The 60,948-nt window shown below is 43.0% G+C and overlaps 1 protein-coding gene and 1 long non-coding RNA gene across 2 annotated transcripts in view; both read right to left on the reverse strand.

Annotated features, from left to right (window-relative positions):
- The window catches only part of LOC132656582 (uncharacterized), a 16,694-nt gene extending 5,270 nt beyond the window's left edge, over window positions 1–11,424 (reverse strand). Inside the window, exons 1-4 of the long non-coding RNA XR_009594335.1 lie at window positions 11,201–11,424; window positions 9,223–9,396; window positions 7,290–7,429; window positions 1,610–1,758 (exon numbers count right to left, since the gene is read on the reverse strand). This is a non-coding gene — a long non-coding RNA (uncharacterized LOC132656582). The remainder of the gene's footprint in view (window positions 1–1,609; window positions 1,759–7,289; window positions 7,430–9,222; window positions 9,397–11,200) is intronic.
- Window positions 11,425–51,434: 40,010 nt separating this feature from the next.
- Window positions 51,435–51,924, reverse strand: LOC132656427 (small ribosomal subunit protein eS17-like). The gene has a single exon (XM_060390984.1). The coding sequence runs from the start codon at window positions 51,900–51,902 to the stop codon at window positions 51,495–51,497; it is 408 nt and encodes a 135-aa protein (XP_060246967.1). The 5' UTR covers window positions 51,903–51,924; the 3' UTR covers window positions 51,435–51,494.
- Between the last annotated feature and the right edge of the window lie 9,024 nt (window positions 51,925–60,948).

Below are 60,948 nucleotides of genomic sequence, written 5' to 3' on the forward strand. Positions count from 1 at the left end.
ACAACAAAATGCAACAGACCCAGACAAAATAGCTGACAAATGGCCCTAATAATGGCCATACCCAAAATGAAATGATGATATCAGCAGGATCACTGAATAGATTAATAAGCTGAGACCTTCCTCATGGTCAGTGAAAGGGCAGGATGTCACTGTGGATGATAATAGGTTCTGAAGTCACCTTTGAGATTATCCATTCTAGACATCACAGTAGATAGCATGGAGGAATAGTATATGGAAAATTTGTATGGGCTAAACTGAAAATGGATGGTTCCATACATATTCCACTCATTATAAACTAGATAACTTGAGTGCACCTTGCTTTAAAGGCTTCAGGAAATGTAGTCTGTCCAATAGAAGCCACCAACTGAGGCTCTGCTAACCCTGAAGGGAACCTACCTTCCTAGGGCAAGGCTATACTTATAATGAAGAAATGATTGCAAAACTGACCTTCAGCCATACTTTCATTCAAACGATCTTCCCCAGAGCCTTACTCTCATACTCAGGACTCCTTCACCCAGGTCCCAGAATGTCAGATAGAAGAGGTCTTCCCAGCTGACCAATTCTTCCATGGTTTCCCTTCTTTCTATCCCACCCCTTCTGTGAAAACCACATAGGTTTCTCCCCACAGTCCTCCCTTTCTTCCCCAACCTCCAGACTGTCCCAGGAACCTCCCTTGGTAACTCTGGCACAGTACAACCTTTGTCTTAGAACACTGAGTAACTCAATATCCATTTAGATCAAAATTTTTTATATGGTATAAGCTTCATTCTTTTGCATGTGGATACCAGTTCTGGCAAGACCAGTTAGACCTTTTCTCCACTGAATTTTCCAGATCCCCTTGTCAAAGGTAAATTATCAGTTAATGTGAAAATTTATATTCTGAATTCAGTGTTTGGGTTTGCACCAAATTGTCTTAATTATTGTCATTTCTACTTTCTTTTTATCATTCTGCATCCAATAGGAGCCTGGGCTTTGTCAGGGTCTAGCCTGTAATCTTCCCTGAGCACTATGTGTCTCTCCTTGGAGGATCTAGTGTTCCCCAGATCAGGCAGAGAGGGAACCTGGCTGAGAAAGGGAGTCTGTCACCTTATCCTGAGCTCAGAGGCTATCTGGAAATGCCAGACTTTGACCTTAACAGAAGAGTTTCACAACTGTTTTATTTTAGAAAGGAGAGGTGTCATCGTAGCCTTCAGCTTCTGTGCTGGGTATTTGGTATTGGACCAGAACCCTACTGTCAGTGAACGTAGCAACATTGCTCATTTATTGTTTTAAAAACTGGATGAGGCAGGATGCAAGCATCGGAATAAAAGGCAGCATTATCAGATGGCTAATAAAGTTAGGTGTCAGGAACATAAGGAATTACTGAACCAAGTTAATTGCTTAGTGGGTTGACATCTCAAAGACAAGTTGCTGAATTTTTGAGGCTATTAACAAGGTCTCAAATGACATTTGATACATCTGCACAGACAAAGCATTTTCCTCAATGCTAGCTAGTGTCCACCTGTGTGGCAGTCATTAGGTCTAGCTTTACTGTTTTGACGCAGAACCCAGCAAGAGCGTTTATCTGTCGCTGGAGGAATCCAAGACTGTTAGCTGTGGACGTCCTCACCTGTTTAAGCTAGGGAAATCCCCAGTCAGCTGTGTCTGGATGATGGCTGCTGTGGTGGTGCAGGCAGATCCAAGGGGGCGTGGCAGGTCCGGGGAGGAATCTCACATCTCTGTCTGTGCAGTAGTGTCCTCTTCCTCATAGAGATAGGCCTGTGAAAAATCCCAAGGGGTTGAAGATCCCTGGCAGCTGGGTATTTATCTATGCAGGGGGTAATTTTTTAAGAAAAGGAAGTAACGCACAGGCGAATCCAGTACCAGTCTGATTGGCAGTGCATTGTGCAGGCCTGAAAGCGAGGTGAAGATGTTAGGGAAGTGTTTGATTAAAAGAGGAATAGTCCTGAAGTCCGGATGGGTGTCATTTCTTCTGGCTAGCGTTATCACAGTATTTGCGTGTACTGCAGAAAGCAAGAGGCTGGTGTTAAGGGAATCTCAATCCTGGTTTGGCATTCCATAAGTGGGCCGTCACCTGTATTGAAGCTAGGCGCAGGGCGGGAAGTCTATCTCACCAGATTAAAGTATCTGAGGACTAAAACACCGTGTTAATCATGTATCTCACAGTACCAGCTTTCCTCTGAATGACAAACTGGTTTGAGTAGTTGCTAATGTAGGTCGTTGGACTTGTGAGGTGGATCCAAGCTGCATTAGCATTGCCACTGCGTGAAATTTGCAAACAATGTTGAGTTCAAAGCGTGAGCTCAACATGTATTGAAACAAGGTTTTGGAAACCTGTAGCAAAATCAAGATTCTAGCTATGTTCTCTTTTGGGTTGTTTTAGATATTCTTGCCAAAATTTGAAGATTCTTGTGACTGCTCATGTAAATTTTAAGGTCTACTTGTTAGTTTCCACAAAGAAACCGTTGAGGGTTTCAGAGGAGTCACACTGACCCTTCAGATTGGCTTGGTGTATGTTGACATTTTATCGCTTTAAATTCTTACAATCCATGGATGTGACACATCGTCCCATTTATTTACGTTTCTTTTATATAGCTGATTTATAAGTATTTATTATGTTATTATAAGTAGAATTGTCTTTGTTTTCTGACTGCATTTTTTAGTATTCAGAAATAAAAGTAATTGCTTATAAAATTACAAAACTCATTTATTAATGGACTGATTTTGTGGATTTCCTGAACTTCCTTATATATCAAATTTTGTGATATCCATAGTTTTAATCTTTCCAAATTTAGTGACTTAACTCTTTCTCCTTGCTAACTGCCTTTACCAGCTTTCTAAAAAATGTGATGGTTGGTAACAGAAACCTTTCCCAGCATGTGTGATGTATGAGAGCCCATCCTAGGACACATGAAGGTGAAATGATGTCAAGAATGATCTTGTTGTATTGCTCGTAAGGAGAAAGCATTCAGTACTTCATCATGCGTTGTGGAGGTAACATCTAGAATTTATTAGTGCTTTACCAGGTTGACTAAGTTATGTTGCTTGCCATTTTGTTGAGTGTTTTTATTAAGAAAGAGTTCTCGATTTTTCTTTTTAACTGCTTTGCCACATCTTTATTCTGTTAACAGGATATGTCACTAAATTCGGTGTCTTTGTTGGTTGAACCAACCTTGCCTTCCTAGGACAAGCCTGACTCAGCCATAATGAATCCATCTTTGTATACATCTAACAATTTACTAGCATTTTTTAAAGGTTTTTTTCTTCTATATTTATATTTATAACATGTTTGTCAACAATTTTATGCATCTAGTTTTGATACAAGGAAAATTAGGAGAGAAGTGTTCTTTTCTTCTATAGTTCTGGAAGTTTCTATAATTGACTGAGGTTAAATTTTCTTCAATATTTATCAAGTTCTCCCATGGAGTGATCTGGTCCTGGTTTTATAGAAAAATTCTGATGGCTGATCAGTATTTCTACATGTTGACCATTGGTTCAGGATGTCTACTTTAAAATCAGTTTTGTAGCTTTGGCCTTTCTATAAATGTGTTCATGTTGTCTGGGTAGTCTTGGAAGATAACTTGTTCATAGCATCCTTATTTAGTCCATATTTATTTACCTGTTTGTGTAAATGTTGTTTTTTTTTTTTTTTTTTAATAAGGCCAAGTGTCATTATGTAAATCAAGCTGTCCTAAAATTTGCTATGTATTAGAGTGGCCTCAAACTCCTAATCCTTGTAGCTCTGACTACTTGCAAAGCCCGGTCCCTCCTCCCCCTTTTTTTCCCACAAGGTTGGCAGAACTTTTAACACATTCACTGCTGGTTTTAGTACTCCGATTTCTTTTTTGTTGTTTGTTTGTTTGAGTCAAACTTTCATGCTTTCCCCAAAGGATCGACTTTTCATTTTGTTGTCTTTTTCTTATCCTAAATATTGAAATGACAAGATGCCAAAACATTGGGAAAAGGAGGAAAAAAATGAACAAATGGAATAACACTGAACTGAAACCTTCTGTTCCTCAAGGAAAACAATCTTCAGGGTGAAAATATACTCTCCAGAGTGGGAGACAATATTTGCAAACTATACATTTAACCAGGGGCTAAAATCCTGAATGTATAAGAAACTCAAAGAAATTCAATATCCAAAAACCAAGAAATGAATATTAGATCTAAATAGACATTCTCAAGAGAAGTCACATGAATGGCTAACAGCTATACAAAGAAATGTTTCTTGTCATTCAGAAGGACCTGAGCACAATCCCAAACCCACATGAAATGTGGGATGCACGGGGCATGCCTGTGACCACTAGGGGAAACAGAGACAGAAGAACCCCTGGGGCCTTCTATCCAGCCTGTCTAACTGAATCAGCAAGCGCCAGGTTCAGTGAGAGGCCCTGTCTCAAAACATAAGACCATGAAAGACACTGATGTCAACTACTGATCTCCACACGCATGTAAACACACAAGCATGCAAACCTGCACGCATCTTCATGAACACATATGAACACACATTCACCAAAAAATTAGAATTGTTGTGTGAATTCAGCAGGCTTACTACTGAGTGTGTATCCAAAGGAAATTAATTTGTACACTAAAATGATCTCTGCACCCATATATTTACCAGAGCAGTATTCATGGTCACCAAGAAATAGAAACAACACAAATGTCCATCAACTGATGAATGGATAAAGGAAATGTGGTAAATATATGCCACAGAATCATATGCACCCACAAAAAGGAAAGCCTGTCATTGGTAACAATGTGCGTGGAACTGGGAATCATTCAGTGACGAAAGCCAGGCAGAAAGAGTATCACGTGGAGACTGAGTTGCCTATCGGCTACATCTGAGCAGGGTGTCTCCATGCATGGGCCTTAGTTGGTGCATCAGTCTGTGCAGGGCCCACTGGGCTCAGATTGTTTTAGCTTTTTTGATCTCCTTGTAGAGCTCCTGTCCCCTCTGGGTCCTTCTACCCCTACTCCTTCCATAAGACTCCCTGTGCATTGTCCAAAGTTTGGCTGTGAGTATCAGCATTTGCTTCATTTCTCTGTTGGGTAGAGCCTTTCAGAGGACATCTATGGTAGGCTCCCATCCTGTTCCCTCTCTTCCACCACTTCTGGTGTCTATCCTGTTTGCTGCAGGGATGCCTCTGTCATGAACTCAGTTGCTTGCTCTTTGATCATTTTCCTCTTGTGATGTGTCCATGCCAGGCCACAGAGGAAGAGGATCCAGGCAGTCCTGATGAGACTTGATAAGCTAGGGTCAGATGGCAGAGGAGGAGAACTCCTCCTGTTAGTGGACTAAGAGAAGGGGATAAGGAAGGAAGGGTGGGACTGGGAGGAGATGAGGGAGGGGGCTACATCGGGATATAAAATAAATAAATTGCAAAAAATAAAATAAAAAAAAGAGTATTACATGATGTCACCAGTATGTGGACTCTACAACAGTGATCTCACATATGTTAAGAATAGAATGGAATCTCTAGATTGGCTCTACTGACATGAGTTTTAGGTAGCACAAAGCAAGACTGAGTGTGATATCCACTCATCTCTGCTAGCTTCTGCTCATTAATCCTATCTGCACATGGAAAAGAGGACCAAGCCAGGGTCTAAATCCCTGGGTGCCATATTAGTGTTTCAACTTCTCATTCTGTCCTGTTTTATTATGCAGGGATTACTCAGAGCAACCCTGTTCTAATGTAAAACTGAATGGCATTCTCTTGCTCACAAATCCTAAAGGTCTTAATTCTTATGCATAGTTGATCCCTGACCATGCCATTTGCTTTCAGCCTGGTGTCCCTTGGTCTGGTTCTCCCCAGTCATACTGTTTATAACTTAGTGCTAGATGAACCCCCTTTTCTGTCTTCCCTTTTTTCCTTCTCCCCAGCCACTAGGAGCCAATAATGTGTTGTGCCTCAATTGTGTAACCACAGAGGGCTGGCTTTCACAGTCTGTGAGTAGGCTTTGAAATGGGCTCTTTCCTGCTGGAACCACAGGGTGAGAATGCAGACTGCAAATGCCTTCATGACAAACTGGAACCTAAGAAGGATCTGTGGTTTAAGCTACGTTCAGACTCCAGCCCAGGGAACTGACTCAGGAATTTGTGTATTTTTAAGTTGTCTATCATGTTTGTAGAATTTGTTTCTCAGCAACAGAAAATGAATATAACCAATCAGCAAATTTTTGTCATAGTACAGACAAGAGGTGATTTGGATGAGGCTAGTAATCATGGAGATGCGAGTTGGGGGGTGTGTTTTAACAAAAAAAAAAAAAAGATAGCTTTTCTTTCTTTCTTTCTTTCTTTCTTTCTTTCTTTCTTTCTTTCTTTCTTTCTTTTTGAGATAAGGTCTCATTATAAAGCCCAGGCTAGCCTCAAAGTCACAACCTTCCTGCCTCACTCTTGGATGCTGAGGTTACAGACATGTGCTGTTTAGATTTTCTTTCAATAGAATTTGTTGAATGCTTGGATATGGTATATGTAAGGAGTAGGGAGACTGAGATGATGCCAGAACAGCCTGTGAATGCAGTACTCCTGCCTATAAAATACCATCGATGTGTATTTGCATGCAGAAGCAGCTTGCTCAATCCCTGCAGGCAAACGCCATCACCTACCTGCTCCAAAAATGTGCACGACCTTTCTCCTAAGCCAGAATTTGCTTCCCTGGATTGCTTTCCATCCCTATAGCCTCTCACTGAAGGTAAGCTACTTAATTATGTTCCCTTAATACAGTGTTCCAAAGTTGCTCATTGCATTTGTCTCGAGAACTGTAGACGATGGGTACTGAGGACAGTAAAGTGCTGACTGTGCAAACAAATTCAATCCCCAGCACCCTCATAAAAAACTGTGAGTGAGGGCACAAGCTTACACAGGGTTAGGTTAGGAGGTGTGGTGTTATGTGTGTGTGTGTGTGTGTGTGTGTGTGTGTGTGTGTGTCCATAATACCAGGGTTAGGACGCAAAGGCAGGTGGGTCCTTTAAGCTTTCTGGCCAGCCTTTGTAACCTAATCAGTGAGGACCAATGCACAGAGAGAGATTCTGTCTTAAAAAGCAAAACTGAAACAGGTTTACTTGCTGCCTCCCCAACGTGTGCCTCCTAAAGCATGCCCTGCTATTACTCCCGCCATAATTTATTCCTGCGGTCTCCTACACTAGCAGATGCCTCATGTTTTTCATCTTCATATAGCAAAAGCCCAGAACAGTCCAGGACTTTTAAGAAAATATTCCAGTGTCCAGTGAATGAACAAATCATTGTCACTTGGGAAGCATTTCAAATCAGCAGATTGGATGCATCTTACTTCATTCTGTCCTTTCAGATCTCCTCCCACGGTGTGACCAAAGAAGACAGGCAAGTTCTCTATCCAGGTATTCGCCATAGAGTAGACAGCAATGTGACCATTCAGGGTTAAATACGCAGGTGACGTCTTCTTGCTTCTTACTGTGTGTATACGTGCACACGTGCGTGTGTAAAAGAGACAGAGGCAAAACATTGTATAAGCTTACAAAAATTTTATTCGATTTGAGTTTCAGATTAGGCATTTACATTCTTGATTTACTGCCTTCCAGTCTTGCAAAATAATGAAAACAATAAAGTTTTGAAAAGACTTTGGAGACAAACACTTCAAAATCCAAAATATGAAAAAGGAGTAAGATAGAGTCTGTGTTCCTTTAAAAGGGGGAAAGGAGTATTCCACCAAACAATACCGTACTTGCAGGCTGCCATTTGTTAAGACACTGGGTGATTTTTTCCAATGGTACAGGACTTTCAGAAGTCCTGAGCCTACTCAAGAATGTCCCAGACAAAGAGCTGAAAATTGGTTCTGAGCTTCAACTGCCCTAAGCCGTTGGTACCAGAGGGAGGAAGTTGTTTAGCTTAGCGTTCAGGCAACTTGCTTCTGGGTTGCCTAGCAACCTATGATGTCATCATGTGTCGCCCACCAGGTGTGGCAGACGCTGTTCAACTGCATCTGCACAAGCCACTAAAGGACCAACCCACCGCTTTGTCTCTCTCTCATCCACCTCTCTTGTTCCCTCCACCTCCCTTTCTTTTCTGGGGAACCCCAACCATATCTCTTTCTTTCATTTTCTTCTCTATTTCTCCACCTCCACCCAATAAATCTCTTTCACACAATTATCTGTTAGGTGTGTGATGTCATTTTTAAATTAATCCTTACTTTGGTGGCTTATATGGGGAGGGCTCGTATAGCAATATTTAGACTGCTAGAACCCCTCTTCACATGCCCGCCCACAACAAACCTTTCTCTTGCATCCTCATCTCTTGTCTCCGCCTGCCACTACTGCCACCACACACATCTGTCCCGCTTCCAGCAGCTGCTTAGATGCGTGTGCGGCCCACAACAGATGTTTTTCTGGCCAACACCCTCATCTGCTCCGGGGTTTCATGATCTCTTGCTCATGCTGGACTTCACAATCAGGAAAGCCAGGCCTCAGGACCCACCCGCATAGCATGGAAGGTTTTAAAACTGCCCTCAAACGGCTTTAAATTTTGCCACTGCCTCAGGCCCCAAGAATTTGGGTCTTAAATTTCCTGACCAACTGTGTGCTTAGGTGCGGAGGCGAGTGGAGGGTCATCATCATTATGATATTGAGCGGCCTCGTCCTCGAGCGTAGCGGCATCTCCAGGATCTAGGGGTTCAGGATCTTGTGCAAAAGAGATGGGTGGGCCGAGGGATTTTAAAGATTCTTTGTGATTAGGCGTCCCAGAGTATGGTGGCGGGACATCAGCAGTGGGAAGAGGCGGATAAAGTCGAGGGAGGCTAGGAAGAGGAGAGGCGTTAGCCAAAGAGAAGGAATCAGAAGCACGAGAGGGAGGACGAGAAGCGGTGGGTGAATTTTGCTTGGATGAAGAAAGACAATATTCAGCAACCGAAAGTAACTGTCGTTTGCCAGCATCATTGTCGGCATCCTCAACAATATCTCTTATAATGCCCCAAAAGGAAAAAACTGTAGGGGAGAGTGATTGATCTCCTTCCTCAGTTAATTTTTGATTGAGCTCATGTCCTACCTTTTGCCATTTTTTGGGATGAATGGTAGGGCCATCCAACATAAACCAAGGACAGGCCTTGTCAATGTAAATAAAGAAATTTATTAAATCTTTTTTCTTGACCCTAATTCCTCTCTCTCGAAGGGAGGCTTTAAGATCCTTAGTGAAGGATGCTTCCTTAGACAAAGAATGCCCCATCTCGATATGACGGAAGCGTAAAAACTCACCAGGTCATGCAGTCTTCTCCGGGCCAGAGGAGAGTGACCAATCTATTGATGTCGCAGGCCTGCTCTTTTATCGAGGGTCCGTCAGGGTCGACCCGTACTTTGAGCCCCACGTTGGGCGCCACTCTGTCCCGCCCCTCGGGACCTAGTTATTCGTGGGGGCGAAGGGGGTCGTACCTGTAGGAGATGAGGGGGAGAGAGAAACGAGCACAAGTAGACGAATGCCTTTCAAGTGCTGACTTTATTGTGCAGTAGTTTTATTTTTATAGGGCAGTTCTGGCAGGGAGGGGGGTTTCGAGGAGGAGGAAATAACAGTGGAAAATCACCAAGACTATTGTAAGAAATCACTTGATTCATGTGATTGTTACAGTGGAGGCTCACAAGGTTATACAATCACTAAAAACAACATCTATGGTTTCGGACATCTGTTGTTTGTCCGGCAGGGCTATTAACCGAAAGGTATGATTCACAGACCTCTGTTGTTTGTCCGGCAGGATATTACAAATCAGGGTCTGAGGGCTTTGCCGGCTCCCGACAGTTCCTGCCTGACAAGCATCTATTGGTCAAAATGTTACATTTTGAATTGATTGGCTATAGGAAGGTTCCCAGACTAGAATGATCTGGTGTCCCTCCTAGGGGGTTGGGCCAGTTTCCTAGCAACTGTATCTCTAGTGGGTGGGGAAAGAATGAAGTAAGGTGGCTTTTCCCCTCAGGGCATTACTAGACTTCTTTTTGTACCTACTTTAGGTCTTAATAGCTGCTAATTTATCTTTTGGTCTCTCAATCTCTACTAAGGGCACGCACATGGAGGGCAATCAAGGGCAGTCACGTAATTGGCAGCCATCTTGGTTATGAAAAAGTCATGGTTTCCCCACTGCCCGATGCTTTCACTACCTTGTTTTTGTCCCACTATTTTTGGAGCTGCAAAACTGCAGTCTTTTGTAAGCCTGAAAAGGCCACACATACACACTATACAGCACGCATATACACACCCCACAACACACACACCACACGCCAAACATAGTCACCATATACACTCTGCATATACCACACACACACCACACATCACAAATACACCACACACATACACAGCCCATATACACTGCACAGGGCACACCCCACCACACACACACCATACCTATGTACCACATACACACACACACACACAACACTTACTGCACACATACACACACCCCACACATATATAACACATATAAACATACACACCCCACACAGTCCACACACACACACACACACACACACACACACACACACACACACTGGACATGCATACCAGAAGTAGTTGACCAAATCAAAATGAACTCTATGACTTGTTTTGGGTTTTTTTGGTGTGTGTGCGTGTGTTTTTTGTTTTTGTCATTCATTCCTTTTATATTATTTTATTTAGTTTGTTTATTTTGTTCAGGTTTTTTGAGAAAAAGGGAGAACATGAACTTGGGTTGTAGGGAAGTTGTGAGTATATCTGGGATGAATTGGGGAAGACAAAGAATATGATTAAAATAAACTATGAAAAAATCTAAATAAAAAGAAAGGAAGAAAGAGAACATGCATGCTGGGGTTGGATGCTGTCTGCTTAGTAATGTTCCTACAAGGATAGGAGAAGCTGAATCTGGACCCCAAGACTGATGAGCTTGGGGCTCACTGACAGACCCTGTTCCAAAACCCAGAGAGTCAGAGAGCAATCGAGGAAAGCCTTCCAATAGCACGTTCCAGCCTTTGTATTCTAGCATGTACAGACACCACACAATACACATACAAAATGCACACGCTTGTGAAATGGGAGGTGGTGGGTAGAGAATCCACCTACGGCCAGCCCAAGCTCTACAGTGAATTCTGAGTCAAAAGCGGTGTATACTGAGAGCTTGTTTCAGAAACAACAAAACAATAATAATAATCTCCAAACACATTGGTGAAGAATCTAAGGAAGCAAAAAATGATTCAAGAGACAAAGAGCACTCACGGGGTTGGAGGGAGGAGATGGCTGGGCGGTAGAGCTGCACCTCATGCACAGAGCGTCCACCTGTGAAGGTCAGGCCTTGTAGCACGGCTTGTGACTCCCAAAGGCACCACAACTTCCCAAGCAAGCTGCCAGCCGCTGCTGAATGCAGGAGCCCTCCGGATCACACCAACCCAGAGCACAAGCTAAATCTGCACATCCGGGTGCTCTCAGGAGAGGTCGTTGGAGAGTGGGTGCTGGGGAAGAGCATGAGTAAACACAGACTTCTACTTTCTGTAACAAATATCGTTCATTTACCTTTCAAACTGTACAACTCGGTTACTTCAGAAACTTACAGAGTCAGTGGACAAGTCTGAGTTCGAATTCCCCTTGTGGAAACACAAAAAGGAACATTAAGCAGGGACCTCAGAATCCCCCCAGTTTAAAATGCAGCTGGAATTTTCCACTCTCCTACTGTCACCCATTACAGCATGCGTTTCAGCGTTTCCACAAATTTGCATACACAGACCCTGTTAAGTAATGTGTAAAACTAGGCAGAGGTGAAACCGACAGTATTTATGACAGGCAGAAGTGAAGGAACAGCTGCTTCCAAAAGTCTTAGGGATATTTCAATGTCGAACCAGTATGAATGATTGACACTGTGTTCCCGCTAAGCATCCCCCCAAGAATTAGGGAGACATTGCAGGCCAAGCCAGCAAAACCTACTGAATGCAAGCTTTCCCTTCTGACCTACACTTTACTTTCTTCCCCAAGAGGACTGTGCCCACTCCCTCTGGACAGCCCAGCCAGAGCACCAGGCCTAGATGTGGGCGTGGAAGGGGTGGAGATGTCTCCACTGCTCAAGCCTGATGGCCTGAAGGCCACACAGGATCTGGTTCAGGAAAAAGAAGAGAAAAGAAGTCGCTGGATTGGGTTAGAGACGGGGAGAGCACAGAAGTCAACCTTACTCCAGCTGCCTCGAATTACATCTGTCCACACAAGTATGGGAAACGCAGCTTAAAAATGAAATGAGGTTAACGTCACTTTATGAGTTTTCTTTCATCTCAGGAATTCAAAGCCGTTTGCCACAAAACCTTCATCTTTGTCATTAAAAAAAAAAGTAAATTCGAAGTTCAGGGCTGTCCTTTAAACCTTTGAGAAAGGAACAAAAAAAGTGCTAAAATGAAAGTAATTCCTTTTTCATTATACCATCCGAGGGACCAGGCAAGGACCACACAGCCAGAAAAGCCCAGTTTAGATGAAAGGCCTCGCCTCCACTGCTGTGGCCTGCGTCTAATTAAAATCACAATTAAGACAAGTGGGTGAGGAGGATGACTAAGACTCTGTAAAGCAGATGCAAAGCACTCAGACTGACTCATACAGGAAAGGTTGGATTTTCTCCTACATTTGGAAAAAAGAGTCCTAGCCAGCCTCCTCTGACCCAGTAAACTCCCTCCCAGACAAGGCTGACACGCGGCCAGCTAGCCCCCCCTGAACCAGTGCGAGGAGCCCACCGTCAGTGGTGCTGTCTGCACATGAATTTATAGCAAGGAAAACCTTGGAATCTCCCCGGCTCCGGCTTCTGAGGCTTCTGAGTCATTCGTGGGTGTTTGTTTTTTGGGGCTCTGAATTTGAGTCACCACCCTTCCTGCCCTTGGTCTTCTCAATCCAGGGGGCAATGAGTAAAAAGAAATAAATATCTGTGGTGTTTCCAAGTGGAACTTGGACATTAATGCTTGGCTTTATAGACCTGCCTTTACTCTGAGATTCGCTCTTTCTTTGGCGTGTAAGATTTGAAAACTACAGTGGGAAAGAGAAAGGAGAGAGTTGAGAATGGCGAGCCTATTAAGGATGTGAGTGAGGCAAACGGAAAGAGTGGCCAAAGTAAAAATAGGCAGCTGCGGCTGTGAGCTGGCAGGGCAGACCGAGTCCACAGTTAAGTCCCCAGCCCAGAGCCGGCCGGAAGCCTTCAGGAACACCTGCGAAAGCTTTGACTTTCTGCTCAGTGGAGTGTGGAGATTGAATCTTGAAAGTGGGCTACTTGTATGCTGCAGGAAACTGTTATTCTCAGCATGTATGATTGAATGATGCCTGTATGGCTGTATGCATGCTGAGCTCAGAAAAACTGTCGATGCCCTGCCATCACCATTGTCAGTCTGCCTGTACAGATGCCTGGCAGAAATGTCAGGACCGTGAAAACCAGCTCTGCCGTCACTCAGCCAGACCACCGAGGAAGGGGACAGTGTCACCTGGTCTGCAGCACTCTCATTTACAGGAGAAAGAACCTGGTTACTAAGAGAAAACAAAGATAAACTTGGGGCTGTTTTCCTGGAGCATTGACATTTGAAAATAAATGGAATCTGTGTTTGCTGAACGTTTTTACATGTTTGGTTTCTTGTATTTGTTGTTTGTTTGTTTACATTCTCTGTGTATGAGTGTTTTGCCTGTGTGTGTGTATACATTTATATGAAATATATATTTCTAGTACAGTATATGTGTTCAGTGCTTTCTGTGGCCAGAAGAGGGCAGTCCATTCCCTGGAACTGGAGTTACAGATAGTTGAGAGCCCCTCCGAGGGTGCTGGGAATAAGATCTGGGTCCTCTGCAAGAACAAGAAGTGTTCTTAACTGCTGAGCCATCTCTCCAGCCACCATTGTCTTGTTTTTTTAAAGATAAGTATCTTAGGTTATTATAAAAGAACTCCTGAAGTATGTACTTTGTAGACACATATATGTAAGAGCCACTCAAGGCCTATTCCAAACCACACACCTAATTGTGACTCTACAGCTAGCTAATCTAACTCTGGATAACAGTATCTGTCTACTCTTTTCAGAATGATTCAACTTGTGCCTCACATATATTTCATATATTTTCTCAGAAAGGGAACCAGACATAGTCTCAAATGTTATCATAGAGACCCATACTGCTTCTAAGGTTGATGTTTAGTATACCCAAGAAGGCCAGGAGTGCGTCTTCCAAGCTGACTTGGTCTGTTAGCTGTGAGCTATCAGGTTGCACCAGATTCACATGCTTCTTGGACAGCTGCCTCAGAGCTTTTCAGATTAGAGATTGGTGTTCTCTTGCAAAAGAGCAAGATTTTGAAACTTGGGATTTGAAACTTGGAAGTGTGGTAGCCTTTGTCATACAAAAAAAAGACCAGTTTCAGGGGGAAAAATGAACTCACACCCAGAGAGATCACTGAGAGTGCTGAGAATTGGAGTTTTTAAAGTGTCCTTCAGAACATTTGGATCACCACTTATTCAAGTAGAGTGGTTTTGTTGTCACTGTTGTTTTAATTATTCCCACCCCGGCATGGTAGCACTTTCCTGTAACCCCAGTACTTTGGAAGTAGAGGTAGGAGGATCAAGAAGTCACCCTCTGCTATACAGCATGTTCAAGGCTAGCCTGGACTACATGAAATTCTGTCTTGATAAAATAATTACTCCTAACTTTTTGCTTTGTTTTTGGCTTAAGCTACTTTACATCTGGTATCTAACAGAAGAAAGAATACAGTCTATATGCATTTAAAGATTGTAAGATTACTAAAAAATGCTAGTTTTTCTTAATGAATTTTTTTTCCAAAGTACCATAAAGTGATATACAATTACCTCATTACAACTATTTCTGAGGGGCTGAGTGTATGGCTCAGGTGGCAAAGTGCTTGCCTGACACGTATAAAGCCTTCTAGTAGAACACTCCAGAAGTGTTGACACGTACCTGTGATCCCTGGGAACAAGAGGACCAGGAGTTTAAAGCCATCCTCCTACAAAGAGAATTTGAGGCCACCCTAGGACGGATAAAACTTGTCCTCAAAAAACTCAAAATGCAGTCGAGGAGATAGCTCCGGGGCTAAGAGCACTTCCAGACCTACGTCAGACCATTCACAACTGCCTGTCACTCTAGCTCCAGAGATCACTCGCTCTTCTGACACTCACACATGTGGCAGACACTGACATAGACACTCCACTTACACATAAAGTAAGAGAAATGATAAATGGACAGCCTTTTAGCAAATGTCTGGAGAAAGTGTGCATGGAGCATGCTTCCTGAGTGCTACTTTAGGGCCCTATGACCCTGTGACAAAGGCAAATCATCCCTGCCCTTTAAGGAATCTGACATCTTACTAGAGAGGTAGTCCGCTATGTTCCTATAGAACTAAAGCGTCCAGTTCACTGTGTTCCCTTGCCTAGGAGGCATGAGCTATACAAAGCAGGGGTGTTGGTTTTGTTCACTGCTGTATCCAAGCACCTGGAATAGATCTTCGCATACAGTAGTCCCCCCCCCAAATGATTTATTAAATGGATGTATGTGGTATACAAATGGTGTCCATGTGGACGCACACTCACGTAGGCAGGAACAGGTTTGTGCACTTACATCTAGCTCTTTTCTTGCCTAAGTTTAGACATAGAAGAAATAATAGAACTCAATTAAAGGAGAACAACATTAAGGTACTTGGGGGTGGGGGAGTAAGCTTAATGATAAAAGGAGAAAAAAATAACTGAGAGTCATTCTATATAGCCTAGGCTGACCTTCAGTGCTGAGATCCCAGACTTATTCCACCACATCTAGAAATATTTTGTGGTGTGTGTGTGTGGTGTGTGAAACAGGGTTTCTGTATAGTCTTAGCTGTCCTGGACTCACTTTGTGGACCAAGCTGGCCTTGAATTCACAGAGATCTGCCTCTCCTCTCCTTCCTTGAGTGCCAGGATTACAGTTATACAGCACCATGCCCAGCTGAAAGAACTTTTTTATCTATCTATCTATCTATCTATCTATCTATCTATCTATCTATCTATCACAATTTATTCACTTTGTGTCCAAGCTATAGTCCCCTCCCTCACGTCCTCCCAGTCCCAACCACCCTCTCACTTCTTCTCTCATGCCCCTTCCCTAGTCTACTGATAGGGAAGAACCTCCTCCCCTTCTATCTGACCCTAGCCTATCAGGTCTCACGAGGACTGGCTGTATTGTCTTCCTCTGTGGCCTGGCAAGGCTGCACCACCCTCCCAGGGGGAGGTGATCAAAGAGCTGGCCACTGAATTCATGTTAGAGACAGCCCCTGATCTCCTTACTAGGGAACACACTTGGAAACTTAGCAGACCTAGAACCCTCTGGGCAGGGGTTCTAGGTCCTCTCCATTCAAGGTCCTTGATTGGAGTGTTGGTCTCTGCAGGAGCCCTGGGCCCAGCTTTTTTACTCCATTGGTCTCCTGTGGAGCTCCTACTTCCCCCCGCCCCCGCAGTCTTTCTATCTCCCTCTTCTTCCATAACAATTCCCCTGCACTCTGCCCAAATTTTGGCTGTGAGTCTCAGTATCTCCTTCGATACCCTGATGAGTAGAGTCTTTCAGAGGCCCCCTGTGGTAGGCTCCTGTCCTGTTCCTTGTCTTCTTCCTATGTCTATCCTGTTTTCCTCTTCCCTATGGTGCTCCTTGTTGCTTGGCTTCTTTAAGAGTACAGATTTTAGTTTGTTTATCCTATATTATATGGCTAATATCCACTCATAAGTGAGTATATACCATATGTGCTTTTCTGATTCTTGAAAGAACTTTTTTTTAAAATTTAACAGTGTAATGTGTCAATGGTGGTACTTGACTTTAATCTTAGTACTCAGGTAGCAGAAGCATGTGGATAGATCTCTGGGAGTTCAAGGTCAGCCTGGTGTACATAGTGAGTTCCAGGACAGCTAGGACTGCATAGTGAGACCCTTTCTAAAAACACAAAGAACAAAACAAAACAATTAATAATTTAATGGACACTTACTGCCATGCCCAATGATCTGAATTTAGTCTCCAGCTACTAAATGTAAAACTGCCCACATAATGGGACTGACTCTTGAAAATTATCCTATGACCTCAACACTCTCGTTCATGAAGTATGAGCATATGCACATACAAGAAATAATTAAATGTGAAAACAATTAATGTAATGAGTTGGAAAATGTTGCTAATGCTAAAATTTCTGTAACTGATTAATAGAACGAGTCACTGAACAATGACATTTGTTCTGATAAGTACAATTTCATCATGTACAAGCATCTTAGTGCTAACATGAACTAGACAGGATAATGAGTAATCTAGTATGCACTTAGGCTATGTAATGTAGCCTTTTTCTCTTGGGCTATGAACCTGGAGAGCACATTACTGCATCAGATACTGTAGGAAATTGTAGCCCAAGGGTAAGTATTCATATGTGTAAAATTATTTAAAAAATAGAAAAGAGCTGGCATGGTGAGTATCTTAGTTTGTGTGATATATACCATGACTGTCTTGGTCAGTGTTCTATTACCGTGAAGAAACATTATGACCACAGCAACTCTTATAAAAGAAAGCATTTAACTGGGACTGGCTTACAGTTTCAGAGGTTAGGTCCATTGCTAACATGGTTGTCCCTATTTCATGCAGGTAGACATGGTGCTGGAGAAGCAGCTGAAAGCTGTACATTGGATATGCAGGCAGAAGGAAGAGAGAGCCTCTAGGTATCTGAAACCTCAGAGCACCCCCACTACCACCTCCAATGACATGCTTCCTCCAGCAAAGCCACACTTACTCCAACAAGGCCACATCTCCTGATCTCTTCAAATAATGCCACTTTCTGGGGACAAAGCTTTCAAACATATGAGCCTAAGAAGGCCATTCTTATTCAAACCACTACAATGACCAAAGCAGCCTGGGGAGAAGGTTTATTTCAACTTACACTTGATAGTCAGTTCATCACTGAGGGTGAAGCAGGGCAGGAACTTGGAGGCAGGAACCCAAGCAGATGCCACGGAAAATGCTGCTTACTGGCTTGCTTTCCCTGGCTTTCTCATTCTTCTTTCTTATACACCTCGGAACACCTGCCCAGGGATGGCATTGCCCATATCAATCATCAATCAGGAAGGTGTCCCTCAGGCTTACCTACAGGCCAGCCTGTTGGGGACAGTTTCCCATTTCAGGGTTCCCCCTTCCAAGATGAATCTAGTTTGTGTCAAATTGACAGAGCTAAGCCACACAGTGAACACGCCCATGACCATGTCCCAGGTGTGGGTCAAAGGCTGGCAGGTACCCACAGGGCTTCCAGGTCCTTATGTCGCATCTTCATAAAGGACTGGGGCCTAAGAGCATGTGGATGGGCATAAAAATATTGGCAGTTTATCACTTTTGAGAGTAGAATTGAGCCAGACAACTAAGACAAGTGAGAGACAGAAAGGCCCTGGGCCAAAAAGAGTTGAGACCCTTTATTTCTCATTTACATAGTAGGTATTCTTGACCATGCTCTGTCCATTACAGATAGCCCTTGGTAGAAGGAATGATATTCAATCTGTTTTGGTAAATTGCTTCCTTTCATATGCTGATCCTGATTGCTACCACCCTCTAGTCAGGGTTCAAGAACTTGAGAAGTAGAGACAAAGAGAGTCAATAGAGGTCAAGGCTAGCCTGAGCTATGTAAGACCCTGCCTCAAGAAAGCAAAAAATAATAACATAAAAATAAAAAGGCATGCGTGTATAAAGCACTGTTATGGTTTGAATGTGAAATACTCAGCACACACATACACATACAGACACACACATTCTCTCTCTTTCTCTCTCTCACCATAGTCTTACATATCTAAACACTTGGTCCCCCACTGTCAGTGCTAAGTGTTTTTCCTCAACATGTGTGTTGTGAATGGAAATCGTGACCATACCATGGTGGGAAAACACTCTACTGAACAGTACATCCTCAGCCCATTTAAGACATTATTTTGAATTTGAGGTCTGGTCTTACTAAGACCAAGCAGGCCTTGACCCTTCCATGTCTGCCCCCTACCTAAGTAGCTGAATCAAAGTTCTGTGCCACCTCACCAGGCTGGTAGTGTTGTTTTGGGAGGTTATGGATCTTTTTGACATTGGTCCTAGCTGGTGGGTATAGAGCTGGGGAGGGAGTGCATTCTGAGGATAACAACCCAGCCCCTCCTTCTCACCTGGCTCTCCATTTCTTAATCTGCAGAGACATGTACCAATTGCAGAAGTTCCCCAAACCATGGACCAAGCTGTTTCAGCTGCCATGCTTCTTCTGCCATGATAGTTTTCATACGAACCATGAGCCAAAATATTCTTTCCTGTCTTAAGATACCTCTGTCTGGTATTCTGGCAAGCAAATCCTCATGTGTGGGCTTCTAGTACCAAAGGCATTTACAGGACTAGAAGTTGCTATGGGTGAGTAAGATGCCATCTGACAGCCTGTTACTACCGGGACGTTATAAATGCTGGGCTCTTCAGCAACACTAAATGTATTAACACAAGCTCCATTTTGCTTTAAAAGTACTGTTTAAAACAAGTAACTGTTTTGCTTCATGAGCTCTTAATTATTTTTAACTTTTCAACTTTCATGGTTATTTAGTTTAAAATATGTTTGGTACAAATACTTTCCTCATGTTTTCAGTATTGAAGTATCTTTCTATTGTAAAATTTTAATTTATTAATATTTTTATTTAATTTTTTTTCTTTAAAAATGACGTGAAGACTCACATTAGCCCAGGCTGAGCCAGGCACGGATCCTCACTGCCACTGACTGCCACTTCATCATCTTATCCCTGAGAAGGTCTTCAGGAACAGTCTCATACATGGCACTACCATGATGACAATGCTTTCCTCTAGGATTGTTTCCAAAACTGGCGCTGTTTTGTGATTAATAATTGTGATGAAAAGTATAGTGTAGAAAATACATAGAGCAATAATAGCCCCCATCATCAAGTGTTGCTTACTGTACATAATTATATATGCTGTGCTTTTATGGGACTGGAAGGCAGTTGGTCTGTTACAGAAGCATTACCACAAACTCCTAAGTAATGCCTTGTACTGTGGTGTTACAGTGGCTACTGATAGTTAGCTTTTTTGTCATTATGATAAACACGCCTGAGAAAACTCAAAGAAAGAATGAGATATTTGGGTTCACAGTCTCAGAACTTCCAGTTTGTGATCGCTTAGTTTTGCTTCTTTGGGCTGGTGATGGAACAGAATGTGAGCTGCAGCAAAGCTGCTGAGCCCATGCTGTACACAAGATAGGAGAAACAGAAAGGCAACAGGGATAAGATATACTTTTCAGAGACACATTCCCCAGTAACCTACTTCTTCCAAGTGGGCTCCATATCCTAATGGCCCATTAAGAGATGAATTCGCCAATGGAATAGTCTCCTATTATATAGAAGGTTCATTGTTGGCCAAAACATTCTTATAACTAAGCCTGTTTCTATTCTACTTTTATCTGATTTTTATTTTACTTATTTACAGATATACTCCATCATAAATTCTTTCCTTTATTTATTATTCCTTCAATTTTAGCTAAGTGGCAGTTCAGCCAAAAATATAAATATATATATATTTTTTTCAGTGTTCTCTGCTTCTGGACAATCATGTGACTACATGTTAACCAATAGGATATTAGCAGGCGTTTCACTTTTAAGTCATGCCTAAGTAAGGCTAAGCATGAGTTTCAGTGGTACACAATCGACATATATAAGGTCCTGAGTTTAATCCTCAGCTTGAAAGAAAAAGAGGATGAAAGGTAAAGTGATATAAGAAGGAAAGATGGAAAAGAGACAAGAAAAGAGACAAAAGCCTAGCTATATTTTAGATAATTGGACTGGAGAATTCGAAACTACGATGGAGCAGCTGAGAGTGGCCATTATCACAGTAAATTCTACCAGAGTGGACGCAGGACTAGCCACAGGATTATCACCATGGATTGCTGCAGCCATGAATCATCTGAAGGAATGGGCGGGCATGGGAGCGTTAGCAGGCCTTCTGGTGTTGGTCTCCTTGGTTTGCCTGTGGTGTATATGCAAAATTAGAGTCTCACAACAGCGTAATGCAGCCATGATCATTCAGGCCTTTACAGCCATTGAAGCAGGACAGTCTCCCCAAGCATGGTTGGCTACCATAAAAAGCTAAAATGTTATGCTCAGGATGCGAGGCTAAGCACTGCACTCAGGGTCAGCCTCTGTAGACCCAGAGAAGAGCATGTCTGATTGCATGTGGGTTGATGCCCCAGGTCTCGCCTCTGAGAAAAAGGTATCGGTCGGGTCTGATGCTCTTTGGGTGGATGACACCTAAATGAACATCAGTACAAAGTCCCAATTTATTTCTAATATCAGAGATCAGACCTCTACTCTTGCCTGATGCGTCTAAAACAAAAAGGGGAACTGTAGAGAGCTGCGTAATGCCGTGCCTTAAAGATGGAGCTGGTTTCCGCCTTCCACCTTCCCAATGGTGAGTGCTCTCTGTCACGAACAACTCCACATTTGGCTAAGGCTGAGGATCTGGCTTGCTTCCATGTATGTGGACCTATCTGCATTGCCCACATGGCATGCTGGGGTTGGCTACCCAGAGGCTATTTAAGCTGTGGGCTGGCTTTCCCCAGGGTCCGATGATTGTTCAAGGTTCTGAATAAACTGCATTGAAAAAAAAAAAAAAAAGAAAGAAAAGAGACAAAAGCCTCTAATTCTAGCAGGGCCTGAAGACTGAGTTCAAAGCTAGCCTGTGTTATCTTGTTATCTCAGAACAAAACAAACAAACAAAAAACGGTGGGGGGGGAGATGGGAAAGGCACTTGTCAACATGCCTGACGACCTGAGTTGGATTCACACAGTAGAAGAACCTACTCCCATAAATTATCCTCTGACATACACACACATATACATAAATGAATGTTTCTGGTTTGGGTTTTGAAAGAAAGAAAGGAGGGACGGAGGGTGCAAGAAAAACATGGGTAAGCAGGTTCCTGCTCTTTTCCTATCGACTGAGATGCAATGTGCTGCAGATTCTGGGTGCATAGAGTACAAAGTGAAAGCAGCATGCTCAGGGTAGAATACCAGAATCGCAGAAGGTATCCTTGAGGCCAGCAGCTGCCACAGCTACTGGATAGCATACAGGTAGACAGATAACATGAAAGCAAATATTCTTCTCTTTTACAGATACTGTTACTCTAAGACCACAGCTATGAAGAAGTAATCTGGCCTGGAACTCTTCCTATCTTTAAGTACTTCACATAGTGCTCATGACCTGCAGTGTTTTTACAGGTCAGTTTGATGCATCTATCTGTCTATCTTATTTCCCATCCACACACCCAGCCTCTGTGGCTGTGCATCTTTGGCCCTCACTCCTGTTGTGATTCCCACGCATCCTCAACATGAGAGATTAGAGCCTGTTGCTTGAGTCCTGTTGCCCACACATTCTGAGTCAGTGGCCCTCACACAGTGTAAACTTGCTCTCTAATTCCTTCTGTGAAGATTAGCCTACATAGCAAGATGACACTTGCCTTGAGGGAAGGGACTCTGCTCTTCGTTTTCAAGCCCCACAAGGCAGAGCTTAATGCAAGACTGAGCAACTGTTAAGTACCACGTTAGCGCTCCACCTCTATAATTAGTATCTGTGTAATTCACCTGGGATTCACACACTGTCACAAATGAATGGCTGACATTTGGGTTGTGTAAAATAGCCAATCTTCATATGCCAAGATAGCCAGCAAGACAATCCTATGCTAAGTTCCAGATTCAACAAAGAAGAGGGCACTGCAGCAATTCACTGAAAGGGCAGAAGCCTCTGTAGGAGTTGGCCCCTGCTCCAGGTGTTGTGACACCAGATGGCAAATTCTTCCTAGATGCAATAAAAAATGTTCTCTGATTTTATGGGCCAGAAAGACAGTCTCTGCAGCTTCAGCTCACACTGTAGGAACACAGGTCAGAGTGTCATCCTATACCTTAAGCCACAGGCAAACTCATCTCAACATCTCAACAGATTGTGAGTGAACTCTTTTTTTTTTTTTTTTTACAATTTATTCATTGTATATTCCAATATAGCCCCTTTCTTCAACTCCTCCCAGTCCTGTCCTTCTTTCCCCCATCCATCCATCCTCCATCTTTCCCCCATCCCTTCCCCCTAGCCCACCGAAAGGGGAAGTTCTCCACTATTGCCATCTGCCTCTAGCTTATCAGGTCCCATCAGCACTGCCTGGATCCTCTTCCTCTGTGGCCTGGTAAGGCTGCATCACCAGGGGCAGGTGATCCAAGAGCAGGCAATAGAGTTCAGGACTGAGGTGGCCCTGTGGAGGGTATACATTCTGGTACTGTGGGGAAGGCAAGGCTCCCTTCTTCCTGCTCTTCACCTGCCTGGCTCACCCAGATTAGAATCAACCAGCACAACACAGAGAGTGGACACAGCAGAGCTGGGCTAGGCTTGGGACCCAGGTTCCATTTCCCACCATCTTAAGAAGGTCTGTGGGGCACTGGAACAGCTCTTGGCACAGAGATCTATCTGCTGGTGCCCCAGCAATCTGGCTTACATAGGCCAGAAACAGCGAGCCCAGCACAGACAGAGATCCCAGCCCAAGTTCCATTGTCCTCCTCCCTAAGGAGGCCTGTGGGGCACTGGAGCAGCTCTAGGCTTTCAGCCTGTTCCTCAGCAACCTAGCCCATCTGGGTGGGAACCCATGAGGCCAGCATAGCCAGTGAACCCAGCAAAGCTGAACCAGGCGTGGGACCCAAATCCCATCCTCCACCATTTTAAGGGCCACTGAGCAGCTCTAGGCTTGGAGATCTTTCTTTCTGCCTGTGCCCCAACTACCTGGCATACCTGGTCACAAACAGTGAGCTAGCAGAGACGCTGAATCCAGCAGAGACTACTTGAGACTCTAGAAACAGGTGGACCCAGCATGCAGTACATGCTCCAGGAATAATCAGTCAATCTACAGACAACCAGATGGCTACAGGCCAGTGTAAGAATATAGGTGACAAAAACCAGGATATCACTGTTTCACCAGAATCTCCAAAAATCAACGAATATTTGATTGCAGCTGAAACACAGGAAAATGATCTTAAATCTATAATTATGCAGTTATTTGAGGCACATAAAGAGGAAATGAACAAGAAAATAGAGGCCATCATGGACAGACAGATACCCACATTCAAAAAGATGAAGGAAATGGTGCAAGACATGAAGGAGGCAGCCCCTGCTCTCCTTACTCAGAGACCTACATGGAAACTGAGCTGCCAATTAGCTACATCCAAGATATCAGAAAATGGAAGGATCACCCATGCTCATACCAAAAGCAATCTACAGATTCAATGCAATTCCCATCAAATTACCAACACAATTCCTTACAGACCTTGATAGAACAATTCTCAACTTCATATGGAAAAACAAAAACCCAGAATACCTAAAATGATCCTGTACAAATAAAGATCTTCTGGAGGTATCTCCATCCCTGATCTCAATCTGTACTATAGAGCAACAGCCAAAAACAAACAAACAAACAAACAACAACAAAATAAAAACACAACAACAACAAAATAAAACTGCATGGTGCTGACATAGAAACACAACGGTGGATCAATGGAATCAAATTGAAGACCCAGAAATAAACCAATACACCTAAGGACACTTGATTTTTGATAAAGATGCCAAAAACCGTATAATGGAAAAAATAGCATCTATAACAAATAATGCTTTTCTAACTGGATGTCCACATATAAAAAAATGCAAAAGACTCATATCTGTCACCCCGCACAAAATTAAAGAGCAAGTGGATCAAACACCTCAACATAAAACTAGACACACTAAATCTGTTGGAAGAAGAAGTGGGGAAGAGCCTCGAACTCATTGGCACAGGAGACAACTTCCTGAACAGAACACCAACACCTCAGGCTCTAAGATCAGCAATTAATAAATGGGACCTAATGAAACTGAAAAGGATGCTGTAAGACAAAGGACACTATAAACAGAACAAAACAACAGCCTAAATACTGGGAAAAGATCTTCACCAACCCTACATTCAATAGAGGACTAATATCCAGAATATAGAAAGAATTCAAAAAATTAGACACCAACAAACCGAATAATCCAATTTAAAAATGGAGTTCAGAGCTAAGCAGAAAATTCTCAACAGAGGAATATTGAATGGCAGAGAAACACTTAAAGAAATGTAAGTGGAACTCTTAATAGAACTTTAACCGCATCAAGGACCAGAGTTTCTGGTTTTTACTTGGTCCATGCGTACACCTTCTAGGCATGGGCCATACTTAGCCAGCAAGACAAGCAGAGAGTGGTGGAAATGTCTGTGTAAAAGAAGAGAAACTTAATCCAGGTGGAAAGAAAGCACGTGCAGCTTGAACAGCAAGTCAGGAAGAGCCCGTGTTCCAGTTCACAGCTTGCAGCTCACAGGCTAGCGTGTAAGGGAACAGGTGTGTTGACTTATCTTGGTTTCCTTTCTCTCAGGAGCAGCAAGTCTGTTCTCAGTGAATCCAGTCACGCTGACTCCCACTTGATAGGAGGGAAGTGGGACTCAGGCCAGTTAGCACACTGTCTTCCTGATGCGGGGGAGGCAGGCTAGGCTCCCTTATCTGTGGCTTTCAAAGCAGTAGATTTAGCTGTCCACTGAGCCTCTCATAGCACTTAACAGAGAGGACAGCACTGTGGAAATCCTGAGGATTGAGCCTGTTGTCTTGGGGGCCAAACTGTCTCTGAAAAAAAAATTCCCCAACCCTTGGACTTCTTCATTGCAGGGGCCAGTGAATTCCTTTTGTAGTCAAACTACTTTCTGTTCTATCACTTGCAACTGAAGGAGGGCTGCCTCACGTAGACTGTGATGGTGGGATCTGAATGAAAACCTGGCATTGATTTTAAGAGACAAACGGAAGCATTTAAAGTAGCGGTTACGGTGGTGCAGTATGGAAAGAGAACACCACTGGCATAACTTCCAGTGTTTTTTATTTCTGGTAGAATGACCACATACAAATTATGAGCCACGGTTTTCTTTTTTTTAATTAATTTTTTATTTTTTATATATTAATTACAGTTTATTAATTTTGTATCCCAGCTGTAGCCCCCTCTCTCATTCCCTCCCCATCCAATCCTCCCTCCCTCATCTCCTCCCATGCACCTCTCCAAGTCCACTGATAGGGGAGATCCTCCTCCCCTTTCATCTGACCTAGCCTATCAGGTCTGATCAGGACTGGTTGCATTGTCCTCCTCTGTGGCCTGGCAAGGCTGCTCCCCCCTCAGGGGGAGGTGATCAAAGAGGCAGCCACTGAGTTCATGTCAGAGACAGTCTCTGTTCTCCTGACTACGGAACCCACTTGGATACTGAGCTGCCATGGACTACATCTGTGCAAGGGTTCTATGTTATATCCATGAATGGTCCTTGGTTGGAGTATCAGTCTCATAAAAGACTCCTGTGCCCAGATTTTTGGGGTTGAGCCACAGTTTTCTTATTTGCAAGTTGAAAGTCATTACTGGACCCTTGCTTGTGGTTATGGAGGTAAATTGAATGTCAGGCATAAAAGCTAATAGTGATGGTGCTGGAGACAGTGGTGAAAAAAGAGAAAGGGAAAGAGAGTGAAAGAAGAGAGGTGAAAGAGAAGATAGAGGGGAAGGCTGAGAAGATGGGAGAGAGTGGGGAAGAGGGAAGGAAAGAGTGGAGTGAAAGGAGAGGAACGCTGTTCCACAGTGGACCGTGGAAGAAGCTGACTAGAAGAGCAGAGAGTGGAAGTGGGCAGAGAAGAGTGGGTTCGAGCTGTGTCACGTATCAGTGAGCTTGCATCAAGACTGGAAAGAGTGGCATAAAGAGAAAAGTCACCTCTGACTTGAGGTTAAAATATCTGTCCAACAGCCCAGACTTTGGCTTTTGTCTCAGTGCCACCGAGTATAGGGACACCAACCATAAAAATTAGCTTTGTGTTCGTGAATGGGGAAGGGGATGGCAGCTAAAATGCCTTTAACTATTCTTTCCATTCTCTACCAGCTATGTAATCTGTGAAAAGAAGCAACTTGACTAAGTATTTTCCTGTGCTTCTGTGAAGGCGTTACCAGCGACACTTACACCTAAGTTTCTAGACTGAATAAAGCAGACCATTCTCTCTGATATGTACAGTCCTCACCCAGCTGAGAGCGTGAATAGACTTCAAAGATGGGGCCTCTCCCAAATCAGAGGAAGGCTTTTGTAACTTCACATTCAAAACCCGAACAGTGTTTCTACTCGAATTCTCTTGAGATTAGAGACTTTTCCATTGAAAATCTCCTGGGCCTATAGCTCACCAATTCACCCTGAAGATCCCAGAGGCATGCCAGCCTTCAAATTGGCATGTACCAAGTCCTTAAAATAAATATCTTCACACACACACACACACACACACACACACACACACACACACACACTATTGATCTGTGATTCTCTGAAATACCATGACTAATATTCTTTCTGAATAAAGGGCTTTGTTTGACTCTATTGGTCACACTTCCTGTTCCTGTTTCCAACTTGTTTGCACATCTCATGCAAAGAAAGAAATAGAGAAAGGGGTTAGTGGAAAGAGCAAACGATCTTAGTTTCTTACAAACATGCAATTGTTTGCTATCAGTGTAAAGCATTAACAAGTTTTCAGCATAGTAATAATAAAGAAATGTAATCCTGTAAGATAGCTTACAAATTTCTTCTGTCCTGAGGCCACACATTGAACATCACACTGATTTAGAAAAATATTAGTTTTATATGGTGGAGATAAGAATGCAGAAACAAAAGTATCGGAACTTAGGACTCCTCTTTAAGAGTCACATAACCCTTCACCCTTTGTCAGTGATACATTATATACTATAAGACCATAAGGTCTTATCCAAAATCCTCAAGCAGGATGTCAGAACACAGAATTTATTTTGAGTTTTAGGAAAGAAAGTCTAGGGGTTGGAGGGAAGGCTCAAAGGTTAAGAACACTGGCTGTTCTTCCAAAGGCCCCAAGTTCAATTCCCAGCAACCACATGGTGGCTCACAATCATCTATAATCATCTGATACCCTCTTCTGGCCTGCCTGCAGGCACATATGCAGTTAGTACACTATATAAATAATATATCTAAAACAAATTAAAACACAGTCTAATGTAATATATACCAGATGATCTAGAATGGCATTCTATACTAAGATATATTGTTAATTTTTTTGTAAAAATGCATTTATCCTGGTTAACCAAAGTCATTAAGCAATGTCATGTCAGACTATGTAAGGTTCTTCTTTCAAAAGAGTTCACATGAGTTTGGATTTTCCTGCCAAGTGAGCTACAGAAACTGAGTTTGTAGCTCTTTCTGGGGACTGGTATGCATTTCAAGGTTTGTGGATTTGAACTTCCAATTGCCTGGGCTTCCTGGCCAGCCACAGTCTCATTGCAATTGCAGCGAACACTGCCGGAGATGTAAAAGGACAGTGCTCTGGGAGAGCGTCCATGATACATCCAAAGCTGTAGAAAGGTCAGGAGCGAAGCGGAGGGCATGGCCTTCTATTTAACTACTTTCCTCATTCTATGGCCCACACCACTGAGAACTACATGAGCCTAGACACAAGTTCGAACCAAGGACAGAGGTCAAAAACCCCCAAAGACCTCACCACACTCTGCAGCACAATCGAGAAAACTTCTTCCTATGTCAACCTGGAAGCTCTGCAACTTCTTTGTGGCTAGACTGGAAGATTCCCCCAGCATCCTTGATGAATCTGTCCACTATGGGATTGGCTGTATTTAACCTTGACTAAAGCCTCAAAGGACAATTTCAGCATTCAGCCACAAGGAATTATTTGGAATCATTATCTTCAATGCATAGATAAACAGGGCAGTGGCAAGTACCTGGCTAGAGCATAAGTAACTGCTCACTCCAGGGCTTCTTAGAATATCTTTACTTACGCATTGTGTCTCAGCATCTTGGACATTCTCTGGTAGGTGGCTCATGTATGGATGTGGGCTGAGGTCATCCTTAGAAGGTGGAGCTTCTAAGTAATTGGGCATCACTGCTTTGCAGGTAAAGGAGGACACTGCTCACAGGGGCTTCTGCAAAGCTCCATTCTTATCTGTCTTAGAATCACTCCTGATCTCAGAGGCTCAGGACTCCTGCTCTATAAGAGCCACAGTAATGTCCTCCCTGTTCCTGCAGTTGAAAGGGAAACCTCTAACATCTCCTAGCGCCCACTGAACTCTCTCTCTCTCTGAACCTCTTGGGCAACTATAACGACTTTTTATCAGGATAGACTATGCATAACTCTAGGTAGGCCTGGTTCTTCTGAAAGGCAGTTATTTCTACTGCAGGAGGCTTAAACGTGGGCTGGAACTTTAAATGGAGGCAGATACACAATACATAGTACAATTAATAAGGAAATCATTTTAGGCAAATCAATTTTGTAGAAATTTAGCTTAAAATTTCAAGTGATTTAATATTCTCTAGTAGATACCAGGATAAATTAAAATGAGTAATTGGTTGTGCAATAGAGATTTTTTCCTTCTTCATTGCCAGTCTTCCTTGTGTTTTTATTTGTTGATATGAATACTTCTGTACTTAACTTTTTGGCATTTCTTTCCTTACTAATTCTCTGGGAAAATGAAGTTGGTGTAAAAAATGTTGATCTGATAAGCTGCTGGTGAAACTAAATTAGAAAGATATATTACATCTTTGCAAAGGAAATTAGATTACTCATTAATTACTCAACATTATTCACTACTGACTGTGCAATAATGAAAGTCAAACTTAAACCAGGAAACTCCAATGTGAGTCAGCCAGTTAGACTAGGGTGGAATGTGTAAGAGAGAACTAATCAGTTTCCGTGGATGTTCTTAGGAACTTAACCACATAGAGAATGATAAGGAATATAAATTAAATTAGACCACACAAAGCTGGGTCATAGACCCTGAGCAAGGAGCCAACATGACTGTACTTGTTAAAGAAGCAAAAAAGGTGGGAGAAAACAAAAAGACTGGCAAGAGGAAAGAGAGAGAGGGGGACAGAGAGAGAGAGAACACATTCACCCTGTCTTTACTCAAGAGATGACTAAAAGAAATGTCAAAGGAGAAGAGAAAGAGAGAGACAGACACCCCCTACACACACACACACACACACACACAGAGAGAGAGAGAGAGAGAGAGAGTGAGAACACTCACCCTGTCTTTACTCAACAGATAACTAGAGGAAATGTCAGAGGAAAAGAGAGAAAGAATGTTATTCATATCAAACAACATGATTCCTCATTATACTGAGTTCACTGAAATTATTACATTCAGTTGTCTGATATACAGAATTAGGCATATAATTTGCAAGAAATGTAGCCAGATAAGATGTAGAATTGCCAGCTAAACTTGAATTTCATATAAACACCCCCAACATTCCAAGTTGGCCTCTACACCTCTTCTGGGCCGGCCTCTGGTATTATGACTCATTCATTCACTTATTGGTTGAACATGAATGTGTTAAGGCCTTGGTCTTCGCAGAACATTGTTACTGGTTTTGGCCATATGGTGTCAACAAAATAAGAGTCCTGTAATCTAGAAGGCTGATTCAGTCACATAAAAGCCAGTCACTAAACATGACAAATGTCATGATTCTAACTTTATTCACTGAAGTGGCAATTAATTTGGGTTTTACTCAAAAAAAAGTCTTACAGAGAGTGTTCTTTAGATGAATCCAAAGACAAAGAATGTCCCATGAAGGGAAAACTTAGAGAACAAAGGACATCCTGGGACATTTAAGAAGCTGAAAGGTCCGATAACCTGTGGTTTAATGCTAGGCCGGAGATCTGAGTGGTTGGCTGATGACTGGAAGGTGTGCATAACCCCATCAGAGGCTTTATACACAGCCAGTCCAAATCACAGGCTTATGCACCAAACGGCAGGCTCATAGCCAAAAATCACTTAGCAGACTCTGGCCATGGAGCAGAGAATAGCCAAAGGTGAAGACAGGCCTGGGGTTTGGAACGGGCGCAGAGAATAACACATATGAGAACTATAATAGAAGACCACCCCAGTGATTCTTGGCTCTTTAAATGAGTACAAGATCCTTAAGCCCCCCTCAGCCTTTGTTCAGATGTTTCATGCCTGAAAAGGCCCTGCTGCCTTACCTCTGCTGGGCAGGGTTGCCTTAGCTATTATCAGTAAGCCATCTTAACAAGAAGCAGGTGTGTAATATGGAGACGTCTGTACCAGCAGAGTTAACAAAGTAGACATTTACCTACACTGTGGTTTTGGCTTGTCTGTGGTTACTTAGAACCAGCCCAGAAAAGGACTAGAGACATAATTAGGCTTTGCTTCACTGCCTGCAAATATAAACTATCAGTGCAAACAGCTCTTATTGGTGGAGGAACATGTCCTCTTTTCTCATGAAGATGAACTAGGCCCAGCCAAGGTGAAAGCAATACGTCAGAAAGAAAGCCTGACATAGAACACTACAGCAGGTAGAAAGATGACACTGTGGACTGTCTTCTGTTTTCACCAACCTTCAAGTCATTGTACAGATAAGTTTCCTAATGCATGTGTCTGTCATTGTAGGATCCTTCATTCTACAAAGAATAAAGTTCCCAGCCTTATGTGTAACTCATTGTATTCCCTGAAAAATCTCAGGCCTGTCCTCTCATTTTCATGTCTCCTAATCTTCTCATCCTACAATTTCTCCACTATTTACTCAGCCCTCTCCTGAGCAAGTTCAAGGACATCTGTTCAACTGGAGGACAGCAAGGCCACCCTGAGTCAATGTCACCTCATACCTGCTCTCAGAAGGAATCCATCACAAGCCCTGAAGCCCACCCAGAGACACAGACAGGTACACAGCAGAGGACCTACTTCATCTCTGCCACGGTGTGTGCCCGCTGATTCTCACTGCAGCCTAGTGAGAAGGGAGAACAGATCTGACAAGCAGAAGGGTCCAGAGCAAGCAAAGAAACATAGCCATGGGAGGAAATATCCAGAACAGGAGGAGAGTACACCATCCTTCCACTGTGCCATCCTCCAACCCAAACTGCAAAATTTAATTCTGAAAGCTGAGGAAGGCCACATTGACCATTATAAGGAGAAGTGGACACAGACAAAAACCTTAAGAAATTATCCCAGAAGAAAATGGAGTCAGGGCCAGAAACAAAGGACCCAGATGGTTTTAACAACTGAATCCTGCATATCCCTTCTGTCTGACTGCAGCAGGAGCATCGCCAGTGAAGGCCCACATCCCGTCTAGTCTGCACACACAATCCTACCAGGACACACATCCTAGAGAGATGCTCCTCTCTGAGGCTGGACAGTTTCCCATCCCCCAAACCACACACCAGGGCCTGCATCCCCACTCCAACGATGGGTCGTGTACCAAAGTGGCAATGTTATGCTTACAAATTTAGAGTGAACAGGACTCTGTTGGATTTTATGAGGTAAGTCCCTTTTGGGTTGTTCACCCTTTCCTGTGAGTTGTAGTCCGTGGTTTGAGGAGATGATTCAAGTGGGTAAATCACTTGCCTTAGAAGCATGGAGACCTGGATTTTAATCCCTAAAATCCCACATAAAAGCTGGGAATTTGGGGTTGTGTTTAAAATTGCGATGTTGGGGTAGACACAGCAGGGTGTGCTAAGCTCCCTGTCTTTCAGCCTTGCCAACGGGAGAAGACTGCTCAGTGGTTAAAGAAATTCAGTGCTGAAAAATACAAGCAGAGGACCTGAGTTGTGTTCCTGGAATCCACGTAGAGGTAAGAGAAAATTGGCTTCACAACTATAGAAAGTTGTCTCTAGCATTCACAAATCTACTGTGACAGACACACCCTCACAGCACATAACACACACACACACCCTCACACCACACACACACACCCTTACACCATACACACACATACACACTCATACCACACACTCACTCACACACACACACCCTCACATCATACACACACACACTCATACCACACACGTACACACATACACCACACCACACACAGACACATATATACACACTCTCACCACATACATACACACTAAAATATAATTTAAAGTTTTTGTAAACATTTCTCATTAGGATATAATTTCTGGGCTACTTAACCTGCCTAGACAAAAATTTCGAATGTTTTGAAGAAGTTAAAAAAAAGAAAGAAAGAAAATGTTGCAATTCAAGTTGAAGTAAAGCTGTTTCTCTTTATTTCATTTCTTCAACAAAAGTTGAATTCTAAGGAAATCCTAGGTCTTGAGATACAGCTGCCTTGTAGATGGCTCACCTACCATGTGAAAGGCCCTGGGTTCAATCCCTGGCACAGACAACACAGAAACAAAAACCAGGTCTAAAGTTGCAGTTACTGTAGATAATGAAACAATCATTAAGTAAGCACAAGAAAGACAGTAGCTATAACAATTCCAAGGAAACCCCTGGCCTCTCAAAAGCCATTAGAATGCCCTTCTCACATTTTTACACCTCAAGCTAATAGCTTCAGGAGATCCTACCCTGTGCTCCTTCTGTTAGTTTGGACAGAATGACTACTCTCTCCCTGTATACTATTTTTGGAAACTGGTATTTTGGCCAAGCTAGAAAAAAAAGTAGACATAACCAACAATATCTCAAATGGCATGCTCACAACTTACACAGCCTTTCCATTTAATCCTCACACAGCCTCCACATGTAGAGCTTGGCCAGTATGGAAACGTAGGTGTTCTGAGCAGCCTTCAGTCTGAATGCGGCCGGGATAGGGTAAGCAGGGCAGTTGCTGCAGAAGTGAGATGGCACAGGAGAGCCTATTCCTTTCTTAAGTTTGTTGTTGTTGTTGTTGTTGTTGTTGTTTTACCCCTTTGAGAATTTCATGCATGTACACAATGGGTTCTGACAAAATCGACTTCCCTCCAGCTCCTACTAGAACCACCTACCATGTATCTTGTCTAATTTCATGTACTCTTTCTTTTCCTGAGACAAGTCTCACTATGAATCTTTGGCTGGCCTGGGATTCACTACGTAGATTAGGCTAGCCTTCAACTCCCAGATATCTATGTCTGCCTCTGCTTCCATCTCTGCCCCTGCGTGCTGGGATTTAATGCAAGCACTACTATACCCACCATGCACTCTTCCCTCTCCCCAAGCCCAGTTAGTGCTGCCGCTATGAACAAGGCTGTAAGCCTACTCAGTGGAGCATGGACACCTATCAGGGGCCACAATGCAGAAGAAAACTGACTCTCCTTCTAGCAGCCACAGACTGTCAATAGTGCCTTGACAGTGGGGCTTTGTGAGCCCCTCCTTCACCCATACTGTAATTTTAACTGGCTTTATCTTGCACAGGTCTTGTGCATGCAGCCATGGCCCCTGTGAGATCATGCTTGCAATACTCTTTCATGCACAGAAAACTGTTCTGTATCAGTCCTCTGCAACCTCTGACTCTTGCAAGCCTTCCACCTGCTCCTTTGCCTCAGGAGAAGAGGATGTCATATAGATGGCCCAGTTAGAGTTTAGCAGGTAAAGTCTGTTTCATATTCTTATGCCAGAAGCATGGGTTGATGGGGCTGGGGATTCTGCTCCATGAAGTCACACAAGTGTTCACCTTCCTTTTCCCATGCATTGATGCCTTCCACACATGCTATGCAAAGCACTGGAGAATGGGAGAGACTGAAGGATCACATTTGGTGGGTTTTGGGCCATGTCTGGAGGTGGCTCATTACCTTCCAGCTCTTTTCACCAAAACATAGTCTCACAGAGGTCAAGATATCACTGAGCAGTCTGGCGATGCTCAACACCCTTGGACAAGTAGGCTGGAGAACAGGTGTCTACAGGTCCCTTCTGCTATGGACTATGTTAAGCAGACTCTGGAAGTTATTTTTCTTCCACACAGTTTCCCTTTAATCCTCTCAACTCCAAGAACTGAAGTTTCCTGCTCTTGCTTTCTCCCTCATCAAAGGTGGCCTTGGGGTTTATAATGATTCCTTGTTTCCTTTACCTTATCCCTTGTACCATTCTTGTCTCATCATGAAACAGATGCCCATTGAGAACAGAAATGTATCTATTGTCACAATACAGGGAGGTCTATTCCCTCCACCCTTCTTAACCAATGTTTCACTTTCACACAAACAAACTCAGTTCTGCCCACACTGATGAGTCCCATTTTGTACAAGGTGTGGTGCGTGTTGCCATTTGGGAACGCAGAGAGGATTAGATGTGGGATTTGAGTGTACAGAGGGAGACTAAGTGTGCCTACTCATCGTGCTCATGCCTATGGGTGTTAAATGCTCTTTGCTGTATTCACTCTCATAGGAAAATCAGGAAACTGTAAGTTTTTAAGGCAGGATGGATAAGGTGATGAGGATAGCAGCAGCACTACAGATAAAAACTAGTATCTGTTAAGAATGTACTATTTGTACCTTGGCATTGGGCATTTACCATAAATTGATATTTAGTCTTTGCAATCACCCTATAACAAAGATACTACCTCTGGGATGGACTTTCTGGTGGTGGCTAAGATCATTCAGCAGTGTTACTCCCTTAGCTATAAGCCCATGTCAGGTATCTCATTAGCTGAAGAGAGTGGCCTCATCTAATGTCATGGGCAGAGCCACTCAAGTGCAGGTACTGATTGGGGCCACACCTTTCTCTGTGCACCTGTCCTGCTGTCATTCCCTGCTAGTGTCAGTCCCACTTCTTCTGTCCCTCAGTGTGATTCAGTACATGTGGCTTCCCACAGAGAGACCCATGGGACATTCTGCTTGGACTTAGAGCCTAGTTCTCTGCCATCAGTGTGAAGACAGCTGCTTCCGCATTCTGTCATGTATCCCTGTGCTTACACACCCCTTTACATGATATATGCATACCTTCTACTACATGATATATGTATACATTGTATTGGCTCTTCTCCAGGGAATCCTGCGTGACTCAGCCTGTGCTGTCTCGAGCCACCTCAGGACTCCTCACTTGATCTTACTCAAGGGCCAAGAAACACCATCTCAGGGCTCTTGAGACAAGAAGACCATCAAGTGCAGGTCCTTGACTTTACAGACCTGAACTAGATCACCAAAAAGGGAAAGTGTAACTGAGTTTAGTGGCAAACAGCCCAGAAATGCGACGGAACTGGGAGAAAGTCAAAAGCCAAGCTGGGCTATAAAAAAACAAAAAAACAAAAAAACCCTATGTGGAAAAGAGAGAACAGACAGAGAAGGAGAGAGAGAGAAATTAGTCTTTCATTTTCTTTGAACTTATGGTCTCATATGTGGTTTGCCACTCAGAGTTTGCCCAGGCTGCTATTTAACCTGCAATCTTCTTGCATAAACCAGAATTACATGCCTGTGCTCCTGTGCCCAGCAAATTATTCCATACTTTCAGAGTATACATGGGCTTTATTTCATAGAGCAGTTTTGGACTTAGAGAAAACTGAGCACACATTACAGGTACCTAGTCAATATTTCTTTCATTTTTCTGTACTTCTGAAATCTTGCTTGGGTGCGGTCCATCTGCTCAAACGAAGAGTCAGTACCAGTTCATTCTGTGTTGTGTATTCTGTGGGTTCTGCCAAATGCAATAATATGTCTGTAATTACAATAGCTTCATTGACCTAAAACCATCTGTGCTAAAAGTATTCATCTGTCCTCCAACCTTTGCACCTGGAAACCCACGATCTTTTGATGTCTTACATGTTGGCCTTTCTAGAACACAATATAGTTCGAATCATGTTATAGGTAGCCCTTTAAGACTTGCTGCTGGCCACAGTTTACGCTTGAAGTCTTCTGTGTGTTTTCATAGGTCTGATTTCTTTTTAATTGGCATCAATGTTTTTCCATGTCTTTAAGTAGACTTCTACTTTTTTTCTCTTTAATGGTCACCAAAGCATTCCATCGTATAATTGCACAAATGTCCTTATGATTTTCCTTCCTGATAGGTATGTGGAAAGTCTTTTATTGTTGTTTGTTTCCTTTTTGTTGTTACAGTTCAGCATCATAGCCAATAAAGAGTTGTTAGTGATGTGTCCATACAGAGGATCTAATAATTACACAAGATGGAGTGTGTGGTAACTTGGAACAAGAAGAGGAATGGTCCTGTGACTGCAGCCAAGGGGGTCAGGAGAGGAAGGGATGGTAGACCAGGGAACAGGAGAACAAAAGGAACTCCAAGGAGAAGAAGTTTAAGTGTTGGGAGCTGGTCCCAGACCAGAAGGACTAAGGTCTTTAAAGAAGTTAATATAAATAAGGTGTTGGTATAATGTTCTTTTGGAATGTATACACTTTACCCTTGTTCATTCAAATGCTGATTTATCTCCTCAACTCTCTGGTTTCAATCTAGACATTGCATTGTGATATTTATTCTAAGCATCACCTGTCTCAATTTTGTGTAAACATGCCAAAATAAAGGAACAATGGAAAGGAAGCAGGAAGAGAGGGAGGAGCCAGAGGACAGGAAGATGTGGGAAGCAGAGAAAGAGAGAAGGGCAGGGGGAAGCTGAAAGAGCAGAGCTGGAGGGAGGACTTGGAATGAAGTGGAGAATGAACCTGACCTAAGATTTCACAAAAGGCAAGTACAATGTGGGTGAATCTAAATGTTAGGAACCTATGAGGGCTTGGAGGTTTAGGATGGAGTAAGTATTGGCAAGCACTGTGTTCTAGGTTAACTAAATAAATCATAGTCTCTGTGTGGTGATTTGGTTATACAGCTGTTTAAGATTAACAACAGCTTTAATAAAGGATAAACCGATAGTAAATAATAATTGCAACTTACAACCATAAGGTGTCCTGGTCTTTGGGTTCTTCATCCTGGCTCAGAGCCTTGGGGTTGTGATGCTACTCCAAGTACTTAAGGGCTTCCTCATCTCATGTGTTTCAGCCCTAGGAAGCATGTCCTGAAGGTCCACCTCACCATTGCAGAGCTTTCAGAGAACAAGGGAGGTATGCTCAGGTGGCTCCTTTGTTGAAAAAAAGCCAGAACTAATTCCTGCCATCCTTGTGTCAAAAATAGTTTTTGTTTGTGGAAACCAAACAAATACTGAAGTACCGAAGTACCCCAGAATGACCACTTGACATGCAGCGCTTATGTTTTGTGTCTTCTCTGGTTTATAAAACACCACAGTCATCCCATTGTCATTTCTGTTTGTTTAGGGGTTCTTTTTGTTTTGATTTGGTTTTTGGTTTTCAAGACAGGATTTTTCTGTGTAGCCTTGGCTGTTCTAGAACTCACTCTGTAGACCAGGCTGGCCTCAAACTCAGGGATCCGTCTGCCTCTGCCTCCCCGTTCTGGTATTAAAGGTGATTAAAGGTGTGCACCACCACTGCCTGGCTCCCATTGTCATTTCTAACACCACGTATCCTTGAATCCAGCCACATCTTGGGACCACAGTTCCTCTCTGAAGTCTACCAACCGAAGTAACAGGGACTACCTGGTTGCTGATGACTAAGTGAAGAGATCGTGTGAGAAGGCACACATATCCCTGACTGTATCCCCAGAAGCATGGGTTCAGATGCAGATGGTTTATTTGGGAGTTGATCCAGAGACACCGGCACGGAGATGGAAGGGAGGTGGAACAGGGAGGGAAGGCAGACAAGAAGGTATTTCTGTGGGCTGTCTGTGGGTGCCTAAGCTCCCAGCATAGCTCTGGGAATTAGGAGAAATATGCCCCAGGATAACTGTGCCCTTAGGGGTGGAGACAGAGATTGTTCTGGTCCAGTCTTGTGTGACACTGCTGAGGGTTGCACCTGGGGTGATCAGAACTTCCTTCAACCAGGCATACACACAGAAGGGTGGCTGGTGTTCCATGATGCCAGAAAATTACCTGCGGTGGGGTGGAGATGCTAGAGGTGAGAGAGAGCCAGAGTTCTATAATACGGGAATTCTGAAGGCTGTGGTGAGGTGCATAACCTTCCAGAAAAAAATAAAACAAAAAACAAACCACTTCCCAACAGCTCCTGGTCCTCTCTACAGTACCTGGCACACTAAAGTGAAACAACGAGCACATTTCCAGGTATGAGGTTGCACTCCTAGCAGGCTTTCTGACTTTGAACTATCTCCATCAGTTTTCCCACGATCAGAACTCATTCCTCCACCTGAGAACAGCACCCACCTACATTGACTCTGTAAAATCTCCCTCCTTCTTCAATCTCTATGGTTTGAGTTAAAATGTCTTTACCATTACTTTCAAAAAAGATCATACGATAAAGGCACGAAAGGCCAGTGTGGAAATAAATCCTCTTTGGCACCCAGAACTCAGCATTCTGTATGAGTTTTGATACGTATAGAAAGGAACATGAGGTGGGTGTGGTGGCCCACATCTTTAATCCCAGCAATCAGGAGGCAGAATCTCACAAGGGAATCTCTGTGAGTTTGACATCAATCTGATCTACATGGAAAGTTCCACGACTCAGGAGAGAGAGAGAAATGGTGGTGTTGAGACAAATATACATATTCTTGACACCCTACTCCAACACATATCTGATGTCATCAAAGTCCTGTGTTCCTGTTCTGAGAAGGAGCAAACATTGCTAACAACCCAAGTAATAAAATAATTAACATGTCCTGTGCCCCATCTGCTCTGTTCCACCTTAGGAGAAAAAAAAAAAAAAAAAAAAAAACACCAGATGCTATCATCTTTCTGATTCTAATCAGTCTTCATATTGTAACTTCCTTTGACAGGGAGATAGCAATGCTGGGCACCAGCTTCTGCTCTTGTGGGTAGCCCAAAAGCTCAGGCACAGGTCTGAGGTATCCATATTACTCCCAGTCAAGTCCTGAGACCCATCAAAACCCAAAACAAGGGGAGCACGTGGCCACACACTAATATGTTAATGAGAGTTTTAACTCAATCAACATGTTTGCTATGGGCACACTGGTGACTTTCTTTTTTTCAGACATTTTTTTCAACTTTTTTTCTTCATATTGTTGATTTAAAGGATTTCTAGAGGCTGGTCAGGCAGTTCAACAAATAAAGGCACACTGACTCCACAAATTGTACACTGACTTTAAATCAGTCACCATGATACATGTGTGCACACATGTGCACCACACACACATAACATGTGTCTGAGCACACACGTGTACACACACACACGCACGCACACACACGCACACACATACTTTAATTGATCTTAAGGATTTACAATAAAAGACCGGCCCACAGAGGGTATTTGCTTAGTGCATTTTGCTCTACCCCAGTGTGAACTCTTGCGATGACCTTCAACCAAGCATCTGGTGGGCTGGGGTCACTGTCATCCTGGGAGTTCTTCAGCATGGGTGCCCTCAGGCAGAGCTTGCTCCCCACCATTGTCTTAACGACACCCCCATGTTCTACACCTGAAATGCTCTGTGAAAAACAAACTTTACAGTGCCATGATCACAGCTTAGGATCTCAGATGCCCTTTTTAAACTCAGAGAGAGTTTTAATACTACTGCGTTTAGGGGATGAGTGGGCGGATCTCAGAGCCTGGAAGGGGTACCCTGCGCCTTACCTGAACGGACGCCTTGTGCTGCTGCCTTATTCACGCTCAGATGGCTGTGAGCCTCGGTGAGGAGGGAGAAAACGCTTGTTGGAATTAATTCAGACTTTCTTAGGAATCTGGTGTCTCAGACTGGCTTATTATTTGTGTCCCTGCTTGTTCACAAAGAACCTTAAAGAGAATTCTTTTTGTTAAAACAGGAGCCATGTTTTACTACATCCAGAGGAAAGACTTGTAAACTCCCAAAACAGATTCCTTGCCTCACAGACTAAACGAAGAACAACAAAAACACAAAATGTTTAGGAGATGAAGCCACAAACACTGGGTGCTGTTTTTCTAGCCACATGCCTCCATATTGACAATCATGTGCACACACAGCCCTGTCATCCTGGTTAGAGGCGGGCCATCCTTATCTCTGTTTCTGTTTGGCAGACTAGGAAATAGAAGCCAGGGCCTTGAGTGTGTTAGGCACTGTCTCCCCTAGGAGAGACACACCAGCCCCCAGGGACTCAGATCCCTAAGTCCTGGGCCACAGTAGGGCATATACCAGGTGCACTCACAGAAGCTGGATACAGTAGTGTCTGTCACTAAATACCCAGTAAGCACACTGCCACTTTCCCCCTGCTCAGGCCCAAACCCAGGTTTGTTTCCTGAGTCCTCTATAGCAACTGGCCAGTCTAATTCCACAAGGGTAGTCCCTGTCTCTCCTCCTTCATGATGACATTTCTAATGCCCTCTGTCTAGCCATAGCTGCAATTTCAACCCACCGTACTTCCTGTTCTCAGAACTCAGTTCAAATTCCCTGAGCCCTGGGATTATTCTGGCCTATTTGGAAGTGTTTTGGAAGTCTTTTCCTTTCTCCTAACTTGTTTCTGATCTCTGAGACTTTGGACTTGAGTTACCCTCTCATGTCACCCAAGAGTGTGATACTGGCCCAGTGTCTCTACAAGTGACTGGAACTCTTCTCTGGCTCCAGTGTTGGCTCTTTACTTTAAACTTTGTCTGGCATGGAATATCGGAGACCTTTCTCTGATCCTTTTCTAGTGCCTGGGACAGAGAGCAGTGCTGACCTCCATAGTCATTTCTTTTCTGAACTGAGCCAAAGGAACCAGAACCACAGTTACAAGCACTGCCTGTTCTGGGAAAACACCTTAGCCCGGCAAGTCAAGATCCCCCGAGAGAGGACACGGCACTCAGGTCACACATGACAGGGTAGAGAGCAGAGCACCCTCACAGGTTAAAGTCAGTCGTGCCTGAGGTGTAGCCCCAGCTTTCTGTCCACTTCTTTTACTTCTTCACAAATGCCAGCAAGTAATGAGCCTCTTGAAGCTCAGTCTTCTCATCAGTTAAATGAGGCTAATAATAATTCTACCTAGGATTAATGTGAGCAAGATTAGGATTAGTGAGCAAGACAGTAGAACTTCATATGCGGATTAAGCATAAAATCTTGTACTCGGACCTGGATGTTTGTATGCATGAGAGAGAGACAGAGACAGAGAGACTCAGGCTGATCATTTGAGAGTCTGATGAACTGTGCATCTGTGTGACACCTAGCACACAGAGAACACTCGAGAAATATTACACATTTCTTGAGGAAAACAATAAAACATTCAATCCCAATAGATGGCTCAATAGTTCTCCCAGATTATAAAAAGGTAGGTGCTTATATTTTACAGATTTTGCAGCATAACAGCCTACAGCAGAAATTCAAGTTTCTAAAGGAGAAGATGATCCATTGCAATTAACTAGAAGGACCTGTCTTCATGGAGGGTTGGGGGACGCCTGTATTTTTGAGATGTTATTTCCAAACCTTGGAACATTTTATTTTTAGAGTCATCACTTTCAAAAGCCAGTTTCCCCTTAAGCTTGAGTAGACAACCTGTTAGCTTTCAAAGCCTGCACTGAATACACTGTAATCATAATAAGTAAACGAAGACCTGCAGGCCAAATACAACCTATTGGCAATTTACATAACTAAAGTTTTATTAGAACATAGACATGTCCATTCACTCATACATTGCTCAGGACTGTTTTCTCAATGTAAGTGAGAGTTGAGTGGTAATAACAGAAATTGTATCACCTGAAAAGTAGGAAATTTTTGCCAACAAAGGGCTGGAGAGATGGCTCAGTGTTTAAGAGTGCTTGCTGCTCAGCAGGCGACATCAGTTAGGTTCCTCACCCCCATGTCCTGTGGCTCACCACTATCTGGAACTCCAGTTCCGAATGACCTCAACCCCCCTTTTGGACTCTACAGATACCTGCATACGTATGGTTATATTCATACAGACTCATACACATAGAGAATAAACGTACGTCTTTATCTTTGGATGGTGTGCTTTGATCTCATCACTTGGAAGGCAGAGGCAGGTGGATCTTGGTGAGTTACAGGCCAGTCTTGTCTGTGTGGTAAGGTCTAGCTCAGCCAGGGCTATGCAGTGAAACCCTATCTCAGTAATAATAATAAACTAGAAAATGGTTTTAATAGTTCTATCCGTCCTTTACTGAGTGTTTACTAGTGTCTATCCTTTATGTATGGGTTAATTTGTAAATGACATTTCTCCTGTGTGCTTGGCAGAGCCAGCCACACTTGCCCGTAGGTGTGTCTTGTACTTGAACCGAGATCAGTTGGACACACATGCTCTTAAGCCTTGACTCCCTTCACTTTGTATGTTTTCCAGTCAGTCTTCTCTCAACTCTCTATCCTCTGGCTGTTTGCCTAGAGGGTAGAGATTAGATTATTCTCTTTCCCCAAACTGGGCACTTTGTAATCAGTAGATCAGGCTCTGTGTCACCCATAAGGGTTTTACTCTACCCTTGCCAGAAGCTGCTTCTCCTCTGGAGAACTTAGTCACTGACTTTGTTTATGCCTCCAGGAGGCAGAGATTATTTCAATCGAATATTAATTACTCCTCTTTGGCAGGATCTCATGCATCCCAGGTTGGCCTTGCAGTCTCTGTAGCTGAGGATTATCTTGTATTTCTGATCCTCCTGTCTTTACCTCCCCAGCGCTGGCATTGTAACAGGAGTACCCTGTATATGCACATGGGCCTCATCCATGCCGTACAGGAAGCACTCTACCAACTGAGCTCTATTCCAGACCCCTCTGTATTATTTGCTTTTGAATCATGATAATTATAATACCTGACAGAAACAACTCGAGGAATGAAAAAATTATTCTGGCTCACGGTTTCCCAGGGTTCCGTCCATCCTGGCAGGGAAAACATAGCAAAACAGTTCAGTTGGTAGCAGCAGGCCCATGGGATGGAGACCGTTTACACTGTGGTGGGAGCAGTGCGCAGAAGCCAAGTCTTCACAGCCTCACCCTGGGTTACCTACTTCTGCAGAGAGGCCCCACCTCCTAATGATTCCACAGCTTCCCCAAATAGTGCCACAAGCCAGGGAACAAAACATGAGCTCCTGGGGTACATTTCAGGCTTAAATTGTAACAATCTCTTGGGTTTTCAGAATTTCCAGGAAGGCAGGTAGAATCTGGAGGGAAAACACAGTGCCTTGTGCTACCATTGTGGGCTTCTCCGTTCCCCGTAACAGCAGCTCTCTGTCACCTTAAGGGAAGCAGATGTAGCTGAGTGTACGGTCGGGATGGCTGGACAGGCATTCCCATTCTCTTGCTTCCCCGCCCTAGCCAATAGGCTCTGTTCTTCACTTGGTAAATATCCCCATTCACCTCAAAAACAAACAAACAAACAAACAAACCAAGCTCATGCTTTCTTTTTAGCATCATCTTCCCTCCTCCTGCTCTGCCCTGGTGGGTTTGTTTTCTTATCTATTTCCTGTGGCACCTTATCTTTCTTTCCTTTTGGTGTCTACTCATTCCTTGACTCCTGTTTCTACTCTCCACCCTCTCCTCCCACTTGGCCTTTGTCTGTCCTCTTTGTTCCTGTCTCTCTCAGTTTGTTCTATCATGGAATTGAGATATAACTGACAAAAATTTTTGTAAGAACTATATGCTATTTTACTCTCTCTGCTTAAGTAAAAGGAAGAGATTTCGATGGTTAATGTGTCTTTAAGGAAAACCAACTCTAAATTAAATACATGGTTAATTTTCCTTTAGGGGATGTATTTAAAAAACATTATCCACCCACACTGTATGACTAGTTAGAAATAAATAATTGAAACAAGATACAATCATCACAGAGTGATTTGGTGAACTGGTGGTGTGAAGTGGTGTTGTTCATTGTTCAGCTGTTCTGTGTATAGACAAGCCCAGGTTAACCGTCAGGCCCCAGAACAAAAACCTCGTGCATAGGCAGTTTTGTCTGACTCATGAACCTGAGTGATTTTCCCTTAGGAATATCCTTGAAGAAAATTAAATTCTCTTCTGAGGTCATCTTCAGAATGGTGAATTATTTATTTGCTTTCTGTGATCTCAGAGAATAAAAACAAAAGGAATGCCATTAACCTCAGACTTGCTGTCTTCAAAATAAAATTCTAATGTCTCACTTGAATATTGATTTGCCAGGGGTTTGGTTTGGTTTGGTTCTCTCTCTCTCTTTCTTTCTTTCTGTGCATATGTGTGTGTGAGAAAGAGACAGAGACAGAGACAGTCAAGAGAAAATGTTTCCTTTAATTGTCATTTTCTAAAAAGTATATCTCACTCTGCCATTAGTGTCAGGCACATCTCACTTCATTTCCTGAAAAAAAAAAAAAGGAAAAAGAAAGAAAGAAAGTTAAGAAGATAAGTTGGGGAGCTGTAGAGATGCCTCAGAGACTACAAGCACTGGCTGTCCTGAGTTCAATTCCCAGCAAGCACATGGTGGCTCATAACCATCTATTATAAGATCTGGTGCCCTATTCTGGCATGCAAGTACACATGCAGACAGGATACTGTATAAATAATAAATAAATCTTTAGAAAAAGAAAAAAGAAAAGAAGTTGGCTAAATTTCATTGGTCTTCACAATTGAAATTCTAGCTCCTCAAAATAGAAGTGTCTGAGAGGTGAGGCACCTGACGGTAATCTCAGAAACACCCTCAACAATGTGTCATTTCATTGGAAAGGTAAAGGGGAAAGCCAATGGGATTCTAAGAGGCATCTGTCCTGTCTAGGGACACAGGGCTTCTTCTGGGCTCAGGCACAGTGTGATGGAAGAGTTAGTCAGGCACACCTCTGCTCCTGCTGGGCTGTAGCAGCCACATAAGCTGGTACCTTTAGCATGACTAGAAGTTGCACCAAAAGTAAGTTTCCTCTTTTTCTTTCAAACCACAAGGCTGTCTCCCTGTTTGCCCTGGCACTCGACAAGCCCCGTGAAGCCTTGGAGAAGGGAGCCCTGCCTGCTAAGTTTTGGGGAAAATGATGAGGCCTAGTGAGAGGAGGAACCACCTGCCAGCCAGAAGCCACAGCTTAAATAGTAAGAAGTAAACTTCTTTTATGTCCACTGCTGTGTACTTTAAGGCCTGATTATTATGGCTAGCACAACTGACTGATCCCCTGTCCTCCTGTATTCAGGCTGTTACAGAAAAGTACATGGAAAGTCTTATAAAAAGACTGGAAATCCCGTTCTAGAGACTGGGAGTGCAAGCTCAAAGCAGCTAGTAGCTCAGTGTGGTGAGGGCTGCAGCACACTTTATACCAGAGCGCCCGTGGGGGCTCTCCCTCCTGGGCCATTGTCCTTCGCTAGTCCTCACTCTAAGGCTGGTGTCCCTTTCTTGGACATTTAACCTCACAAGGGAAGCCCACCTAACACCTGAGATATAAAATGACTGCTCTTGCAGTGGATGGGACCTAGAATATCTGGCGACTTTTCTAATATTACTCCTTTTCAGAGGAGTTTAAAGACAGTTCCAGAAGAAAATACAAAGTGCACTGGCCCCTATGCATTGACATGCCATAATGAAGTACATCACTTACTTTATAGGTGACCCCAAAATTTTACTTTAAAAAAATACTAGCAGTAGCCTCTGGAGATTAAGGCCTGTTGGGATGCTCTGACCAGACCAGAAAAAAAAAGATAGAGGCCCAGCATGATGGTGCTTCTCAGTGTGCAGACTTTCTGCCCTTAACCTCCTTCCTCTCCCTAGAAAACCCCCTTAAGCACCTGAGCTCCGTGAGATAGAGTTTTGAGATTAATCCTCTTTATCTTGTCCAGATTGCTCATACTTCAGCAAACCTGATTTCTTCTGGCCAGAGCTCAGCTCCTGAATCTTCAGGCAGTGGACATTTTGGATTTTCTCCAGTGTCAGGTTCATGGAATTCAGTTTATCCCTGAAAACTCCCATGGTGGAAAGGCAAGAAAACTCATTCAAGACTCCCCTAAGGCCAGCAGTCACTGACCCACCCCCTCCAAAGGCCTGCTTTCTAGAGCATCACCTCAACACCTCAACATAGGATTTTGGGAGAAGAGGAAGACACACAGAGCATCCAGGCCAGAAAACTATATGCCAGGAGCAGGTGGCAACTAAAGGACAAGAGATGACCCCCTAGTAAAGGCCCTTTAATCAGTTCTTTCCTTTGTGTTTTGAGCTAGAGTAATCCATCTGGGGGCTCTTCTGCTTCAGCCTTCTGAGTGTTAGGATTAGGTGTGTATCAACATGTTTGCAGAGTTACTCTACTGTTGGCTCTTTCCCTATTTCGTGTTTAAAAGTTTTCATGAACAATTTTGCCTCTTTTTCAAAACTTGCCTCTTTCCCCCTGCTTGCCAGGTATGACAGCACATACATGTATGTAGGAGGTGGAAGCAGGAGGCTTACAAATTGAAGCTATTCTGAGCCATATTACAAGAATTTGTCTCAACATAAACAACAACAAAATCCCTCACCCCTTGTTCTGTTTTGTTTTTTTTGGTTCTGTTTTTTGTTGTTGTTTTGTTTTATTGTATTATTGTGGGGTGTGTATGTGTGTGTGTGTGTGTGTGTGTGTGTGTGTGTGTTTGTATGTGTGATAGGATTTCTCTGTGTAGCCTTGGCTGTCCTAGACTCACTTTGTAGAGCAGAGCAGGCTGGCCTGGAACTCACAGAGATCCACCTGCCTCTGCTTCCCGAGTACTGGGATTATAGGCACGTGCCACCATGCCCAGCTTGTATCCATTTATTTTGACTGAGTTTGTGAAAAGTTAACAGAAATTAATTGCATAAAACTTCCAAGGATGAGTGTGAGCATGTAATGGAACTTCAAGCATGTGGTAATTCAAAAAGTCTTTTTGTTTAGGGCACTTGATTTCTTTCCATCACGGTGAAGGTGAGGAAGGTTTAGTTGTACCTTAGAGGTAGTGATAGATTGCTTTAAGTTTTAAAACCGTCATCCAAGGCAGGCATAGTGGTTCATACCTGTAATCTTAGCATTGAATAGAGAGAGTCAGGAGGAGTGCCACAGGTTCAAGGCCAGGTTGATCTACAAAGAGACTCCTAGGCTACCACGGACTACATAGTAAAGCCTACCTCAGAACACAGTAGCAGTGTCACACAAAGAAGTTCCTTTTCAAAAAAATGGAAAACCTACATGAGTTTAAAATATGGGGGCTGGGGAGAATGTTCAGTCTCAAAAGCCTGTGCTGTGCCCTCATGAACATGTGGTAGGGCCTCAGAATCTGTACAGGAAAAGCTGCGCATTGCTGTAGAGGCCTAAAAGTCTCAGTCCTGGGGAGGTAGAAACAGGAGGACCCGTGGATAGTTCTGTCCAGCCTGCCTAGCTGAATCAAAGATTTCCAGGTTCACTGAGAGAACCTGTGCTGCCCTCAAAGGTGGATAGTTAGTCACTGAAGAAGTTACACTGCATGCGGGAACACACGTGCACGTGAGCACACATACACACAAAGAGAGAGAAAAAGAAAGGAAAAATTTTAGTCCAAAAAAATCTTCACAATTATTTATAATTAGAAGATATATTTTTTTAATTATGGAATGAGTATAAATTGCATTACACTTTAGTATATGAAAGTAAGAAAACAATCAGGAAACAACTGTGAATATATGTATATAGATATATTTAATTTATCCCGTACGTTTTGTCAGTAAAATAGACAATTACATATGGTACCTCTAGGCTTTTAGGACATCATTTTCATGCCACTAGAAAGGAGACATAGTGGAGAGCAGGTGAAACACTGTGTGAGGTGTTGGGAATCCAACCTAGCACCTCACACATGCTAAGTAATACAGCACATGCTCAACCACTGAGCTACAGCTGCATCCAAATGAATACCTTTCCATTTTCTCTTTTCTCTGCTTCTCTGTACAGTGCTGGGGATGGAACCCAGGGCCTTGAAAATGCTAAGTGGAGCCTGTACCATGAAGCCACACACTTTGCCTTTCTTGGTCATCTAATTTCATTCAGAAATTCTGGGGATGTTCCTGGGGACTCACAGATTTTTGTGTAGGAGTTCCATGGGGTGTGCTCTGAGAAACAGCACTTGTGACAAGTCAGGACACCGTCTCTGTGGTACCAGGACAGCTCTTCAGAAATCTTCAGAGTGAGGCAAGGACCAGGTCTCTGTAGTTTCCCATGTCCTCTGGGAAATCTATGATCATTGGCAAGGTGGCTTCCTCCAGCTCCAGTCTCTGGAAAGGAGCTGAGTTATGGGCTATGAGACAAAGTTCATTGATCTACAAGAGACTAAGAAAGGCTATAACATTCATTTTGTAACACACACACACAAAGGAGAAATAAACAGGAAAATTCCAGAAAAGAAAAAGAAAGACATTGTAGGCAAGGAAAATGGACAGAATGAAAGTTAACTAAAACTAAATAAAACATGGTGACATGATCTCACCACTCTGGAGGCCAAAGCAGAAAGACTGTTGTAAGTCTGAGGTTAGCTTGAGCTATAGAGTAAGATTCTGTCTTAAACAAACAATAACAAAACCCAAACAAACAAGAAAAAACATTTCTGTTTCTTAGTCCTGGACCACAGGTCACAGTGTCATTCTAATTGAATTTAAGGAGTAAAGTAGCCAAGGTCACTGCTATAGGATCAACTACAGGAAGATGCCTGTGCACAGTGATGCAGAGGCAAGCAGGGGAACCTTCAAATTGTGCTGACATGACTGGAGACTCATTCTTTAAGTCTGTTACAGCAGGGCTCACCTGCTCTGATGAGCAAGTCCAGAGCACAGTAAGCAGCAAAAAGAAAAATATTCCATTTAGCAAATCTGAGTCTTGGCTTATCAAAGAATTTCTAGCCTCTGCATGTGTGCCTGTGTGTGTGAGAGGGGAGGGGCAGAGATAGAGAGGAGGAGAGAAAGAGGGAGGAAGAGAGAGAGAGGGAATAAACTCTGTGCTGCCCTTCCAAGAATCAGCAGCTTTTCATCATTCTTCGGATATTGGGATCTTAGTGGATCTGGCTTTGAAATCCATTGAAAGAATTTTCTGTCATGCCAATGGCTAACACTGGGTGTGTTTCGTAAGCTTCAAGCCTGCTTTGAGCACAGGAAGAGAAGTCTCCTGAGCATAGGGAAGTCGTTTCTGACAGAGGCAGATACCAACAGTCTGAAGCTTTCATGTGAAACCTACAGATGCAGGCAAAGACCTGCCACTATTTCCTCTCCCGTCATGACAATGATAAGTATGTCTTGCTTGTTTTGCCAATGCTGAGAATCTAAAGGAACCCATTCTGAGATTAAGCATGGTGCCTGGGGTAATGATAGAGGAAAATGGAAAGTTATGGCTAGCTTCACTAGGCACCCAGGGCTGTGCATGAGAGCCCACAGAGGCAGTTTCCTCCTGACAGTCATTTGGCCCACAAGATGTCTAAGGGGAGGTAAGGGCAGAGTGGAAAGTTTCCAGGTGGTGATTACCTGGTTTCATGCCAAGTGTGTTACTCAGCACTCACGGAGCTCCAGCTGGCATTTACCCCTCAACAAAAGGGGAAAGAAAAAGTACCTCTGCTGCTTTTCAGGTCACATTGTTAGCAAGGTATGCAAAGGAAACAAGACCATGGGGGTGGGGGTGGAGGGCAGAGAACCGTCCCTGGTCTTTGTTCAGTTTTAATCACAGGACATCAATTATTTTCTACTTCTTCAGAGAATGTAAAATCTGCAGTGTTATTTAAGTCTTTTGCCAAATTTTGCTTACGAACTTCAATATCTAAGGAAATGACACTTTAATGGGCTCACTTCCTCAAGGGTTTGTTTCACACCCCTGACTCAGAGTACAGCGGAACCGGGGAACAAGCTTCCCTCCTTTCTCCTTCAAAAATCTGCCAGCATGGTCAGGGGACAAGCTTTCCTCTTGCCTCCCTCAGAAAGCTGGCTGAGTAAATAAATAAAGGTACTTTCTTCTCTGGTAGTGTGGTTCTGTCTATGTCTGTTTGTTTGTTTGTTTGTTTGTTTATTGTTTTCTAAGATCCCTTTTATGGAGGGACAGGAGATTTCTTCCTCCTGTCTTTATTTCATTAGGAGCCCTAGATCACTATTTGCCCAACTGTTCCAACTCATACCTGAGGATTCATTATTGCCAAATTAATTTTGAAACTATCAGCTACTTCAGTGCACATGAAAGCCTACTACAGACTTGCAATAATTTGGTAGATCATTCATGCTACACAGGAAATTGAATATATGACAGTACTTATCTCCTCAGCATTTACTGCTATTCTATTCACGGCCCTGAAGAGGAAACAGGCACAAAGCCCTTGACTTTTACAGGGAATGTAAACCTGTGTCTTCATATTTGACTTCCAGTCAGCCTGAAGATTTGTTCAGCTAATTCTTCCTTGGGCTTATTATATTTGCTTTGCAGAGTAAGTTCTTTTATAGAGAGGGGTGTGACTCCTGCTTATCATGGCACTGTTATGATAAGTAAAGTTATGTAACCATCCCACATGTCCATCAACAAGTGGTAAGAAAATGTGCTGTTACATGTACACAATGGAATCTAGTCTTATTCTGCCATAAGGAAGAAGGAAATGAGCAGTTGCTGGAAAATTGTTGGAACTGGAGACCATGTCTACTGTAAAATCCCAGGCTCACAAAGACAAATGTTGCATAATTCTTTCATATGGAAAGTGATTGTTTTAAAAGGACATGAAAGCAGAAGAGGAAGGAGACAGAGGGAGAGAAGAAGGAGAACAAGAGAAGATAACAGACAGGTGCATGTGATCAGACAAAGTCCGTGATATATATGCATAGAAGTGTAAAGAAACCCATTCTTTTTTTTTTTTTTTTTTCAGGCTTGTTTTCAGGTTTATTGAAAATAGACAGAACAGACTTAAACAGCTCCACGTGGTGTTTTGAAATTCATCCCAACTGTAGGCTGAGTGACTTGCAGGTTGGAGAGACTGCCAAAGTCCAGAAGCTTCAGCATTTCCTTGGTGTCAGGATCTACCTCAATAATCTCCTGATCTAGAGCTGAGACCTCGGGAACATAGTTATCTCTTCTCTCTCTCTCTTCTTCCTGCAACTTGATAGAGATACCTCTCACAGGACCTCTCTGAATCCGCTTCATCAGATGCGTGACATAGCCGGCTATCTTGTTGCGGAGTTTCTTGCTGGGGATAATGGCGATCTCCTCGCACACGCGCTTGTTGGTGTGGAAGTCATTACCCAGGCGCGTGTAGTACTTCTTGATGATGACCCGGGCCGCCTTCTTCACAGTCTTGGTGCGAACGCGGCCCATGTTGGCGGGTCTCGGTAAAAGAGCAAGAAACCCATTCTTTTCTACAATTTCCATGTGCTGACTTATATGTCTAGAGTGTGGCAAAGCACACAAGACCTGTACAGGTTCAAGCTCAGCAGGGTTCCAGCACTGACCTGGGGAAGTGAAAATGGGAGCTCCCCTTAACCAAAAAACTGCTTGAAACTGGGGTATTCCAGCAAAGGAAACATCAGTTTTCTCCAATGGAGTGTCACTGGGTGTTTTAATCACACTCCAGGGCAAGGCCAGCTGCCCAGGAAGAGTAGACAACACAAGACCAACTCAATGGTCTGTTTCTGTCATTTTACTTTGTTTTGGATTTTTTGTGTGTGTGTGTGCGTTATTGGTTTTTGATCTGTCTGTTTTGATTTTCATTTTTGTGGTTTTGTCGAGGTTTTTCTTGCTTTTTTATTTTCGTTTCTTTTTTTGTTGTTAATTCTCTTCCTTTTTTGAAAGATAGCATAAAGTTGGGTGAGGGAGGTGGGGATGCTCTGGGAGGAGTTGGGAGAGAAGAAAAGCATAATCAAAACATATGGCATAAACAAATTCTTAAAATTTTCTGTAGATGTCTAGGAGCTGGAAAGATGGCTTGATGGGTAAGACTGCTTACTACACAAGCATGATGAGTTGAATTCAGATCCACCCACATAAAAAGCCAGGCATAGGGATGGGGAGACGGCAGCTGCCAAATCTGATGGCCTGAGAACTGACTTTTGCAAGTTGTTCTCCGACCTCCACATGCATGCTGTGACACATAGTCACACACAGTCACACACACATACACATATAAGCATACACACAAGTAAAATTTAAATTACAAATTTAAGTCAGGGCCTGGAGAGACGGCTTAAGGTAAGAACACTGCTCTTCCAGAGGAGCCTGGTTCAATGCCCAGCACCTACATGGTGGTTATCAACTATCTGTAACTCCAGTCCTGATGTCCTCTTCTGGCCTCCACAGGCACTGCATGTACCTGGTACTCAGATAGTCATACAGGCTAAATGTGCATGCACATAAACAGAAAAAAACTGGTTTATTTTATTTTATTTATTTATTTATTTTTATTTAAGCCAAGCATGGCCTTGCTCATGCCTGTGACCTCATGCTGTGTGGAGCCGAAGCAAGAGGATTGTTAGAGTTTGCTGGCTGCCAGCCTAGCTCCAGGTTTAGTGGAGACTGTGTCAAATGAATGAGGTAGAGATGATAAAACAGGTAGCCCAGAACACCCAACATACTCCTCGGCTTCTGCATGCAACACACACACACACACACACACACACAGTAGGGCATGGTGGTTTGCCCTTGCAATCTCAGCACTTAGAAAGCAGTTGCAGGACTATTTATTTCTGTGAGTTCCAGGTCAATGAGGGCTAAGTAGCATGACTCTGTATCAAAAAGAAAAAGTCAAAATTTTAGAAGTGTAAAATTGTGTACTGGCTATGTCCTGAACAATAACTATTGATCCTTGCTGCTGTGAGGATCTAGCACAGTAAGTGCTATAAGGCTGTTGTTATCCTTGTCCTCCCAAAGAAATGCAATCATTCTGAGGTCATCTACTCTGTTTAGTGTGTTGGACCCCATCTAGCGATCATTGTCTCAGTCTTTTTATAACGTGAACTGCTCTAAGTATCTGGTGTCTGCTGCATACCTCCAGTCTGACTGCTTCTGCCTAGAGCTGGCTATCTTGCCTTTCCAACTTCCCATTCTGAGCCTGTGTGTGCTCCACCACTGAACTCTCTCCTCCACTCCTTGGAACTATCTTCTCTTGGTGGCAACTTGAATGGCTTCTCTGAACCCAAGTCTGCTCTGAGTAACTGTCAGCTGCCCCAAGTGGCTCCACTGCCTCAGATGTACCTCACTAACAAAATGCAGAAATTTGTACTTAGTACCAGCCTTGATATGTGGCTCTATGGTAGCCAGCCTTTTTGTTTCTGGAGTGGCCCATGCTCTCTACCCATTTCTTCCAACGCTGTGCCTTGTCTCTGGTTTTGTTCCTCTGTTTTTCTAGAAGTCTCCACACCTGTGATTCATGCCTCAATTCCTCCCTTCCTTCTTTCTAGTTACTGGGATTGAACCCAGGACCTTGTACATGCTAGGCAAGCTTTCTATCATTGAATTATGCCTTTAGCTCTTCGTGTTTTATTTTGAGGCAAGAACTCACAAAGTTGCCCAGGCTGATCTCGCCCTTGTGATCTTTCTGCCTCATATTTCTAAGCAGTGAGACTACAGCTGTACTGTCATGCCTAACACGTTTTCTTCTGTTCTTGTCTCCTCTCTCCAGGAAGAAAAATTTACCAGTCAGGCATTGTGGAACATTTAAAAATATATATATTGCTAATTGATGTAGGAGGACACAGCCCGCTGTGAGTGGTGCCATTCCTATGCAGGTGGTCCTGGGCTATAAAAGAAAAGAGGCTGAGCAAACTATAGAGAGAAAGCCAGTATGCAATGTTGCTCTATCAGCTCAGCCTCAGGATCCCAGCTTCTCTCAGTGATGGACTGTGATAGGGATGGATAAGCCAAGTAATTTCCAAGTATATATATGCATACACACACACACACACACATATCAAATGCAATTTAGTAAATACATAATGCTGTGGGGTAGCCACCAGAGAAGACTGTTCAGACATTGTTTTAAGCCAGTAGAAAGTTTTTATTAGCCAGCTGACAACTACATTGGGTATCTGGAATCCCGGTGTATCTGAACGTTTCTCAGGGTCAACTTTTTTTATTAATTACACTTTATTCACTTTGTATCCCCCCATAAGTCCCTCCCTCCTCCCCTCCCAATCCCACCCTTTCACCCCCTTCTTCACGCATGCCCCTCCCCAAGTCCACTGATAGGGGAGGTCCCCCTCTTCCCCCTTCTGATCCTAGTCAATTAGGTCTCATTAGGAGTGGCTGCATTGTCATCTTCTGTGGCCTGGTAAGGCTGCTCTCCCCTCAGGGGGAGGTGTTCAAAGAGCAGGTCAGTCAGATTATGTCAGAGGCAGTCCCTCTTCCCATTACTATGTAACCCAGTTGGACACTAAACTGCCATGGACTACATCTGTGCAAGGGTTCTAGGTTATCTCCATGCATGGCCCTTGGTTGGAGTATGAGTCTCTGGGAAGACCCCTGTATTCAAATTTCTGGTTCTGTTGCTCTCTGTGTGGAGTTCCTGTCTTCTCCAGATCTTACTATTTCCCACTTCTTACATAAGATTCCATGTATGGAATCTTATGCCTGACAGTTGGCCATAAGTCTCAACATCTGCTTTGATAGTCTGCAGGGCAGAGCCTTTCAGAGGCCCTCTGTGGCAGGTTTCTAGCTTGTTTCCTGTTTTCTTCTTCTTCTGATGTCCTTCCTCTTTTCCTTTCGGGATGGGGACTGAGCATTTTAGTCAGGGTCCTCTCTCTTGATTAGTTTCTTTAGATGTGCAGATTTTAGTAGGTTTATCTTATATTACATGTCTATATGAGTGAGTATATACCATGTGTGTCTTTCTGCTTCTGGGACAGCTCACTCAGGATGATCCTTTCCAGTTCCCACCATTTACCTGCAAATTTCATGATTTCCTTATTTTTCATTGCTGAGTAATATTCCATTGTGTAGATGTATCACAATTTCTACATCCATTCTTCAGTTGAGGGGTATCTGGGCTGTTTCCAGCTTCTGGCTATTACAAATAAAGCTGCTACAAACATGGTTGAGCAAATGTCCTTATTGTGTACTTGAGCCTCTTTTGGATATACGCCTAGGAGTGGTATGGCAGGGTCAACTTTTAAGCACAAAACCCATATTCTAACATACTTTAATTAGCCAGAAGCAGAACTACAGAAGCCAACAAGCAAGATGAGTAAATTTAGAGACTTTCCCAGAACTATGGACTTTGATGGTTTAGGACTTTGTTTTTGTTTTGGCAGGTGGTGCTGTCTACCTGCTGAGTTTTATGGCCTGAATGGTAGTTCCACCACTGAGTCAGTTGTGCTAAGGTCCAGGAGTCTACTAAGGTCTGGGGCCCTGTTATATAGAATACCCCAAAGTGAATAAATTATAATTTAAATGTGGAAGTTCTAAAATTGATACTTTGAGATATTGTCCCAAGAAAGAGGAAAAAATATACAAAGCATTTAAAATAGATATTTATTAACTGACCATTTATAAATCGCTATTCAGAACCAGTGAGTGCAGAGTTGCTGCACGGTCACAGCAGGACTACTGTACACGCTATAGATCTATACATTTGGCAGTTTTAAGCAGCTGGTAGTCACTTTCTCTCACTTCATCTTTTAAAACCAGGGAAAGGTTTTTGGAGGCCTGCTTTTGCCAGATTTCTATAATATTCTTTGACTTTGTAGTTTGTGGTGAGCTTAGCAGGTGCTATTACGCTGTTCAGATACCTGGACCCTGACCAGATCTACAGTCACTTTCCAAAGGACTACCCTCAAAGTGGCAGGGAATTGAAGCCTTACCTCTTTTCTCTCCTATCAGATTTCCACAAAATATGCTTGCCTGAGGAATAGATGGGCAGATAAATATGGACAGGATGTTTTTTTTCTCTATTAACTTAATGTCTCCATGAACCATGTCCTCTTTAGCAACATTCTCCCAGGGTTGCACAGCCCTCCCCTCAGGCAATATAGGAACCACGTCAGAACACAAGATATCCAGAGGTGCAGCTTTTCCTCCAGTCTTCACCACGATCCAGACTTAAAGTGGCTTTTATTAGACTGGATAAGAGAAAATTTATTGAGTGATTGATCCAAGAAATCAATCCAAAAACACGTTAAGCATGTCAGTCTACTTTCTTTCCATCTTTTTATGAAGTTTTCCATCTGTTACCTTTAGTTGATCATTCGTAGTCACAGCTGATTCCATCCAGAAATAAAGAGAGTGCCAAGCACAGCTCTTCCTGCTTCCAGCTCTGGTGCTTGGGAAGCTGAGGAAGATGGTTGTAGTTTTAAGCCAGATTGTGCTACATAAGGAGAGAGTGTCTCAGAAAACCAAACCAAGGGAAGAAGACTGATCTGATTTGGGGCTTCCTTCTCTCATACACTCCGTGAGACATGGACAGGATGTTCACACTTGCAGGTGTGGACCCCACACCTTGAACAAGCATCATTACCCCAGGGCCATCATCTTAGAGAGTTTCAGTGTTGTTGCTGACGCCATGGAGGTCCTGTCACAGAACTGCCTTGCACATTAGCTTCTAATTATTGATGGCAAATTATCACATTTCTATCTAACCAGATGACAAGCTGAAATTTCCCACGATCCTCCACTTAGATAATTTTCTAAAGAATCTCTCAGATTTCAAGATGTCAAGAATCTCTCAGATTTCTGTACATCAACCACAGATCAGAAACATCTGACAAAAATTGTACCTGGATTGAACATGGACAGGCTGCTTTTCACATGAGTAATCTCAATACAGCATGGGATCTATTACATACCATCTATATTACATCATGGAGATGACTGAAAATAGATGCTAGAACACATGTACATTACATGCTTTATGTGAAGAACTTGAATGCCCATGGACTGGGAGGTCCATTAATACTGAAGCATGAGTTTTTTGTTTTTTTTTTTTTTTTTTTTTTTTTTCAGATATCGGATGACATGATCTTCAGGGCAAAGTCTGGAAGGGTTCTGCGTTCATCAGTCCTGTCTCTGTGGAACTGGAACGCACTATCCATGGCTTGTAGACATGTCCACACTCCCAGAACCTTCCCAAAGACGACAGTACAGGACTCTGCTGATGGCACTGACATGGAGGCACCATGCACACAGAGTCTCTCGTTACTCTCAGAACTAGGTGGAGACTGAAAATACCGAATATCTAATCATGGTCTCATCTTCTTGTTGACCAACCCCCACCCAGGAACCACCTAGTGTCACTTCATTAGAACAGGATGTTCCTAACACCCAGAGAATCTCGGGAGATTGGGTTCTCTGTGCCAGGATTCAGGCTCCAAAGCTAAATCTCAGAATAAAGGATGAAGCCTTACCCTGTCACGCTGGCTGCATGAGCCTTGGGATGTATGACCTCCTTCCTAGTACTGTCACAATAGCATGTGCTTAATATCACAGTCTGTGTCCAGACATGAGCTAGATACCACACTGGCCCTTAGGAGTTGTGCAGTGACCAGACACATCTCTGTTTTGATGGAACCTACTGATCGGTAGTAGAAATAGACATTAAGTTATGCAATAAGTAAGGACATCATGAAAGTACAACTAGCAAAAATCACTAGAAAACAAATGCAAATTTACAATCATGTTTCTCAAACTTGCTTGTTAAAATTTTGGATATTTTGGTTCCTATTCCAAGACCTACTGAATCATTCACTGTATTCCAGGAATTCGTATATTTTTCAAAAAAACAAGAGATCTAAAAATCCTTTGCCTGAATGATTTCAAACAAAGGTTGCAGACTATTTATGTTTATTCTTTCAAATTTTTGAGATTTATGTGTATGAGTGTTTTGCCTACATCTATATATGTACAAATGTGTGAGCTTAATGCCCTTGAAAGTCAAAAGCTGAAATCAGATCCCCTGGAATTCAAGTTTGGTGGTTGTGAGCCCCATGTGAGTGATGGAAGCCAAACTCCGGTCCTTTTTAAGAGCATAAGCATTCTTAACTGCTGAGCCATATCCCTTTAGCGCCACCTCTTCAGATGACATACAAAGCTATGATTCTCACGTGTAACTAACACATGGGAACTGATGGAAAGAGAGTTAAGAGTTCTAAGCCCTTGTTCCAAGAAATACCAAAGCAAACAGAATCAAACAACAACAAAACCAAAGAGCACAAAGCTACATGTGGTAGCTGTCCATGCTGTTGCCCTCTTGCTGTATCCTTAATAAACTGTTATTTTCTCCCTCCACCAAAAGACTGCAACAAAGCCAATAAGATAGCAAGTAAGAAAATGTGGCAGTTAAGGGTGTTGTGGCTTCTTTAGCCATAAGATATCCTTGGAATCAAAACTTTTCCCCTTGCAGCTCTACTTTTTAGCTGTACTGAAGCTCCTTTTGAAGCTGTATTCTTTTCCTTTTTTAAGATTTATTTATTTATTATTATTCAACATTCTGCCCGCATGTGTGCTGCACACCAGAAGAAGATGTCTCTAGATATCACTAGAGATGGTTCTGAGCCACGATATGGTTTCTGGGAATTAAACTCAGGACCTTCAGAAGAACAGCCAGTGTTCTTATCCTCTGAGCCATCTCTCCAGCCTGAAGCTGTATTCTTTATAGGTTTCTGAGGTCCACATATTTTTATGAAGAATACATTATTCTTATACTGAGAAAAAAGTAAGTATTGTTAAGATAAAATGAGTTAAAATACCAATTGAAGAAGCAGAAGGACTGTTGTAGTTCAAGGCCAGCTTTAGCTACATAGAGATAGAGGATGGCCTAAACTATACACAGTATGACTCATATATATATATATATATATATATATATATATATATATATATATACAAGAACACACACACACGACACTTTATAAGAGAAACTTTTCAAAGTTCCATTTTTTTCTTTTGGTCTCCTCCTCCTTCTCCTCCTTTTCCTTCTTTTCCTCTTCATTTTGGTTTGAAACAAGATGTCTTTCTAACTCTTGGCTGGTCTGGAAACAACTATGTATTTGTTAGCTATGAGCTAACGTCTTTCCTGCATCAGCAGAATGAACTCTTGGTTTATGGATTTGGGTTACCATGCCCAGCTAAATGTCACTTTCAAAAAGCCAAGCAGAGTGTCAGGGATGTAGCTCAGGTGATAGAGTGCTTGCTTAGCATGCCTGAAGCCCCTGTTTCAACTCCTAACCTAACATCATGTAAATTAGGTTTGGTGAGTCATCCTTATCATCCTAATACTCAGCATGTGGAGGCAGTTGGAATGTTAAAAACCTGGCAGTTAGAGGAAGCCTTTACTGAGGCTTCATGAATCTGTTTTTGTTTAAAAAGTTACAAGACTAAACACATTACTAGTAACTAAAGCTTAAAAATGTCATTTCATTATAAACTAGCCCTGGGAGCACAGGGTCTATAATCCCAGCCACAAAGGGCAGTAAAATTGAAAGTTCAAGACCAGTTTGAGCAATTAAGCAAGATCCTGCCTCAGAATAAGATGTAAAAAGAAGCCAGGAGTGATAGTGCATGCCAACAATTCCAGGGCTTTGGAGGCAGAGCCAGAGGATCAATATAAGTCCCAGATTTATAGTCTAATAATGGACAATATGGTTCAAAAAGAGTATTCTGTCATAGCGGAGGGCGTGAAAGAACTTAAGGGCCAGAGGATGGGGGAGCGCTGTGAGATGCTGTCCTCGGCCTGACATAGTTGTTACACACAGGAATTATGGCAGCCAATAGTTACTTATACAAGACTTGCTCAGGATCAAGCCAATTCATTCCAGACTGGAGAAGGGTGGGCTTCTCACTGTCCCGCCTCTAGCTGAGGACCTTTTGGAAGTTGGTACCTGCTACAGGGGAAGGAATCACTTTTCTTTAGAAGTGTGGCCAGTGGAAGATTGCTCAGGTCTATGCCTGTGTACACAGCACCAACTGGACTCAGTGGGTTAAAAAATAAACGAATTATAAAAGAAGCACATAAAGCTAGAAGGAGAATGTGATGAGGGTTCTAGGGGGAATTAAAAGGGATGAATGTGGAATAGATATGATCAAAATATATACGTGTATGAAATTTTCAAAGAATAGACTCAGGTTTTAAAGGTGCAGCTGCAGAGCCAGGAGTGGTGGCACATACCTGTATTCTCGCCACTGTGGGAGGCAGAAGTAGGTGGATTGCTGTGAGCTCAAGGCCATCCTGGTCTACAAAATGAGTCTAGGACAGCCAAGGCTACACAGAAAAACCGTGTCTCGAAAAACAAAACAAATCAAAAAGGGTGCAGCTGCAGTTTTAAAAGACACATATGACTTGCAAATATGGTTTTCTCTGTTTGAGGCTAAACCAAAGCCAAGTGAGTCAAACCTCAGCTTTCTAGAAGATGTGTGCTGTATGCTGTAAGGAACTTGAGGT

Source organism: Meriones unguiculatus, chromosome 9, assembly GCF_030254825.1.
Source record: "Meriones unguiculatus strain TT.TT164.6M chromosome 9, Bangor_MerUng_6.1, whole genome shotgun sequence".
Taxonomy (NCBI): domain Eukaryota; kingdom Metazoa; phylum Chordata; class Mammalia; order Rodentia; family Muridae; genus Meriones; species Meriones unguiculatus.

Coding starts and splice junctions, on each gene's coding strand:
- LOC132656427 (XM_060390984.1), bottom strand. CDS start 51,902: ATGGGCCGCGTTCGCACCAAGACTGTGAAGAAGGCGGCCCGGGTCATC.